The 53,184-nt window shown below is 36.9% G+C and overlaps 5 protein-coding genes across 5 annotated transcripts; 4 read left to right on the top strand and 1 right to left on the bottom strand.

The window, feature by feature from the left end:
• The first annotated feature begins 12,911 nt into the window (after positions 1–12,911).
• LOC137709787 (uncharacterized) lies at positions 12,912–14,181 on the top strand. The gene has a single exon (XM_068448774.1). The coding sequence runs from the start codon at positions 12,999–13,001 to the stop codon at positions 14,169–14,171; it is 1,173 nt and encodes a 390-aa protein (XP_068304875.1). The 5' UTR covers positions 12,912–12,998; the 3' UTR covers positions 14,172–14,181.
• Positions 14,182–14,749: 568 nt separating this feature from the next.
• On the top strand, positions 14,750–18,778 carry LOC137744057 (uncharacterized). Its single transcript, XM_068483918.1, has 2 exons — positions 14,750–17,158; positions 17,252–18,778. The coding sequence occupies exons 1-2, from the start codon at positions 14,750–14,752 to the stop codon at positions 18,776–18,778; spliced, it is 3,936 nt and encodes a 1,311-aa protein (XP_068340019.1).
• Positions 18,779–21,929: 3,151 nt separating this feature from the next.
• Positions 21,930–23,054, top strand: LOC137710304 (protein SMALL AUXIN UP-REGULATED RNA 12-like). Its single transcript, XM_068449238.1, has one exon. It carries the CDS (start codon positions 22,006–22,008, stop codon positions 22,456–22,458), a length of 453 nt encoding a protein of 150 aa, XP_068305339.1. The 5' UTR covers positions 21,930–22,005; the 3' UTR covers positions 22,459–23,054.
• Positions 23,055–39,051: 15,997 nt separating this feature from the next.
• Positions 39,052–44,655, top strand: LOC137713280 (filament-like plant protein 4). Its single transcript, XM_068452572.1, has 6 exons — positions 39,052–39,202; positions 39,924–40,046; positions 40,431–40,671; positions 40,795–43,180; positions 43,333–43,375; positions 43,874–44,655. Exons 2-6 carry the CDS (start codon positions 39,939–39,941, stop codon positions 44,312–44,314), a joined length of 3,219 nt encoding a protein of 1,072 aa, XP_068308673.1. The 5' UTR covers positions 39,052–39,202; positions 39,924–39,938; the 3' UTR covers positions 44,315–44,655.
• Positions 44,656–51,589: 6,934 nt separating this feature from the next.
• LOC137714467 (protein SMALL AUXIN UP-REGULATED RNA 51-like) lies at positions 51,590–52,275 on the bottom strand. The gene has a single exon (XM_068453679.1). It carries the CDS (start codon positions 52,202–52,204, stop codon positions 51,887–51,889), a length of 318 nt encoding a protein of 105 aa, XP_068309780.1. The 5' UTR covers positions 52,205–52,275; the 3' UTR covers positions 51,590–51,886.
• Between the last annotated feature and the right edge of the window lie 909 nt (positions 52,276–53,184).

Raw genomic sequence — 53,184 nt, 5'->3', positions numbered from 1 at the left:
AAATAAAATTTGGATGGAGGCACTCTACTTTGTTTTTGTACAAAAAGAGTGTCTAGTAACACATTACTTTGGTAGGTCCAATTTGATACGGTTAAATCCACTTTAGACTTTTTTTGATATAGGTCGGTCTGCATCATTTATGACTTATCTTTGAGTATGTGGGACTCTAAAATGGAAAATTGGGCAACGATTTTTGGGATGGTTTTAGAGCACTTTGGAGGCTCCACTAACAAAAGGTCAATGGTGTTGCCACGCTTCCCCACATTATATTCCTCATGCCACACACATGATTACATATTAACCACGTTTCCCTGCCTATCCTTACACTTGCATGGTAGCATACGACAAATACGATCCAATAGCCCAATAAAAAATAATATATTTGAAATTAATTGAATGACTGAAAGTGTTTTTATAATTTTAAATATATATTTTTTCTAAAAAAATAATACATTTAAGATTGATCGAACGACTGATCCTAACATATATGTTAGAAGTACTTTTTACCCTCACGAAACGCGAGCCGATCGACATTATTCATGGAGGCATGGCCCCACCTCAGTTACTAAACAATAGAAGCACCTGGTTTGGTGGGTTGGTGGATTACGGCTTAGGCGACATCGTTTCCGTAAGATTGCTTTGCGGAAGTATGATTCATTCGGTGATTTTTTTAAAATTTTAATATTATGTCCATCATGAAGACTACCATGATCGGACGTTCATATTTGACGCTAAGATCGAGCTGCAAGTAAAAGGGCGGGGCCCTCTTGCACTCTGCTCAACAGCTTTGGAATTGAAACTAGCCGAATTCTGAGATTAATCCAGCACTTAATTCCTAGTTTAACTTAGATACGCTCAACGATTGTATATTCCAACGACCGCTCGATAGACGACACGTGTCGGGCATGCAGCACAGATAACCTTGAAGACGTTCTGTGATTCTGATGTGGTCCTTTTTGCTTGTGCATCATAGAGAAACATAAAGATAATCTCTCACTAATTATATAAGGATTAGTTTTTCATCGTTAATTATACTCTCCAAATCCGCTTGATACCATATCTGCTTTTTATTGGTGTCACCCACTTCATTCTCAACTGATTAATCTTGCGAATGTGGCCCTATCTACAACACTGCACAACATATATCCAATGGGGCTAGAGGAGGTGTAGGTGTCACCCACATTCTATTATGGAACCCACCACTCTAAACAATCATTTAATCGAATTATGATAGAAAATTTTAGTCTCGTTATGTTAGATAAGACTAAAATACATGAGATATCATGTTTTTATCATATTCTTAAAGCGTCTGCACAAGTTTTTATCGTCTTCATACCTACTCGAAGACGAATGTGCTTCTCGTGGATGATTATCTTTAGCACTCCGGCCCAACGAAAAAAGATGAAGAGCAAAGGATTACAAACAATAATCATGATTAATTTCAACACTTAATATATATTATATGCAGAAATCAAAGAAGTTGATATTAGTGTCATCCAACGAAAATACTAAAATTACAAGATGGGTCGGGTGAGTGTGGGAGCTTTAGAGAACAAACAAATGATTGGGATCGTTACATTAACACCATAAATAAAACCGTACTAAGCATGCTTAAGAATGAAAACCATAATTAGCCATAAAAATTAATAAAGAGAATACGACCAAACGTATATATGATGTGGTGGGACTGACGAGGTTGGGGTCCACACTTGAGGAATCGTGAAAAAGAATGAGGCGTGGTATGAGGGGAACATGCAAGAAGAGTAGCGTGTAGGGATGCAAGGGGACAGCTGCTCTGAAATATTATGATCGCACTCAGAGGGAGGGAGCTCTATTTTTTGTCTTGTCACACCCTTTCTTTTTCTGAAATAGCAACTTATATAAAAGGTGTTCGTTGTTAATATAATATTATGTTCAATAATACAATACAATGTAAAGAAAAACACATAAACGTTATTGTATGCTAAACTAAAACGCTATAGTAATAATGAACATGTTTTATGAAAATCATTCTCGATTTTTATTTGCTAATATTGCTATTTGGTCAATATTGGTGATCCAGTCATATTGTCCTCTCTTGGGTACTTTTTGGTTGGTGGGCCGATGATCTAGGCAGCTTTAATCTTTAAGGGCTTTTTTCAATGGAAGATGATAGAAAAGGGCCTTTATATTGCAAGCGGTACCGCACTTTACTGATTGCTCTGCTTTCCTTGTTTAGTGGGAATTTTACATATAATTTTGGATAAATTATATTTTACTCCTTGAGATTTGAAGTCGATTTTAATTTTTTAAAACAGTTCACTTTTATACCTTATGTACTATTTTATTTTAATTTCATACAACCGTTAAATTTTTCATCTATTAGTCCGTTAAGAGCTGACGTAGCTACCATATTTGTGCCACGTAAAAAAATAATAATTTTTTATATATTTAAAATATTATAATATTAACCCTATTTATTAAAATAATAATAATAATAATAAGTTTGAACAAACCCAGCAACCCATCTCCCACTCCACCCTCGCCGCTCCCATGCGCTCTCTCTCTAGGGTTCTCTACCCTCTCACTTCCTGTACATTTCGATCCCTTATTATTTTGTGCAGTTATGATTAAGTCACGTCAAGATTTTATATTAATTTTTTTATAAAGATAATAAGATAAAAAATAATAATAATATAAAATGTTAATGTGAGTTCATCGTGACCGCACAAATAGGAGGGGATAAGAGTATATGGGAAGTAAAGAAGCCAGGTCCCTCTCTCTCTCATGCGCTTTCTTTCTCCCCTCATCACCCTATCCAATTTTTCAATCAACCTAAGCCCATGCTCTCTCTCTTGCAACCCCTAATCTCCTCTCTCTCATGTTCGACTTCCTCCACAGCGGCGGCCTCTCAAATATCGCGTCTTTCGGTGACTTGGGAAATAAAATTTTGAAATCAATGAAAATTTTGGGGTCTTTTTCTTCGAATTGAGAGCGAAAATAGAGAGATTTTTTGCGTTTCTGATCGAATTGGTTTGTGGAGGATCTGAGCTCTTAGTGTGTGAAAACTGGAGGGATGAGGTTGGCAGAGTGGTCTGGGGGTTGCGATGGTGATGGGGAAGGGCTGCGGTGGTGATGAGGAAGGGGGTGGTTGCGACTGCTGCTTGTGTGGGTTGGCAACCATTGGATCTGTGGATCCATGAAATAAAAAACAAGGAGCAGATTTTTGGTTTATTTATTTCAAAAAAAAGCTTGTGGAAGATGATGAGATTGTTCAACGGAGAAAGTCAATGGTTGTATTCAAAAAGGCCCGCCGGGGGGGGGGGGGGGGGAGGGGGGGGCGGGGGAGGCGCTTGGTTGGAGGGGATGGAATAATAATAAATAGGGTTGATATTATAATATTTTTTAATGTATAAAAAAATATTTTTTTTCCTACATGACACAAATGTGGCAGTCAAGTCAACTCTTAACAGACCAATGGATGAAAAATTTAATGGTGGTATGAAATTGAAATAAAATAGTACGTGAGGTATAAAAGTGAAATGTTTTAAAGATGTTGTAAGAAATTAAAATCGACCTCAAACCTGAGAAGGTAAAATGTAATTTATCCTATAATTTTGGAAAATTCAAAATTGATTATTCAAAAGCATAGCATAGTTAAAACAATGGACTCTTTTAAGTTAAATTAAATTAGAATATTGTTCGAAACTAATATTATCAGTCCATTCAAGTAGTTAGATTTTCAGTAAAATATCGATTAAAGTGAAAAATATTTTTGAATATGGGCGCCCCATATAAAATTACCCTTCTCTGTGACGTAAAAGAATCTAAAGGACCACTGTATTATTTTTTAGGAAAACTAATGAAATTGGTTTGAAAACTTTGAGTTTTAATGATAAGCACAAAATAAAAGGTAAAGTGAATAGTACCAGGATTGAACTTTTAGTGTAAAAATGTGATTTTTCATTAAAGGGTAAAACCCTTTACACTAATAAAAAAGGTTTAAAAACTTTGAGTTTTAATGATAAAGACAAAATAAAGGATAAAGTGAATAGTACCAAAATTGACTTTTTAGTGTAAAAATATGATTTTTCGTTAAAATAAACAGTACCGTGGGCTTTTCGTTAAAATTTCTTCTTCTTTTTCTACATACATTATTAATAGAAATCATTTCAAGCAATTATGCAAAATAAAATCATTTTATTTTTATCAGACCTGGAATTTGGGCTGATCAGACCAAAAAGCAAATCTGGGCCGGGCGAGACTTAGCCCATGACGGATAAAAATCCCGCGCAACATTAATCGGACCAAAATATGCGTACAGCAGTTTTCTTTTTTTTTTTTTCTTGAACAAAATGCATATAGCAGTGTGTTCTAACATTTTAGTAGGCTCCGCCGCCGTAAAACCCTAGCTCCGGTTGATTTGGGCCTGGAAATGGAGGCCTTGGAGGTACCAGGTACTAACATCGTAGCGCATTACATCCCTCGATAAGTCACAATCCCCAGCAAGCAATCCAATGAAGGCTCAGCTCTTCCTTGCTTTTCAAGTAATTCTCCCTTGGCTCTTCATTAATTTTTCAAATTAGCCGCACTGTCTTGTTATTTATTTTGTAATGTTCTGTTGATTTAGAAGGTAAGGTAGTGAAAGTTGGAGAATGTTCAATTCGTCTTGTTATCTTTGGCTTTTCATCTGCTGTTCTAGCGGACAAAAAAATTCGCGATGAATTTGCGTATACGGCCTTTTGTTCACCATTGTGTTTCGGTGTCATATTTTAACATTGCCCGTAATAGTTCACATTCTCATTGTGATATGGCGGCATTCTCGTAGAAACATAGCGAGTGGGGTGTTTATCAGCAGAGCTATAAGCGTAATGTGATAAAATTTGGAACCATGATAAGGCTTTTGGTCAAAAGGTGGCCTGCAATTCCTGTTAGTTTCTTTAGTTTAATGAAGAACGGAAGATGTTTCACTTGCAGACAGGTTTTCACTCGCCTTGGACATCTAGAACTTGAAAAGTTTGTATCTAAATATGTAGAACCTGTTAAAGAAAAGAAAAGAAGAGAAAATTTGTATTCTGCATGAATTGTTAAAGGAATTTGTAGGAGTACTACAAAGCGGTGTGAAAGTGAGGCGGAAGCAGTTGTGCAAGAGCCCGGCACAGCTGATGGAAAGCATTTTCGATCGTGATTGTCACTTATATAGTCATTATTGTATGACATTACGAAGTTTTGAAGAATACGATGAATTTTTAGGGTAGTCCCTATGGTAACTCACTATAGTGTAATTTCATACCATGTTTTTATATCATATTTTTATACCACTTTAAGTGGCATCTGATGTGGACAGCCACATCATTTGAAAAATTTGCAAACCCCATGGAAATGAAGGAAAAAAACTTCTCGTATACCACAATCATAATTTAATTAACTAGTTTTTCTTAATTATTAGTTTATTAAATAATGAACTAAATTTAAAAATCTGATTAATTATGTGGTATGAAAATGTGGTACAAAAACATGGTATGAATAACATTATTCTTTTTTTCGTAGTAATTGTCAGATCTCTACGGAACGGGAGCAGTAGACCAAACAGGCCCATGTAGTTTGGAACTTTGGATGAGAGACGGTATCCCGGATTGTGTATCTGAAGAATCAGTGAATATATTGGTTTAGATTTTCTAAAATTTTTGCAGCATAACATGTGCCTTCTTACCGTCCGTATACAAAGTTCCTTCATCAATTCCGCAGCTTGTTTTGTTTTTTGCTGGGTTTATTATTTTTAAACTCTATTATGCTGGAATGGGAAGGAGCTAAGGGGCCATTGAAGATGTTCACCTTAATGCCGTTTTGGAAATGCACTTTTGGGAGTTTGCTGCAGACACATCTCTGTTTTTTCCATATGTCCTATATCAGGTTCACATAAATGCCTCTCGCTATCAATTCGTAACATATTATAATTATCACGTGAATAGAAAGATATACGTTTAATAATATATAGTATGTTGGCGGTTCATGCAAAGTCTCCCTCGCATGATTGCCTTTGTGAAGAGCGCATCATATGTTAGGATTGTTTGTGGAATTGTATTGAGGTCGTGTCCCAATTCAATGAATTGATTGTATGGTACAGCTAATTAAACAGATTGCATTATACCCAGTCATTTGGACAATTGGTATATTAAAAAGGATCGACAACTATGGTTGCGTTTGTCAACATTTTCATTGGGATGCGGGGGTTTCAAAGTACATTCCATTTGCACTATGTACTTATGATTGCCAATTGTTTGCAGCTTCACGTATGGGCAGGTACCTCATAAAATATTAATTCGAAGGACCCCCCCTTAAGGGTACCCTACAACTGTACCAAAAACAAGATAGATTATTATCACTTATATCCTTTATGTATTGGTCATATATCACCTGTCTAAGTTAAAGTTATTTTTACACTAAAAAATACAAGAATATATTTACATTAAAAAGGGTAAGAGAGTTTGCTAAAACACACAATTAGTTAAATATAACAAATTGATATCGAACTTGTCATTTACAAATAAGAAGGAATACCGTTAACTAGTTATACTTAAGATTTTTGGCCCATGACTAATGAGTAAAATGAAGTGATATAACTGTGATATATGAGCGATAACTTATTCTGTTTTTATTATAGTAGAACAAAAGGATGAATTGTTCAACTATACAGTATAAATATATTTAGGATAATGTTGTCCGCATACTTATTTTTATTTCTTACAAATCTTTATTAATTTTTGTCCATTGATCTTCTTCAATATATTTGATCAGATGGCCAAAATTGAGAGAGATATGTGAATAACACCACCCTATATATTTATTTAGGTGGAATCATCATCAAATCGTGTGGAGGGTATGGGGCTTCTATCAATAACAGCGCATACTAGTTTCATCCTCTCTTTTCTAGTATTATATTCATCGATTGAAAAATTAAAACCAAATAGTTGTTTATATTCCATTAAATATTTAATTAGAATAGGCAAGTAATGTAATTAAATGGAAGAGAGAAAGACAAGAGGGGTGGGAGAAGATGGCGTTTTCAGGTAGGTGGAAATGATTCCGAGTTGCATGTGCGCCGCTGTGTGTTTGTAAAATGAAGGAAAAATACACGAAGGGTCGTGACAAAGTCTTTTCCGACGTAATCCGGCATCCTAACAACATGATTCCCTCCTTCTTCTTCTTCTTCTTCTTCTTCTTCTTCTTCTTCTTCTTCTTCTTCCCCCATTGGCCTTTGGCTGCTTGCTGGCTATAGACCCTCCCTTCTCCTTTACAGTGTATACTTGCACCATGTGAAAACAAAAGCACTTACATGATTACATTACTGCTGGATTTGATTAGAATCTTTGTGTTTCATTTTCTGACCCGCAGCTGGCATTTTCGTACCTCTTTTTATCTTTCTTCAGTATTAGAAGCGGATAAACAATCATTATTACTTAAGTTATGTTCTATTCTAATTTGTAAATGAAATGTCTTTTTATCTGTACTAGCCTGCACATACCTAGCTAGAAGATTATGAAGACAAAATAAATCTTATATATTTAAAGTGATCATCTGATAGGTTGAGTTGATCATGTTTTATGGGTAATAACTAACCATTAACCACCAAATCTTATTGCTAAACAATCCCAATCATTTTCAATTATTTGTCCTAATTTAATAAAAAAAGATAATTAATAAACTGCTGAGGAATGATTAGAGCTTTGAGTACTAATTTTGCCAACCTCTCAACCACTATCATTCGTCCATCACTATACACGTTAGCTACACCCTAATACGGAATGAGGTTTCTAATCTCTTACTAGAAGTCTAGAAGTGCATGTTTACTTAATTCCAATTAATTTATGAGTCTATGAGTCTATGAGACCCTATTCTCTAGAAAGGGAGAATATATGCTAAGGCAGTTGGAAGAGTCGAGGTCCAAATTAAGACAGCTAGGAATTTCGTGTTTTTAATGTAAGCTTTTAGTTTAGTGGAAGATCATACTTTAGACTTTCGACCTCTTTTTGTTATTTTTTTTAAAAAGAGATTTTATTAGATACAAATGGATACATTTGCTTCCTCAGTAAGAATATTAAACAAAAATTATGGGCCAATACAATCCTAAGAGTACTTGCCACCATTCTTCAAAACGAAATACACTACAGAGTGTGCTGCACGATTACCTTCTCTCGGGGCGAACACAACCTCTTTTAGTTATATGTGGGGTAATGAACTCTTCCTTCAAGGAGGGAATGCATATATTATTCTTACAAATATGTGTCCTAGTGTCAGTACTCTTGTTATGGCAGAAACTTGAGTGTAACTTGAGATATAATATCATCAATATAGCACAATCACATAAAAGATATCTCCATGAAAGCTCAATTATGAATTTAGGGTTTTTTTTATTGTGCACCGAAATATAGTATACACCAAATTTTTTTTCGTTATACCGTTGCACGTTGAATCCTTAAGCGCACGTACCCTGCATTGCTCCGTTGCATATCATCCACTACGGCATATAAGAATTTTCGTTTTCCTGGTTTGATCCAAGTAACAAAAAACGGAAAGAATCGATGAATGAAGGCAATAGGCATGTGGGTTCGAGGCATATGGGTATCATGGCTTATCTCTTTCTCTTGATTTACTTGGGAATGAGCAATGATGATAATAATTAGGATAACTAGTGGTTTTGTTGGTTACAGTCTTGCAGATAAGCAACTATATGATGATATATCATCACATATCATATCATACATACATAGCTGGCCATCTGCCTATGATCTGATTGGCATTACCCCACATATATATAGATGATAAATCGACCCCCATGTGGCATTGGACTTTATAGATTGCTCGTAATCTCTCTCGCTTTATTGCTCTTCTGTTTCAGGTATATATCTATATATCAGATGGGAAAGAATCTAACTATATTAATTATGGACTTGTAACAATGGAAAATAGTGCAGATTATTGATCGATATTTAGAGCTTGTAATTAGATTATTGAAACTTTGTTTTTGTTCATCGTCCAGATGATGGCATGGTGTGGTTCAGAAAAGCTGAAACAACAAGAGAAGAGCTTTTGGTTTTTGACTTTAGAGCGTGCGTTTGCATATATAATTTAATTATACTAGCTAGTATTAGCTTTTTGTTACGTAAGAATGGCTAGGGGTGGGTTTGTAAGAGTGGCTAGTGGTGGGTTTGTGTGTTGGATACAAAAATATGGAGAGTTCCATATTTTGCACGCACGTACGTGCTCTAGCTGGCTAATTACGCAGCAATTATTCTCTTTCTCTCCTGAGTGCACTTCTATCTGTGCTGTCTTCTCCATTCGGTTGCGAGGAACCCTAATGACTCATCCCATCTTCTGCCCTCATCATACTCACCACATCCAAAAGTTTCCACTCGTATCCCCACATTTTTTTAAAAGATATTTTAATCTATTCCAATTTACTGAAAATTTTAAATTTGAGTGTAAGACAGCAAACACACTATCTTAACTGAATAATTTAGCCTGCATTTGTTGACGGTTGTATCCGCGCTATCTACTACCACCTTTTTTGGGTTGCAAAAATTGTTTACATTTTATTATCATTATTTTTTTTGTGTGTGTGTGTGTGAAATAACGAGGCTAAACGGCCCAAAAGCCGCTCCGAGAAATAACATAGAGTTCGTTTGGATATGCTTTTAAAATAACTGAAATCGTTTTTGGTGAAAATGTTTTTGGATCCAATCCTTAGTAAATCCTGAAAAAACACTTTAAGTGCTTCTTGGAAAAAGCACATAATTGGTGATTATTGCAGAAAGCACTTAAAGTGTTTTTGGAACCGAAAAACATTATCTCTAAAAGTGCTTTCAGCCATTTTAAAAGCACATCCAAACAAGCCAATACATACAAATGGTTCTCGAAGTCTCATAAGTACGTATCATCTAACAAAACGTAACAGGCGCAAGGAGTGGAGGCTCAAACCAACAACATCCAAGGTCAAAAGAGAGATTTAGTTTAACCAAATTATCGATTACCAAATTTCTCTCCCTATAAATATGTTGAAACTCCAAATGACTCAGACTGGAAGAGAAGAAAGCGACAACCATAAATTAAGGAGTCAAGATGAGCAATTTACAGTTGTACATTCAGCGTACGCGTACCCTTCCTTCACCCCCTCCAGATTCCACATTGTTTTCAACATATATAAATAAATATTCACGTATTCAAATTGTTTGAAACGTTTTTTTCTTTTGGTGATATATTTTTCTGATATATATATATATATATATATATATATATATATATATGTATGTATGTATGTATGTATGTATTATATACGTTCAGTTATAATGTGGACTCGAGTTTTAGATGTTGACATAGTTCCCCTGTATTCCGTTTTCATGTTTCATTTCTTAATATAAAACTATATAATTAATATGATGAATTAAGAGAAACTTGCGTCCAGAAGAATCACATGAGCTGTCTACTTAATTCCTACCTGGATATTTATTTTATATATATTATAATATGGAGCAAGCTATTCATAAATCGAATAGACGATGCCTCTTCTTTTAATTTTTGGTAGAGAAGGTGTTCTTAATTAAATTGCATATTCCATGCTATTTTAGGTGTATATAATTAAGTATTTAATCAAAAGGTGTATTTGCAAACTAGAAAATGCTGTTGTGACAATTGTTGGAAAATAATAGATTTAGGATTTGGGCTCAGCCTGTTAGAATTAGGTTTTGTTAGAGAGTAGGGTTAGTTTATTATAAATAGAGTGCTTTGTTATTCATTAGAGAATAAGTTAGTTACGATGTAGCCTTTTAGGGTTTTGTAGCCGTTCCGGCATTCTCGTTTGTTTAATAATATTTTTATTATTTTGTAGTCTTATTTATTCCGCACTCTGATATTCAACTAGAAAACGTTGTTGTGACAATGACATTGTCAACACTCAGCAGGTGTACGTACTTACGTGCTTCAAATTGATTAACAACATGGATAATGACATCCTAATTAATTATTGATCACTTTCAGACTCACTCTCTTCCATTTCGTTTGTTTTGACAATATAAATTAGTACTTCTACAACTGGTTTTTTATTCTATATGGATAAATAAATTTTTTAGATAGGAATGAAAACGTTCGCATTAAATGCCAAGATATTGAATAATCAAACTGGATCGTTGAGCTAACGTGTGTTAGTAAAATCAATCTTGCATTCTCCACTAACAAACGATGTAGCCATAAGCGTTCCTCGAGTGCACGTTCATGGTTCATGTCAATTGATAATTATGTAGTGATATATATTTCACAGCACTATTCTACTGAGGTAATTAATCTTTCTTTATTAAGATTAATTTTGATTAACATCCATTTCACAACTACATATATATATTGTTAATGTTTTAGTTAAAGACTTGACGGTGAATTCAAAATATACACGGTTTAATAATACCAGTAATATTATGGATTAACTTCAAGAACATAAACAATTAACACATCAAATTTTTTATCATCCAGCTATCCAAATCGGACAAGATTAATAAAAATAAAAAACATGGTGGTGGTGCAGTGTTCTGACACTGGACGGTAAAACATGTCCTAATTAGTGACTCTAATTAAGCGGGGTCAAACGACACTCTAATTAAGCGGGGTCAAACGACAAACCTTTTCACTAATAACTATCTCCTTTTTGCCCAAAAAAAAAAAAGAAAAAAAATAAATCACCATCTGTGATATGTTTCTGTTGCATGCACGAGTCTGATGAAGATTAGTACTCAGATCTGAACCATTTAAGAACTTGCTCGTAGTTTGTTTCCAGTGCGAGGCACACAGTGTTGCAACCGTCCCTGGCTCCCTGCTGATGTTTCTATTAATCTTAATCACCCTAATTAAACAAATCACAAAACGACAAGCTAATCCAAAACAATTAAGCAAAACAGCAGGTTAATATCCTCTACGTGGCGGCCCTGTGGTGACTGTACTACCTGTACTCTCCAAAAACAGAAGAAAAAGTTCACCAAAAATTAAAAAAAAAAACCGAAGGAAAAAAGCATTACTGCCTACGTAGACCGAAAGTGGCTACAACATAAAATCCAAAGTTTAAAAATAATAAACGTAAAGAACAAGTCGACCAATTAAAGAGAATGTTAATTAAGTTAATTAACAATTAGTGATTAGAACGTACGTCACTAAACTAGCTTTGGCATTTGGGATGTGCCAGCTTACACTGTCACCCATCGTCCGACTCGATTGCCATGAAAAAAGCTTAATCAGTGGGAATTAATTAATTAGGATTTACGTAATTAACCAAAGCAGTATGAACCATAATGAAAGTGGTTTTCTCTCCCTGGGGTGAGAGTGTTTGCTCCTTCGTGAGTTCCGCCGTTGTGCGCGAGGTTCCAGGTTAGTGGTCGAATTGATTCTCGTGTTTTGTGCTTCTCGGGTTATGCTCGTGGGGGTTGGCATGCTGGGAGGAGGGTGGTCTGTAACGCCGAGAAGAGGGTGGTGCTGAGCTGATTGGATCTAGGGTTCGGTCAGGATTGGGGCTTTTCAAATTTAGGTACTTTATTCCTTGTGGGCTGCAGGGGTGTTGCCTTGCCCTTGTTGGGAGTCTTTTCTGTCTCTTTGGGGCTGTGGGTCTGGTGCGCCGTGTGGGATCAGAGAAGGTGTTATTGTCTGTGGGGGTGGGTAAGTGTCTGTCAGACGAATTGAAGGGTGAGTGCTGAAAGGAAAGGGTACGGCAGGGGGTGGGGTTCTCAAGTAAGGTTGACTTCGCGTCGAAGGGTGATGGGGTGAAATCTTGGAAGTGGCTGGGGGAAAAATTTCAGTCAACGTGAGTTTGCGGGGGCAGGGTTGAGGTGTTGGCAAGGGGTGGGGCTTGTCTATTTGACTGATTTCCTGGTCAAGGGTTGCGGGGTCTGCTGGTGGGGCTTGGGGGGGGTTTTTTAATTTCGTTTCGTTTAGGCTGGGGGTGGGGGTCTGCAGAGGCTGTGAGGTGATTTGGTGGGTGGGGAGTTATGGGGAACCTGCCAAGGGGGTTTTGTGGAAATAAATACAGGGTAGTTCGGAACATTGAAGCGAGGCATAAAGGGGGTCTTTCCCAACAAGTTTGGTGTACCAGCATTAAATTTGGCCGGTTGGATGCATTGATGTGGGTTTTAGTGATGGGGTGGATACTTGACCAAAGTGAAGAAAAGAATCAGCTGGTAAATTGGGTGGTTGTTTTGTACGGTCTGAGGGCGAGTTCTGAAAGTAAAGGGTTTTCTACGTATCAGACTGGGCGAGTGTGGCAGCAGTGTTACAAGGTGATGGCGAATAGTGGGGTGGATGAGCTGGTGGTACAACTGAACCAGACACTGGAGTTATCGACTATGGAGCAGGGAGTCAAATTGGTTGGAAAAGTCCTTACGCAAAAACCAGTGAATAAGTGGGGAGTCAGGAATATCCTCAGAGCGGCTTGGAAGGAGTTGGGTGAGGTGGAAATCAAATGGGCAAGGGAGAATGTCTTTATTATTTCAGTCAGAGATGAAAGTGTAGCCTCAAGAATCCTTGAGCAGGTTCCATGGGCAGTGATGAAGAAGGTGTTCTCTGTTGTGAAATGGCCTCCGGAGCTAGCTCTGGAGGAACTGGTGTTGGATGTTGTACCTTTTTGGGTTCAAATTAGGGGAATACCACTGGGTTTAGCTTCTCAAGAGAACATTCAGCGTGTAACCAAGGAGGCTGGGAAATGTTTAGCTATGGAGGATCCCGGTTACGCCAGAGGATTTGCGCGAATAAGATTATTAGTGGATACGGAGAAGCCGTTATTTAAGGGATGCTGGATTAGGAGAGATTCAAATAAGGAAACCTGGGTGGAATTTCGGTATGAACGGCTCCAAGATTTCTGCTACAAATGTGGGCGGATAGGACATATCAATACTGAATGCTCAGCGAAGATGTCTGAAGAAGGGGTGGTGGCGTATGGAGAGTGGATGAAGGCGCCGCCGGTAAGGGATGTGGTGATATCTACGAGAGCGGAGCATGTGGGCAGGGGGGAACGCCGGCAGGCGGGTGCGGTGCGAGGACATGGTATCACGTCCGTTCTGAATCACGGCAGTCTACGGGCATCGATTATGCAAGGAAAGGAGAGTACTCAAACCTTGGAGACTGGGGGAGCATCTAGAAGTCACGGCACAGGTCAAAAGAAATGACGGAGAAGAATGCGGGTGGAGGGAGAGGAGACGTCGTCGTGCTCTGTTATGGAAAGCTTAAAAACAGCAGGGGAAGGACAGTTGGGCGAGGTCCAAGGGGTCGACGACAATCTGGCCGATTTGGGTGTAGACCCACTTTGGGGTAGTAAAAGAAGTGGGGAATCGCAACATTTGGGGTTAATTCAAGCTCCAATGAAGAAACTCAAGGGCCCGGATACGGAGGAGAAGTGTCATGATAGGGTGGCCGAATTATGGAGAAGTTTAAACTTCAAGGAAGGGTGCCTGACTGTGGAACGGGCGATATTTAAAGCGGGTGCAAATAAGGAAGACATAAGGGAGAGGCATGGACAACAGGCAGTAGTGGAAGGGGGGTCGGATAGTGCTACAGGAAAGATGGTGAAGAGGATGACAGGTTCGATGGCTCGGGGCGGTGGCGGCTGGCCTTCAACAGCCGCAGGCCAGCCATGACTTATATATTCTGGAACTGTCGTGGGCTAGGGTCGGACACGACAGTAAGGGCTCTCCATGGGCTCATTCGGAAAAAAAGGCCCTCTATGATTTTTTTATCCGAGACTAAGATGAAAGATCATAGAATTTTTGGGGTGAGGAGGCGTCTCGGGTATGCTAATGGCTTTGATGTTGAACCAATTGGAAATGCTGGTGGGTTGAGCTTGTGGTGGGAGGATAATCTGGAGGTTAGTATTATTCTTTCGTCCAAAAATATTATTGATGCTGTGATGAGAGTTAAAGGGCAAACGCAATGGTGTCGGTTTACGGGTGTTTACGGGACTTCGTATAGAGCTGAGAAAAGGATGTTCTGGGAATGGATGGTTAATCACTTTACCCCTACGGATATTCCTTGGATTTGCGGCGGGGACTTCAACGAATTCATGTGGGATCATGAGAAGTCTGGAGGAGTGGAGGTTTTGTACAACAGGCCTAGGTTTCTTGGAGAGTTTATGTCTTCCTCTCTGCTGATGGACTTGGGCTTCCAAGGGCCGGCTTTTACGTGGAGAGGGTTGAGAAGAGGGGATTGGGTGGAGGAGCGGTTGGACAGGGTCCTGACGAATGAGCAGTGGCAGCAACTTTGGCCGAACTCCCTTGTTATGCACGGTACAGCTACTGCTTCGGATCACTGCCCAATTATTCTCAACTCTAATCTGGAAGGGCCGAGAGGTAGGAAGATGTTCAGGTTCGAGGCGTTTTGGGTGGCGGAGGAAGAGTGCAAGAAGTTAGTGGAGAAGTGCTGGGATTGGCGGCATAATGGCAGTTGTGTGAATAATTGGGTGAGAACTTTAAACGACTGCCGTAATCGATTAAGTAGGTGGGATCGCACTAATTTTAAGGGGCGGGGCTACAGGATCCAGGATCTTCTCTCCAAGCTTGATTCTCTCCAGCGAGACTGGGGTCCTAACTTTGACGAGATAAGGGAGATATCTAGGCAAATTGATGAGTTAAGATTTCAAGAGGAGAGTTATTGGTGCCAGAGGTCGAGGGTAAAATGGTTGAGGGAGGGGGATGCTAACACTAAGTTTTTTCACTCTTCAACCCTTCAGAGACGAAGGAGAAATAAGATTGTGAAGCTTAGGGATGAGAATGGGAATTGGGTGGATCGTCCGCCTCAGGTGCGCCAATTGGTGGATAATCATTTTATTTCAGTCTTTAGCTCGGCCGGGAGTCGTACCTGGGGTTCGCTGCTAGATTGCATTATTCCCTCGGTCTCTGATGAAATGAATGAGGCGCTAATTGCGCCGGTCATGGATGACGAAATAAAAGATGCTGCTGTGCAAATGGGAGGTCTCAAGGCTCCTGGCCCTGATGGGTTCCAGGGCATTTTCTATCAGAGCTATTGGGAGATTGTCAGGGCAGATGTGTCGGCTTTGGTCAGGGAGCTGTTTCTGGACTCTGCTGGTACAGGGTTGATAAATCAGACTCACATTGTGCTGATTCCCAAAGTCCCCAATCCGGAAGTTGTGTCGCAATTCAGGCCCATTAGCTTATGCAACTACTCGTACAAAATTCTGTCAAAGATTCTTGCTAACAGGTTGAAGGTATTTTTACCAAATATCATCTCTCCCACCCAAAATGCGTTTGTGGCGGGTAGACAAATCCAGGATTGCATTGGCATAGCCCATGAGATTTTTCATTATCTGAAGGGAAGGAAAGCTAGGACTCGATACGAGATGGGTATTAAACTTGATATGCAGAAGGCGTATGATCGGGTTGAGTGGGACTTTCTGGATGCAGTTATGGAAAAGATGGGGTTCAGCAGCAGATGGAGATCGATAATTAATGGATGTATTTCATCTGTAAAGTTCGATGTCCTTCTAAATGGACAGGCTGGGAAGACGTTTGCGCCCACGCGGGGTCTCCGTCAGGGGGATCCCCTTTCTCCTTATTTATTCATTTTGGTGGGGGAGGTTCTCTCCAAGCTGATTCAGAGTGAGGTGGACAATGGTAGGATGGCGGGGGTCAAGATGGGCGGCTCTGGACCCATGATTTCTCACCTCTTCTTTGCTGATGATACCCTTTTGTTTTTGCGGGCTGATATGAATAACTGTCGGAATCTGAGGAATTTGCTGGACAACTTTTGTGAGGCTTCTGGGCAGAAGGTTAATTTGGTGAAATCCAGTGTGTTCTTTGGGGCAAATGTTCCGAAGGTGATTGCTGATCAGATGGGAAGCGCTCTGGGAATGGCGGTGGTTAACAATCCGGGGACTTATTTGGGGGTTCCTGCTATTTGGGGCCGATCGAAACAGCGAGGTCTTGCTTATGTGAAAGGGAGAATTATGGAAAAGCTCCAAGGTTGGAAGCAAAGTACTCTATCTCGTGCCGGTAAGGAGGTGTTAATTAAGGCTGTTATACAAGCGATTCCGGCGTACCCTATGTGCATTTTCAAATTCCCAGCTGGTGTTTGTCGGGAAATGGATGCGTTGGTAGCTGGGTTTTGGTGGGGATGCAAAGAGGGAGCCAGCAAGATTCATTGGGTTGCAAAGTAGGTTTTGGGTTTGCCCAAAGACTTGGGAGGTTTAGGCTTCAGAAATTTTCAGGAATTTAATGATGCTCTGCTGGCTAAACAGTGTTGGCGGTTATTGACTGAACCGGACTCGTTGTGGGCTCAAGTGATTAAGGCTCGTTATTTCCCTCACTGCTCGATCTGGGATGCGAAGAAGGGGGGTCGTGCCTCTTGGGCGTGGGGCAGCCTCTTAATTGGCAGGGACTTAATCAGGGAGGGCTCTCATTGGCAGATTTTGAGTGGCCAGGAGGTGAGGGTGTGGCAGGATAGATGGCTTCCTTCATTACCCCTTGGTCACCCGGTGCCGGTTGGACAGGTTGCGGTTACGCCGAGTTTACGGGTCAGTGCACTTATCTGTCCGGATTCGGGGCGGTGGAATATTAGTTTTCTGCAGCCGTTCATTTCGGGGGAGGCTATGCAGGCTATTGAGGAGACACCTCTTGGGGATTTAAGTAGGAATGATCGGCTTATCTGGGATCTGAGCAAGAATGGGTGTTATTCGGTCAAGTCGGGCTACAGATGGTTGCAAAGCAGATCGATGGCAGTGAGGGATAAGCGGCGGCCTTCTGTTCGTGGGGTTCCCAAGGCGCTGTGGAAGGGGATTTGGAAGCTGGAGGTCCCCCCCAAGTTGCGACATTTCTTATGGCTTACTGTGCATAATTGTCTTCCTACTCGGGATGCCCTATTCCGAAGAAGGGCCTCTCAGGTATCTACTTGTCCTATTTGCTGCTGTCATGATGAAACTATTGAGCACATTTTTCTTTCTTGCTCTTGGGTTGTTCCAATTTGGTTTGGTGGGGCTTTGGGTTATAAAGTGGATCGTCTATCTCTCCCCGATTGGTTGGATTGGATTTTGGCGGTCTTCTCTCCGAATTTTTGCATCTCTGGTGATTCCAATTGGAGGCGTTCTTATATTGTCTTTACTTGTTGGTGTATTTGGAAGGCTCGCTGTGATTTTGTGTTCAACGGGGTGTCCATTAACCCTTCTAAAGTCTTGGCTGCTATCTCTGCGGCTGTGAGCTCTTTTTTTGGTGCGAGGGTTGTGGAGGGGGCTAGAAGGGGGGGCGTCGGCAGAGGGATTTCCCCGGATGCGCGGTGGTGCGCTCCGGCCTCTCCTTTTGTTAAGATAAATGTGGATGCTAGCTGGTCCAAGGCCTCTAAGAAGGGTTTTGTCGGGATGGTTGTGAGGGACATGGAGAGCAAGTTTGTGGCTGCAGCGCGGTATGCTATCAATGCTCCTTCGGCGGCTGCTGCGGAGGCTTCTGCGCTGTTGCATGGGTGCCAATTCGGAGCTGACTTGGGTGTAAGGTATGTCATTCTGGAATCGGACTCACTTGAAGCTATTAAGTGTCTCTCTAGCTCGCTGTCCATGGGTAGTTGGGAGGCTTTCCCCGTGCTGGCACGGGTTCAGCAGTTGGGGGGAAAATTTCTTGATTGCAGATGGTCTTGGGTGCCTAGAATAGCTAATGGTGTGGCTCACGCGATTGCGTCGTTTGGTTTCACGGAGATGTGTGATGTTGTGTGGGTCGATAGGCCCCCATCTTCGTTGGTCTTTGTGTTGAATAATGACGGACTTCCTTGTCCTCATTAAAGTGGGTGTGGGGGTGCTGGGGGTGACGCCTCTTCTAGGTGGAGGGGTCCTTGTGTTTCTTCCCTTGGCTCTTCTCTTGTTGTTGTTGTGTTTGCCTCTGTGTAGGCCTTTATTGAATTGGGTTCTGGTGTTCAAAAAAAAAAAAAAAAAAAAAAAAAAAAAAGCTTAATCAGTGGGATTAATTATATAAACGATAAAAGACATTCCCTAAACAAACATTATTGCCAAAAACGAAGCTTATTAGCAACAAACGTTGTAAGTTATGATCAGTTAAACAAACTTAATAAAAAGTTCCCACGTCCGCATTCCACCGTCAATGCCTGGCTACTACTTTCTTTTTTTCTCTCTTTTGGATAAGACGTCAAAAGCAGTTACAAGCTTTACTTTTTGTTTGTTTACTTATGTACTATTTAAACATATTTTAGCACCAACACCTCCAAACGACCCATCAAACGGTGTACTTACACTAATCAGATGTGTAGTAGACTGTTGAGGTTGTGTTGCCATACTTAATGTGGCAAATATACAATTCAATGAAAAAGTGTAAACTCAATGAACCATGATCATGGTATTTTTAAGCATTTATATTCAACAAAGTTTATAAAATCACGAATAATAATTAGGTATCAAACTTGTGATCTCATGAGTTAAACTTGAGATTTTTAATAAAGAAATATCATTGTAAATTTACGACGCTCATAATAATTAAGTATAAAATAGATCAATATACAGCATAATAATCAAATCCGGTGCTCTAATTAGAATTAAGAGCACCATTGGTGTTAGTTTATATTTCGTATCACCAACAAATTTTGGATGGGACTCGTGTCATGGTTGCTTGCGATTGCCAAACGTGTACATATTTTTACTTATTTATTTTTAAAATACTACAGCCCGTACGAGAAGGAAGGGACTCGAACTCTATGTCCGTGTCCGCCGTCCGTGGGTCCGTCACGCCCGTGGCACAGTTCAGTACAACTAAGCTACTTTCCTAAACTGGTCGCCCTTTCAAAGATCAGAAACCCTATTGGCCAATTTGGAGAATAGAGAGTCCCACGAAAGTGGGTCGCACTATTATCGTAAGAATTTTAAAATTTCATGAATTATAAATTATTTTAAATATTTTTATTTAAATTAAATATAAAAAATATTTGACCAAACTCAACAATACGATGTTCGATACAGAGAGAATCATGTTGGCATTGTGCCTGTCCTAGTAGTTGATTACGGGGCCTATTGTCATGCGTTCCGAGACGAGTGGCGGTGACAGATCAACCCCTAACACTGACATGGGATAACGATTTTCATGGAGAACCGCGCTCTCGGATATGGGACTTCGCCGTGTAATCACTTCGTGGGACCCGAACCCCTTGATAGTCGAGATTTTATTTGGCAATCATCCAATTCAATTTCCCAGTAGCTAATTACACGCTGGTTTTCCACTTTTTCATTTTACCTTATATTTTTATTTATTGATTATTCTTTAATTATTATTTTTTCTTGGTTAATACTCTAAAAAAATTGACTACGAGTGTAAGCCTTCTTTAATTCTACAAATGTTCTATGGCTAAAAATATTGTTCGAGTGCAAATAATTTTCCTTTCCGTAAATTCTACATATGTGAAACGTTCATTAATTAGCTGAACTCGTTAAGTCAGTACTTGCTATTTGCATTTAAGTTCGAATCTTAATCTTGCGAACTTAAATAACTCAAAAATAGATAATGCCGTGTCAAATAAATCTTGCATATATTCCTCAAATCTTTATAAAATTCTGTCCTACTAGAAACAAAGAGGGGGGATAAATAAAAACTTGAAGAAAACAAAGTCGGATTATTATAAATGTGGAGCAAATATTAATTATGACAAAGAGGAGATCATAGCACTATGTTGCTAGGATTTGATTGAAGATGTGTTTTGTTTGGAAAAAAAAACATAGAACACCGAACCATGATCCTAAAATCCTAACAAGTGAGCGAGTGAGGGCGCCAAAAGCAAACACTAACCATGCAAATTAACGCGACGTTCAGGGGGGGATGCACCCTACCTCCCATAACGTGCTCGTGGACCCTTTGGTGTCTCTTATATTAGATCATATTATTTGACCTAGTTTTCTTAGTGCATGGTTTTATTACTAATTAATCAAATTTTAAGTCTTCCAAATCGAGATGATGGAAAATAATTGATCTTGATGGTCAGTTAAGCGCCAGATGTCGCGATTTCGGTGTTACGATTAGAAAAATAAACCTGGAAATTTGATTAAAAATATGGGCAAATTAAAGAGTGATTAGGAGGGGGACATTTTGGGAGGGCATCCTTGCACATGGGGCAAGTTCAGATTTGGTGGATACAAAATCGTTGTTCTTTTGGAATTAACTTGTACAAATAATTTTAATATTTTGGAGCACCTAAAAAAAGCATCTTACGTTGGTGGTAATAGCTTTAGGTTCAACTACTGATATTGAAAATACATTTTCTTGGTTTTATCATTAGAAGTGTTAAGCAGAAAAAAATTGCATCCATGATTTAACATGAAACTAAATATAAGTAAAACATTACTTTCTTTCCCGACTGATAAATCTCAACATCAAACTTGTGTTGCAAATTTGAATAACACGAATAGAATCAAGTGCAAATCAACACCTAAAAAACATACGTTTGATTAGCCACGAATATGGAACATGCTCGAGCCAACATTATACATCATATGCAAAGATTTATATTGAAACAAAATAAAAACCCTCGTATCGAAAGATTACATGACATCAATCTTCATATCAAGTGTTAATTTTTAAAAATACTACATGTTTTAATCGAAATATCATATGACATCAACATTCATATCATATTTTAATTATTAAAAATTCAGTACGTTTTTATCGAAAGATCATATGACATTGAGGCAATCTTGGTAACAAAATTAGAATTTAATCTAATTAGGCGTCAACTTTTCAACATTATTATGGTACAATTTCTTTATCATCCATCGCAACAACATCAAAAACTAAAAAACGACTTAAGGAAAAGGTGCGAACCGAAATCAACAGACAGTAGTAACGTAATTATCTACAAAACCAAGGGTACGTTCAAAACCCCTTCCCTATAAAATTGCCCCTGAGCTCAGAAGCACAATCCCCCAAATTCTACACTCACCGGTCACCGCCTTCTATTTTCCAGCGAACCAAACAGAACTAAAAAATCTCAAATTTTCCATCACTTTCCCGGAACATGTCAGCCGGACTCGGAAAATGCAGCAAGATCCGCCACATTGTGCGGCTCCGCCAGTTGCTGCGGCGGTGGCGCAGCAAGGCCTGCACGTCCGCCAAGCTCATACCCTCCGATGTTCCCGCAGGACACGTGGCAGTCTGCGTGGGCACCAGCTGCACCAGATTCGTGGTGCCCGCCTCGTACCTGAACCACCCCGTCTTCAAGAAGCTCTTAGTGCAAGCCGAGGAGGAGTACGGCTTCTCGAACAGCGGTCCGCTCGCGATCCCCTGTGACGAGTCGCAGTTCGAGGAGGTGCTTCGGTTCATTTCCCGGTCCGAGTCGGTTAGCTCGACCCGGTTAGTCAACATCGACGACTTCCAGAGATGCTGCCACGTCGGCGTCCGGAGTAACCTCGATTTGTGGGCCGATTCTCGACCGTTGCTTCGTGGACTTTCCGAGAAGACAATTTGGTAAACTTACCGGAAACCGGCTGTTAGTCGGTTTTTTTTTTTTTATGGTTTCTGAAAAATAAAGACATACACGAAGACGCTCCAGTTCTCTCACTCGCCCGGGTGTGGCTCAGTCCGAGTCGTCTCGCTCCAAAGCCATCGATTGAACAGAGTAAAACGCTAAGCGACCGAGTTCAAGTGTAAAGTCGGCTCGGATGAGTTAACCCAGTTCGGGTTGGGTGCTCTTTTACATTTCCCTTTTGTTTGTTTTTTACCGTGGAAATTATGTGATTATGGGGGGCACTGGATAGCAAGCTACTGAGCCGAGTGGCCGAGTTACGAATACATGAAGCTCCGAAGAATGAAATGGAGATGGCAAATGAGTGGGTGAGTCAATCCACCGAGTCGTCCCGGTTTCGACTAGGAGTGGAGGCGGAGTTTGTGATTAAATTTTTGGAGCTGAAGCGAGCTGCTGAGGAGAAGGATGATGGACAAAGTAAAATTACTGATAGTTTCCCAAAAAAAAAAAAAAAAAAAAAAAGTAAAATTACTGATTTGGGTCTTTATTTTTCTTGTAAATTCTGTGATTTATTGATTAATTAACGCGATCTTAGTACCTTCTTTGACAACTATTATCTTCAAGATTTTTTTAAGTACTGATTAGTACATTTTGTTGTTTTAATTTTTAAATATAAAAATTCAATCATGGAAGCCAGAGTGTCCGTATGTTTAATCTGATTCAATTTTGTTTTTTAACCAACAAAATTATTGGGGTTTGTAATTCTGCGATTTTTACAAATGCAAGCCCCTAGTGTATAAAAATACATCACATTTTCAGAAAATGCAAATGTGTAAAATCATCTAACAGTGTGACCGTCAAATTTAAAAATTTTAATATTTCAAACACTGAATTACATGATTAACGGTAACAATATGATTCGACATATTATTCTACTTTTTCATAAATAAGTTGATGAACTTGCTGTGCAATCTAATGATGTTGGGAAGGATGATATTCTGCTTCTAAATTTTACAAAATACAAAAATTGCGAATTCAAATGTATTGACCATAAGATATTGGTTATTGAATATACTCTCAGATACAAAAACAATTTCACTTTAACTAATCTAAACAGTAAGAAAGTGATTCAAATTCAAACGCATCGAAAGAAGTATAATCTTTCTGACAGCCGTAACCGCATCCTCGTATATAATAACCGAATATAATTTAAACAAGAGTTATATATTTGCAGAGTGATCTGCCAAGAGTTTTTTTACTTATATTTTTTTTTGACAGCCGTAACCGCATCCTCAGTCTATAATAACCGAATATGATTTAAACAACAGTTATATATTTGCAGAGTGATCTGCCAAGAGTTTTTTTACTTATATTTTTATTATTTAAAAATGATACAACTGTCGGCAAACCACTGTTATCAAACCTTGTCGGATCCAGAGAAATTATAGGAAATTTCACAGTCAAGCAAGAGTTGAAAACATCGATAATTATATAGCTAGTCACTCCGATCAACCAATTAATTAATCAAAGAGAATATGAATGATAAACCTTTGGCCCATTGAATTATATATTTTCATTCTTTTTGCTGTCCGTTGTCGAAGCTTTTAGACTCGGAATTAGGTTCATGTTATCATCCATGATCAATCAAAGATACAAAGAAAAATTAATGAAAAAAATTTGAAAATTTTGAGTTTTAACGATAAGGACAAATAATAGGTAAAATAAATAGCACCATTGATTTTTTAATATAAAAATGTAATTTTTTGTTAAAGTAAACAGTACCAGAAATTTTTCGTTAAAATTCTAAGATACAAACACTTAAGAAAAAGGCAAGTACGGATATTGCAGAGCGCTACCATTTGCCAACCGGTGCCGACTCTTGACCTCCTGTCCTTCTGCCACCTGTATGAACACTTTTGCCTCCACTTCCAAATTCTAGATGGCCAAGAACCCAACATTCTTTCATTTGGAATTTTATTTTATTTTAATTTTTTAGGAAAACAAAAATTAAAAAGGAAACAGAAAAAGAAACTAGCCATATAAAAATATATGTATATCGTGAGTGCTTTGATGAATTTAATATCCTTGACTTGTGGGGGATGTATATCATGTATTCAAACCCCTACTTAATCTTTTTCTTTATTGTCCCAAAATAGGTCAACTAGTTTCCAATTCTGAAGAGTTTTCTACAGATTGGGTCAATGATGGTCGACGTCTCTGAGATTTTTTTATTATTCAACAAAGGGTAGAGAAATTATCTAATACATTTGAGACATATCTAATATAGGTGAGACCTAATTGTATTGATAACTCGACTTCTATTAAAGAAGTGTTATAAATATGGTATGAAAATGTGGTAAAAGTAGGATTACCGTTCATATTTATTCAAACAATATTCTATTTTCATTTGAATAAAAATAACAACCATTTAAACTTGAGTGCACAAGCGATGGCGTTTTACCACAGTGGTAGTAAATAATGATGCATATGCATCTTAGTGCGGACTTGATTCCATAAATTCCCTCTCCCAACAACTAATAGTTAACGCTATCGTTTGTCAAAAAACTGCGCATTGATAATTGAAAGACCTATATTTAATGAAGAATCGAAGACGCATATGAGTAATACATAAACTCTCCCGTTGTGCACGTTGAATGAACAGACGAATAGTACTAGGCCGTGCCATGCAACGCGTACAATATATGTTTCGAAAATGACATGCATTATACCATATGAACGACACGAATATAGTACCACAAAGAAAAAAAAGACCAAGGCACTTGAATTGTACACATGCATGTGGAGACTTGACCCTTCCATGGCAAAATGGACGTCTATATCAAAAAACCAGAACATGTAAATTATGCAACGCATGATGCTTTCTTTGCTTTTAAAGCCAAGATCATCTATCTCAAACTTTTTGAGTACCAAATTCAAAACCCTATCTATGGAAAGGGATGGTTCATGAGGAGTCACGCTTGAATTGATCAAAGCACTAGAGAGCCAGTGGCAGTTGCCAACATCACTTTCTCTTGAGAGCTCTAAAGACACAAATGTAAACAAAAAAATCATGTGACAAAAGAAAAATAGTGGACGTCAATTCATACTTAGTATTGGCAGGTTGGTAGATACATATGAATTAGGTCAGGTGATCAAGGCAACATATATATCGGCCTCTTTGAATCCGAGTTCGAATCTCCTTTCATGCGAGTTGGAGTGGTTCATATATGGGGATGGCTAAACAGAGTTGTTTTTTCTTTTTATTCATTCTGTTTTGGTGAATGAATGGAAATAAGGGCTCTCCAACTTATGGGGACCCTTAATCTTACGGGGAATATAAAGGGCCTAATCTAATCAGATTTAGGGTGGCATCGATCGCTTTCATTTCTGTTCGAGAAAATATTTGGACGGTTTGATAAGGGTAGGGTATCTCTTGACCCCTTTGGAGCCACTCCACTAAAACGAAAATAGGTTATTTTCTGATTTTGTACCAAATGATCATTTTCTAGAAGGTATTTTCTTTTTTCGGTGCCTGAATATATGAACACCATGGTGATGTGCCACTTTGAATGAGGCAGAAACTTTTTTTTTTTTTTTTTTTTCAAATGATTATGTTTTCGTAAACGTTGAAAAAACACAAGAAAAATAATATATAAATTGTTCGTTGGAGAGCCCTTGCTATATGTTTCTATGTTATTAAAAGTGTAACGTTCACGATTGAGTATATAGCTCTAGGAATGAATGGATTAGAATAAATTGAAAAAAAATGTAGAGAATTGTACGGGTTTGATACTAATTGATAAATAACATGCAGGAAGCACGGTTCTATGTTCAAATACTCTTTTCTAGAATATCATCCGAATAAGCAAAAACTAATAAAACACCCTAGGCCCATAATCTGGATCCTTTTATGTAAAAACTTAATATGAGCCCAATATCTTGGGCTTCAATAGCTCGACCCATAATCAACTGGGAAACTGTTCGGGCCGTACACATCTTATTAAATGGGCCTGACCCTCAAAGAAAAACCCTTCTTTTATCTCTCTAAATTTCTGATACTCTCACTCCTACTCGCAGCAACCCCAAACGCAACCGGGATGGGCTTGTTTGTTCAATATCGTAATTGTGGGCTTCAAACCGATCGTCCTTTCAACTCATATTTTACCTTGTTTCTTTGCCATCCAGAAACAGAAACACAAAGCCTTCTTTCCTCCATATTTTTTTCAGAAATTAGGGTTTAGTTGTGGGGCTCATATCATAGCGAACCATCCGTCTATGTTTTCAAGTTGTACCTCATAAACCATCATTGCAAAATATTCAAATTAGAAATACTTGAGGCATGTAATTGAGTTTAAAGAAATTGACCAACACAATGTTTTAAAAAAACATTGAAATTTCATCGTGATAATTAAGTAGGCCAATGGTTTCAGATTGAATTAAATTTTTGCCAATATGATTTATAAATTGAGACTTGTAAAATAAACGTTTCAAATCGTTGAAATTCGATGCGAAACGTGTAGTCCTCAACAAAAAGATGTTTTACCCTTTCCTGTTTTTACCGATTAGGAAGCTTGAAGACTGGAGACAAAACCAAGGAGGCATATCACAGGGAAAACATATATTAGTGGGGTTGATCATTAAATACAATGCCGGTTGGTGGAGGCCCAAACAATCTCTCTAAAAGTTGCTCCTTGTGTACTACTGGTACTAGCTAGGGCAATGTTTACACACACTCTTGATAATTCATACATCTAGCCGTCCGGCATGTCTTTACTACAAAACACTGATTAGATCCGCCTAAATGTTCCGCTTTAATTAGTAGGAGGAAGAAGCAGATGTGCGTGTAGCCAAAATTAATATAGGATATTCTAAAGATTTTTCGACACTTACAAATCTCTTTTAGGGCCTTGCTATTAGTTTATATATATTTTTTTAACTTTAAAATCAATAAAAAATAATTTCAAGACCTAATAAACGGTAGGATCACATTCAAAAGTCTTGCAACATTTTCGTTAACTTATATGCAAAATATTTTCTAAAACTAAAAGTTTCAATTTTTTTTTTTACAACAATTGTGAGTTATAACGCCCACGTTTTCCAATGATTTTTTTAGGATTTTTACAAGATTCAATATAACCTAAAATTTAAATCATTCTAGTCGCACCACAAGTTTAATAAAACTAAGACATTCCCAAGATTTTTGACACCTGCAAATCTCTTTAGGGGGCACGACTATTAGTTTATATTTTTTTTCTTCTATTTTTCAACTTTAAAAATCAATAAAAAATAGTTTCGAGACATAATAAACCTTAGAATCACATCCAAAGGTCTTGCAACATTTTCCTTAACTCCCATGAAAAATATTTTCCTAAAGTCTTGCTTGTTGGTGCAAAACGAAGCAAACTCTGCGCATGAAGAACGAGACGAACCCAAGCGTACTAAAACGACGTAGGCTCCGCTCACAAAAAACTAGACGGGCTTTTGGAGCACAAAATGGCGCGGGCTCGGTGCACGAAAAATGCGACACATAAAACGAGGCTCTGCGCACACAAGACCCGGTGCATGAAAAACAAGACATGCTAGTGCACGCAAACTGAGACGAGACGACGCACGCAAAAACGATGCGGGCCCCGGTGCACAGGACAACTATTGTTGCCCGTACAAACCAATTGTGCAGGGATAAGACATCTATAGGGGATAGGGTTTAGTTTTAATCCCACGTGTCAGCCATGACTTGTTGTACGAACCATAAATGCGAAGGGTAGAGTGTTGATAAGAATAGGTTTAGTTTTAATCTCACAAGTCGACCGTTGTTGCTCGTACAAAGCATTGGTGCCATGAATGGGCATTAAATTAATTCCATTAAAAAAAAAAAATAGAGGATTACCTATCGTCTAATTAAACGCTAAATAATTATAATAAAAGTGGAGTGTCTTTATTAGCCTACTTAAGTAGTTTGACTTTTTAAACAATCTTCACGTTCGATTTCTTAGAATTAATCAATCTTCATCATTCATTTTGAAAACTATTTAGTAGTTCTAGACTATTGAAAAAAAAAAATTAGCAATAGCGATTCCTTTCTTTCTTTGTTTCTCATGTCATGTGAGAGAGTTTATAGTGGGACGCATGCGAACCAGAAACGTGCAATACAATGCACTGATGCAGCATCCAAGATTTCATTAGCAAGTCAGACGACCGTCCTCTCCTGGCCATCAGCTAGCCATGCAACATGCAATGGCTTCCAAAAAAAAAAACAAAATAACAAAATAACAACCAGAAGGTGACAATTAACGAGGCATGCTTCTTCTAGGAAATTGTGAGTGCGACGACCCTTTGCTCTGGATCTCCACATCTTATATCAGGGACCACTTTTTCTGTTTCATGCCTCGCATTTGATCAGCTCTTTGAAAAAAAAAAAACTTATATGCAATCAAAACGTTAATGTAACAATCGTACTTAATTTACTTACCGTGTAACTAGACGTACATTTTTTTGCATGACTTGTTAGTTCGAGATAAAACGATATAAAAATAATAAGTTTCGGGTTAACCTGTTAACGAATCCAGTCGTTATCGTGTCAACTGTTAACAATCTGATAAGATAGTGTTTGCCAAATTAGACATTAGGCATGACAATTTCTTGCATGACCTATTAATCTGACACGTCACCTATTAAGAAGCAGTTAAGATGACGGGCTTGACACAACACATTCTGTTAAGATAACGAGTATGACACGATAAACATGACCTGTTTGCGAGGTCGAACTGTAACTAAGCACTTCCTGAAAACTTACGTGCAACCTATCACGTGTATTTTAATTTACTTACACTGAAAGCGTGATTGAATTAAAATACTTTGGCTTTTTCGTTGAAACTAGCAACGGTTGATTTCTGAAATAGGTGCTTGATTCTATTGCAGTTGTAATGTAATAAAACAAGATTTACGGATTTACTTTTGAGAGTTATGACACGCATGCATGGCAACAATAGTGGAATGCGCAGAAGAATAGTATATATCAGCTTAACTTGTATGATTCCTAACAGGAAATTTAACGAACTGTAAATTCCTCATGGCTGACGTCGTAATTGTCCAAAACCAGTACTCCATCAACAACCAGATTCTGATTATTTCCCACTAAAAGCATGAGATTAATTAATGTAATCATTTATATGTAATTTTTCAACATGTTCACAGATCTCTAGTAATATCTAGTTTTTTTTCAATGTTTTGGTTTGTCGTTGCGTACTTTTTTTTTTTTTTTTTAATGAAGTAACGAAAGTAAAAATAGATTACTGTCCTAATTAGTGATGATTTTCCATCATGAGTAAGATCTATTATTGAAAACAATGAATTTTACTTTAAAACTTTTCCGTCAAAGACGCTTATTAATTATAATTTCAATAATGATTTCCGAAGTAAAAACACGAAACTATATGCGTGTTGCCTTTAAATCATAATATGAATAATTGAATTTCGCAACAGACAATTCATATTATTTCCCAGGAATGTGTGTAAACATGAGGAAATTATGATTTGCATTGCTTAATGCATAGACCAAGGGCTTATTTTATTTATTTATTTATTTTTAAGATAACACTTCTACTAGTAAGTACTTTTTGGTGAATAAATATTTTATTAAAAGCACTTCTGTGGTCCGTAAATACTTTTAAAATTTTCTGATAAATCTGCAACGTTTTCTGTCACAGACTTTTATGCAATCGCAAAACACCCAAATTTACATGACAGAAGAAAGAAGGATGAAGTCGAAAGAAACAGTGACCTGTGAGTTTCCTGGCACACTGATAAAATGACAAATGGGCCCTCAGTAACAGGCCATCAGTATTGTCATATGGGCCCATTCTTAACCTTACGTAACCCAGAGCAAGGGCCCAGCTTGCATGAAGTTACTCGTTAATTGTCAACTCGTAAGCACTAATCACCACAACGCCCGACATAATGTTTGATTGAAATTGGAAAGCAACATCTCATCTTCTCATACACTTTTGACCTATCAAATAAAAAAAAAGCTAATTAATTAATATGTGATATGACACTGAAAAATGAGACAGTGTAACTCTGACATAAAAAAAACGTTATGGTTTTTAATTCTAATACAAGCAATCCTAAGATTGATTTAACATATAGGGTTGAATTTAGTTGCGAGGGGGCTAGGTTTCATTTAATGTAGTTACATCATCTATGCGAAATGCTTACATTCTTTAGTTTCATTGATTATTAATGCGTGACCACTGATGGGTCAATTTGTAAAAAAAAAAAAATGGAATCATTGAAAGGAGACTACACTTTGGCATTTCTCTTCTATTCATGCTAGCTAAGATGCAAATTACGACAGAATAACCACAAGCAATATAAATATGAGACCGCATTAGAAAAAAGAGGAAACGATAAAACTACATTTTTTTTTACTTTTCACACACTCTTGTTAATTTAGTTATTTAATTATGTTCGATGAATCAGACTTTAGGTATGAAGCGAAATAGAATATGTGAAAGTCAGGCTTTAGGTATGGATGGTTGCAAACAAAGGAGAAAAATGATGATGATGAGAATGATGCACTACAAGGAAAAGCAGAAAAAGAAAAGCATATATAGTGAAGTAAGAACAAAGGGAAATCGAATCCAAGGAAAGAAAAAACTCAATTACTTTGGCAGGCAATAGAAATTGAAAGTGTGGGGGATAGGGAGGTGGACTAAAGCTGTTTTGACTTTTGTGCCCCATCAGAAAATTTTCAATATGTAGAAATCACGGCTCGGTATATCAAGTGATTGAAATTTTTATTTTTTAAATATCTAACCATTTATCTTATGATACTTAGGATACTGGATTTTCAACTCACTGAAAAATCTCTCCCTGCAAAGGGTGAGAGAGAGTGAGTGGGTCATGTTATTAAATTAAATCACTAATCATATGCTACATTTTTCTTCTCACTTCTTCTTCCTTCCTTATAGTTATATTCTCCCCAATCCCATTCCTACCCCATTCAAAAAATTCTTTCGTACGAACAAAGCAAAGGCATGAAATTCCCATTCCCATTCCCACAAAAGATGAAACTATTATATTATATCCTCACCTCAAACACCAGAAAGAGGACCTCCCACCTATGAATATAATTTTATGAACTTTTGAAGGCTGTGAGTTTTATTTATATATTTAACTTATTTTGGTTGAACGATAACAATAATAAGTTAGATAGTTAATTGTCAGACAAAAAATGAAGATAAAACCTTCACCATGCATATATGATATATATGATTACTTTCTGACATAGAGGTTAAAATTGCAAATAATATGTGGAAAACATTATTTGCAATTTTTATTTATTTTTAATAACATGGAAGAGTCGCTTAGTACTACGGTCTAATGATATTTCTCTTCACTTGTAAGTGAGAGGTTTAATGTTCGATTTTCGTCAAAGACGGATTTAAACCACATTATTTCTAGTTTATTGTGAAGCTAAGTCCATCCCGTTTCTTTTAACATAGAGAATATTGCTTGGAGCTGTTCTTAGGGACGACACAGGGAACTTCTTGGCTGCAAGGTGTGGCAGTTTTCAAGACTGTTTTTCCCCTCTGCAGGCGGAGGCTGTAGCCGTATGGGAGAGCTTGGTTTGGGCAGGAAATAGGGGCTTCCAAAACTTTCAATGTGAGGGCGACTAACTTTAGATTGTTCAAGCTTCCAGGAATCCCTCCATTGACTTATCTGAAATTGGACAAGTTATGGAGGACATCAAGGAGCTGTTGTCAACAATCACCAGAGGTATTTTAACCCACACCCACCGCCAAGCAAACATCACAGCACACAGACTCGCTCGGTGGGGTTTCTCGATGAGCAATGCCTATAAATGGGATGATCAACCCCCAACCTTAATTTCAGATTTACTTATTGAAGAGAGTGTGATGCCTTAAATGGCCTTGTAGCACACTATGTAACGACTCTTATCAATGAATCTACTATTGTTTCTTAAAAAATAAATAAATAAAAATATATTGCTTGTCTGAAAAAAAAAAAAAAAACATGGAGGAGTGCTTCTGAATGAATTATGATTCGGACTGTTGACCAAAAAAAAAAAAAAAGAATTATGATTGGGATTACTACGGAGTTTCAATGCATACGTACGTCCACGGTGCATGTGCGTTGTTGGCATGTTGCTGCTTAAAGAAACACAATTAAGATGTTCTCCGTATTACCGTGTCTGCCTCGGTTTACACGACTTTTTACGCTATTTATTAATTTATTTTTTGCTTTAAATACGTAAAATACGCGATGCTTCCAATATTCATGCGTGCGTAGTGTGTATATGGCATGTAAAGAATACATTTCTGATTCTTTTACTTGGAACTAGCAAGAGCCATTTGCTGGGCAAAATTATTTCCCTTTAAATTAGAATATTAATTCCTCACTTTGGGAAACGCTTTGACTACTTCAACGAAACAAAACAATATAAATTAGAGTATTAAATCAGTGTTTAAAATATTGATAGAAGTGAAAATATGGATATGTAAATATTGATATCGGTTATTTTCGATCGTAATTATAAAAATTTATAATGAGGATGAGTATATCAACTCATTCAGATTTAGTCGAAATTAAATAAAATTTTCCCAAAAAAAGTTAAAAATTCGAAATCTGTAATGAATTTGGACAAAATTTTTATAGTCAATTGGTAAATATCGTCGATAATAATTGATTTTCCTAGATCTTACCGATATAGGGTGAAGTTTGCATTTCACTCTACTTTTCATATCAATCCTTGAATTTTCAGATCTTTTGAAAAAAAAAATGTTCATGATTTCGTGAATATTTTAAACATTGTCATAAATGATTAACGATGCACTTTAGGATCAGATTAAATGACGAAAGAAACTATTATTCGAGTTTAAAAACTAAAGCGCGACTCATATAAGTACACGAAACCATTAAGCGTACAAAATTAACATCTTCTTGTGTATAAATCTGTGTCTGGTATGCAAGGTCAGCATCGCACCAAAATCTGGAAAATCCACGGATATTATTTTATTGGGGGGAACCTTGGCTTGTAGCTGGCAGTGCAAGTTTTTCAGCATACAATAGCTGTAGTACCTGGCACACAAGAAGCATCTTCTTTTTTTCCCACTTTATCATCTTGCATTCACGAGCAATATGTCTTTAAATATGATTGTACACGCTTACCCAAATATATATATGCTTTTACATTTGATTTGTTTAGATGACAGCTAAACCCACCAATCACTTGCTTAAACATACCAATTAGTCCTACTTATGGATGAAGATTTTGAGTACATTCAGTAATTAGCCAGTACAACTGCCCATTAGGGAATTGTCTTGGTCTATTTACTATTTATGTACAGTAAACGTGTTGAAAAAGTAGTTCTTTTTTGTTTTATCAATAAAATAAATTTTTTTTTTTTTGGTTCTTGATATTGTTATTTTAGGCTTTGAGTTATATAAATCCGGAATGTAGTTAGTTGAAGAGAAATGCCCTATTTACTGGGGTGATCCAATGCAATTCATGCTCCTTGTTATTAGGTTTACACTAAGCAACTAAATACAATGGGTTCACCGATACATAGTGTCCCGATTCAACAATGCATGTCATGTGATGAAAAATTTACATATAATAATTTTTTTTTTTTTTTAACAAGATATCACGATAATGATGAATTCATTTCATATAAGTCATTCTTCTACTTCAACTCTGCAATATCTTTATAAACAAAAAAGTTATATAAAATAAACAAGAATCCGACGGATGAGAAGCTGAGTATATCATACACCGATGTATGGTAGAAAATTTATTGCATGTAGCATGCAGGATTCAATTATTAAAATTGTTTGGGGACACGAACAAGGGCATGCAGAAAAGAGTGGTCAAATTGTTGACAAGTGCACCGGCAGACGGGACTTGGCTTCTTCTCCTGCAACCAAAACTGTGCTTGTCTGATTCAAACTAGGGTTTTCTTTGTCAACCTAGCTTATAACCATCCCCCCAATCAAACTAAACTGCTGATTAATTAGTTTCATTAATCTGGACACGGTTGTTAACTTGTTGGTTTCAGTTCATTAGAATTCATCTAATGCATCCATTTTATCTCATATATAATAATTCCACTCAATGTAATTCATAAATTATATGATTAAATATCAAATAAAAAGATTAAGTTCACAGTAAACTATACCTAATTAATTTTAGAGACTCAAAGTCAAGCCCTTTCAGTCTGCAATTTATTTACTTTGGTAGTTCGGATTGGGACGTATAATATATTATATATATATAAAAAAAACAACTTGGTAGTAAATGATGAACACATAGTTTGTGTGTAAAATATAAACATAAAATTGACTGGTTCAAATGTATCCATGACCACTTTAGAATTTTATAAAGTTTATGTCTTAATCCATATTAAAATAAATAAAAAAGAATTATATAAAATTTTAGTACGTTATGGTATTGTATTTTTCTCTGTCGAAAAAAAAAATAATTCACAAAACGTATACGTTGACCATTGAGCCAAAAAGGCAAATCCCCGATGAACGCCAACATTCCATCACAATTGTCCACGAGATAGAAGGAAAATACCAAATCTATAACTTAACAACAAAACGAAAGTCGAAAGTAATAAAACTACTGCAAATAAAAACCGCACAAACAGCTGAAAAATTTATTGTAATCAAAGTTAAGCTGAATCTCTGTCTTAGTCTAAATATCAAAAATATTACCCTAAAACAATGCTAACATCAATCTCGTCGCATTTAATGGATAATCTTTAACTTAATCTTGGGTTTTGTCGTTTTAATAATTTGTGATGTTGGGATGATGTTTTGTTTAGTAGTAGGTTTTGGAGCGGGGTTTAGTTTCGGTATTATAGACCGTCGTCATTAGAACCTAACTAATAATTAAGGCTGCCGACGCTGTCCGTTTCGGCGATTAAGTCCTAATAACCCAGGTCGCTTTCTTTCAACATGTGTCATCTGGAGCTATCTGAGATAGAGATTTTTCAGTGTGATCGTCACACAAGATGGTATACCATATATTTTTATATAAATTGTGGGTTATGTGGGTTAAAAAGTTAATAATTGAAAAATTAAAATTTTCCACTACTTCTATAAAAACATGTGGTGTACCATCCGTATTCCTGTCACAACTAAAAAGGTAAGAAGTCGGTGGTCCCCACCAGATAAAAGGCCTGAAGATTGTCTATGACAACGGGAGGCTGAAACGTGTTCTGCGTAGGGACCACGTGTCTTTTTCCACCTCGTTTTCCTTGGATGCTGCTCTCCTCTCTCCTCCTGTGCTCCACTATTCGACTGTAGACAGACGCTCTCTGCCTCTTTTATGGGCCCTATCTTCTACGCGCTTCTAATGTGCGTGTGGATCCGCTCGCTCAATTTTGGGGTCTAACCGAAATATATTTGCTCGCCACTTTATTAATTATTGTTGGATGAGTTTGATTTAATATATGTAGCATACAAATTTCAAAAATTTCAAGTAGTATTTATACGATGATGAGCATTATCATCAACTTATGTAGGATAACTACACCACAATAATGATGTCACATGGTAATGTACGATAGCATGTGTAAACTGTGTATGATATCCTAACAAAAAAATGTAATCAGATAGATTTTAGTTACGATATATTCATATTTATTAATCATTTGATAGTGAAAAATGGAGTAGGACTAAGCTCAATATCAAGAAATCAATTATTTCAGAACTATTTTTTTCGTCATCAAAGTCGTTTTCAGTTTTGATTCATAAAAATAATACATAATTTATAGAAAATCAATATTATTTATGTTCTCATTCTTATATAGTTATTAAACAACTCCAATGCGAATCCAATACAAGAAAGGAAGACACGATATTTGTTCAAAAATGGTCTTAGATTCTTAGTATTCATAGGCTATTTGAGCCTAATTGTGCATTTCAGACTTTCAGTTGTAATTAAAAAAAAAGAAAAACAGAGTACAAGGAATCAGTTGTAGTTCTAAATTCTAATTGACGTTCTAGAAATAAATTGCAATAGATAATGCCATTGTAGGATTAGGAATCACAAAGCATTATTTAGTATTCCATGAGACTAAATTAAACTATAAACAAACAAAAAAATTATTAAACGAATTATAAACTATGTGCATTGAACCGAAAACAAATTTGTATATACAAAGAAACCATGGTGCCTATGTTGAGGGATAAAACAAAATAAACATTTAAAAAACAATGGGGTTGTATAACATGTTTAAGATTTACAAGAATTAATAATTTATATTGAGTAGTTACACTAGTGATTTTTTTCATAAAATTACCACATTTGTTGTAATGTGCAAGTGGAAAATGCAAATTAGAGAATAATATCATTGTGGTTAGTTGTTACATGGTTAACCACTAATTAGTTTCTTTAAAATCTTAACATAACAACTTTCGATAAAATTCCTTAGCTATCAATAGGGTGAATTTTGATCGAGTTAATTATGTTTCAAACCTGTAATTAAGTTTAATGAAAAACTTATAGAAGAATATGGGTTCATTTTCTTGGTATATTTCATGAATACTTGCTGTTTAGTTTGAATTGAACTGTCAGATGATCCCAGACCAACTAAAATTAGGTTGACTTTTTAAACAATCTCATCAAACAGTTGTTGAACTATTCATTTCTATCAGAAAAAAAAAAAAAAAAAAAAAAAAAGTGAAACTGTTGATGCTTCATAGTCACCGTTCTGTAGCAGTGACCCCGCAGGCTTTTATTATATAGATAGAATTCGGATCCTAGTCGGATCCGTCAATCCTATTCATTCATAGTACATCGTACAGTTCTAAATTATTTTAAATATTTTTATTTAAAATTAAACATAAATAGTACTTGACTGACCGCACGATGTACAGTAAACGAACATGATTCACGGATCCTTACCAAAAAGATCCGAAGAGAATCCTGTAGGATATAGATAAATATATAAATCAATTGGTTTTCTTGTTATTTTGCAAGTATACAGTACAGATGGGGATTAGGTAACAAATACGTCTGAGAATAACACTGCTTTAGAATCTCTGTTTAACACCGCTTAAGCCTTGCCTAGGTCATTCTTTTGTAGAAGATGATAGCAACATCTTGCACTTTGGATATCCTGCAATTTAATGTCAAAATTTGTCATTTATTATTATGGTATAGTGATATTTCTCTTTACTTGTAAGTGAGAAGTATTTGGTTCGATTATTGCTAAAAATAAATTTGAACCATATTATTCCTACCCTATTGCGAAGCTAAGCCTACCCCTCTTTTTAGTGAAATAATATCATTTCTTTAAAAAAAAATAAAAAAAATAAAAGTCAAAATTCACCTGCCCAAAACTTAAACAGCACAAAACTTTTGATTGTTGTGTCTTTCTTGTTATATATTGCTTTGGTTGGAAGTGTTGTATTATATATGACGACCTTTTTACGAGGTCTATTTGTTGAATCATTGATTGGGGTATAAATCTATCACCAAGCATATGTCTAAGTCATCAAAAAGAGGAAATTACCAACTTTTACATGTTTTTACCTTTGAATGCGTATAATGGTAAAATATGTGGCATGTGCACCAATACATTTATATTGTCCATAAGCTAAAATAATTCGATGTGTTTGGACGAGAGATTTTTAAATACTAAGATTTTGAGGTTAAATAAACTATGGTACACTACAAAAATGTTAAGAAATGTGATGAATGATGAAATGAAGTATATAAGCATTACAAAGTCACTAAACAAAGGAATTGATTTTCACATGATACTATTTTTCTCTTTGCATACCTGTTTGGTTAAAAATTATTAGGCCTTTTAAAGGAAGGGATCTTCATTTTTTTTCTTCATAAAAGAGGGATTAGTTGTGGACTCACTTCACATCAAACTTTAACGATTAAAATCGTCTATTTTGTAAGTCTCTTTTCACATATCATATTTGTAAAAGTTCAATTTAATCCTAAATCATTTACTTATTTAATTGTCACGATGAAATTTCAACATTTCTTAGAACCGCTAGGCCACTTGCTATGATTAGAAATAAAAATAAGTGCAAGAGAAACCAAAAATAATGTATAAAAATCACATTCCTTCCGACAACTACAAATTTTTTGAAGCAGCAATTCAAGTGTAGAAACGCTTCTATTTTTAGTGCATTTTAAAGGTTTATAATCAACGTCTTTGTAGCTTAAATACTTATGAGTAGAAGTGTTTTCTACATAAGCAATTCTGAGTCTTTTGCCATTCTCCTCTTCTATTGAGGGTAAATTCGCCAATTCAACAATCATCTTGGGTCCGATTAATAAATATCGCACATTCTAATTAGATTAAAGAAACAAAATATAAAGGAAAAAAGAAGCATTCCCCAATGCTTATTAATTAATTTTATTTTGTTGTCTTCTCGATTTTTTATTTTCTTTTATTTATTTTTTGAAAAAATTAATAGAAAATTGAAGGTGATGGTTTTTTGGAGGCTTTTTTCCAACGTCTTGCCTTTTAAGTGACACCTATGTCCGAATATTTCACTCTCTTCTCGCACCCACCACACCTCCACCATTTCTTCTTCTTCCTTCCTCTCTCCCTCTCTCTCTCTCTCTCTCCCTCTCCCTCTCTCTCCCCGCTCTTTCACAACCTCTACCTCCGTCGCACTCTCTCTCTAAACCGAAACTCGCCGATTCCGTCTCGGAGTCTAATACTCTCCGTATCGGAGAGCTGCATTTGTTCCGGTAAGCCGATTCTCCATGCATTCTGTCTCCATCGACTTCTTTCAATCTCTGTTCGTCACCGCCATCTACCCGAAGCTTCTCATATAGGAAAGATGAAAATGTTTTAAAAACTAAACAAAAAATAAGAATAATAAATACGGTTTGTGCTGATAATTCGTCTTTATTCTGCTTTCTGGAAACAAACTCTGGTTTTTTATGCCATTTTTTTACTTTATCAAATTAGAAATTTTTGTATCTCTTTCTGTCGGTGAGGTTTTCTGTGCTTGTTTCTACCTATTTTCTGGTTCATCTTTTTGTTTTTATGTTAAATGATTTTCGTTCGTGTTTCCGATTTTTCCATTTATTTCCGTTTCGTAATCTTGAGCTTTTTCAGTGTCAGTGTATTACTGTAGCTCAAGGTATTAATTTGGATTATTTTGTGTTAATTTCGGATTAATCTGTTCAAATCCGTAGGATCTCCAGCTAAATATAGCTCCGTAATCAAGATCTCATCGTTCTCCGTTCTGCATTATTCGGCATGTCGTCTTTTTGTGATTTGCATCTGCATGACTGTTCATCGTAATGATCTCCAAAAATGGAACATCTGATTTTTCTTATCATTATTTGACTTAGATTTTAAGCTGAAATGATTCAAGTTCTGAAGTTTCTTAATTAATTCATTTGGTTTTACTTTTTCTGTCAACTAACAAATAACTACGATTTTGAATCATAATTTCTGCAGCCATTACAGTTTAATATGGACCGACGGAGTTGGCCGTGGAAGAAAAAGGCGTCGGACAAGGCGGCAGCGGAGAAAGCCGCCGCTGCAGCGGACTCGTTTGCTAGCCAGGCACTGGCTGAGCTTGTAAGTTCATTGACATAGTAAATTAATCAGTAACATTTTGCATATTCACTTCATTGACTCAGCATGTAGGCACTTCTCGGTCGATTTTCGTGATGCAGTTTTTAATGAATTCGTCACAGCAATTTATGTTCTAATTGGATGGATTCTTTAGATTTCTTGTGTACTTGTTAATTGTGGCAATGTTTATTCGATAAAAGTTGTGTTAAACGAGTAACAGTAGTCACTTGTGTATGTAAACACGGCCAAAGACGCGAATATTCGGTTGAGTTTGTTATTACTTTTGTTCTGATGAGTACTGTTGCCTGCTTATCTTCTTAGTTTTTTCGGAATTTTGGTGCAACAAATTTAGTAATATTGTTCTTTGTTTGTTTCTTATGCAATCAGGACAAGTACAAAAAACCAAATTACGTGCAAATTTCAGTCGAGCAATATTCGCATCTGACTGGTTTGGAGGATCAAGTGAAGAATTACGAGGGTCAAGTGAAGACATATGAGGATCAAGTCCAGACATTGGAGGATGAAATTAAGGATTTGAATGATAAGCTCTCTGCGGCCGATACAGAGATGACTACTAAAGAGAGCTTGGTTAAACAGCATGCTAAAGTTGCCGAAGAAGCTGTCTCAGGTATGATAATATTGACATTGGTGTAACCTGATTACAGAAAAAATAAAGTTCTTGATTAAGTGCTGATCAAGGATTTCTTGAGTTGACTGCATTTAGTGTATTTAAAATACTTGTTTGCTGCAGGATGGGAAAAGGCTGAAGCAGAGGCTCTGGCATTAAAAAATCATCTAGAATCTGTGACTCTTTTGAAGCTCACAGCTGAAGATCGGGCCTCACATTTGGATGGTGCTCTTAAAGAGTGCATGCGGCAGATACGAAATATGAAGGAAGAACATGAGGAGAAGATACAAGACGTTGTTTTCACCAAAAACAAGCAATGTGACAAAATTAAGCATGAGCTTGAAGCAAAGATAGCTAATTTGGATCAAGAACTCCTAAGGTCTGCTGCTGAAAATGCTGCTATTTCCAGGTCTTTACAAGAGCGTTCAAATATGCTATTCAAGATAAGCGAAGAGAAGTCACAAGCTGAGGCGGAAATTGAGCATTTTAAGGGCAACATTGAGTCTTGTGAAAGGGAAATAAATTCTCTGAAGTATGAACTGCATATAGCCACCAAGGAGCTAGAAATTCGGAATGAAGAAAAGAACATGAGTATGAGGTCTGCTGAAGCAGCCAACAAGCAGCACGTGGAAGGCGTTAAAAAAGTCGCTAAGCTTGAAGCAGAGTGTCAAAGATTACGCGGTCTTGTGCGGAAAAAGTTACCTGGTCCTGCTGCACTTGCGCAAATGAAGCTAGAGGTTGAGAGTTTAGGCCGAGATTATGGAGAAACTCGACTAAAGAAGTCTCCTGTTAAGCCTTCCAGTCCACACATGTCCCCACACATGTCCCCAGTGACTGAGTTTTCTCTTGATAATGCTCAGAAGTTTCAAAAGGAGAATGAATTTCTGACAGAACGTTTATTAGCTATGGAAGAAGAAACAAAGATGCTGAAAGAAGCTTTGGCAAAGCGTAACAGTGAATTGCTGGATTCAAGGAGTATGTGTGCTCAGACAGCCAGCAAACTTCAAACATTAGAAGCACAACTTCAAATCCACAATCTGCAGAAAAGCTCGCCAAAATCTGTTGTCCAGATCACCTCTGGAGTTTCATCAAGCCAGAATGCAAGCAATCCACCAAGCTTGACCTCCCTGTCCGAAGATGGTAATGATGATACCAGAAGCTGTGCTGAGTCTTCGGGCACAACATTGGAAAAGAACAATGCAAAGTCAAACAAATCTGAAAGTCAAAAGGATTTGAATCTTATGGATGACTTTCTGGAGATGGAGAAGTTGGCTTGTTTGCCAAATGACTCAAATGGAGCCGTCTCTGTTGCAGATGGTCCAAATAGGAAGACATCCGAAAGAGAGAGTGATGGTGCTTTAGGAGATGTCACTGCTGACAAAGATATCCCGTCTGAACAGCAGCATGAATTGCCAGGATCCCATCCCGAATCTGATGAAAGCCAGCTGCCACTGGTGAAGCTCCGATCAAGAATCTCAATGCTCTTGGAGTTCTCATCTAAGGAAACTGATTTTGGGAAAGTTATTGAGGATATCAAACACGTAGTCCAGGAAGCACAGGAGAATCTATACCCGCACACTGTAAACTGTGTTTCCGAGGAAGTTGACAGCTCTGATGCCCTATGTGACCGGCAGGCAAATCCTGATGATTCTGGTTTAACCACAGAAAAGGAAATCACTTTGTCCCAGCCAGCCACAGAGACCATCAAAATAATTAGCGAAGATCTGGCATCTGCCATTTCTTTGATCCATGACTTTGTGCTGTTATTGGGCAAAGAAGTGATGGAAGTGCATGACACAGTTCCAGATGGCAATGGATTCAACCAAAAGATTGAAGGATTCTCTGGCACATTTAGTAAAGTTATTCACGGAAACTTAAGTTTGGGTGAATTTGTTCTTGGCCTTTCACATGTTTTATCAAACGCCACTGAACTCAAATTCAACGTTCTAGGCTTCAAGGGTGTTGAATCAGAAACTAACAGTCCTGATTGTATTGACAAGGTAGCATTACCAGAGAATAAGGTAGTTGAGAAGGATTCATCGCAAAGATTTCAAAATGATTGTGTCCACATTTCTAATCATTCTAACCCTGAAGTTCCTGATGATGGAAATCTTGTCTCCGGCTATGAACCAAATGCGGCGCCATGCAAAATCTCACTGGAGGAGTTTGAACAAATGAAATCAGAGAAAGATAACCTGGCAACGGATTTGGCAAGATGTTCTGAAACTCTAGAGATGACAAAGTCTCAATTACAGGAAACTGAGCAGCTTCTTGCTGAAGCTAAATCACAATTTGCTTCTGCTAAAAATTCAAATAGCTTAGCCGAAACGCAGCTGAAATGTATGGCAGAATCATACAGGTCACTAGAGTCACGAGCTCAGGAGTTAGAAACTGAATTGAATCTTCTGCGTGTCAGAACCGATACTCTGGAAAGTGAGCTACAAGAAGAGAAAAGCAACCATCAAGATGCTTTGGCCAGATGCATGGAACTTCAAGATCAGTTGAAAAGGTTAGTGTCAACCTCTGTTCCACTCGGTACTCGGTAGCATCTGTTAGTTGATAGCGAGTGAAAAAACATAATTGCTTTTGAGCATTCAGATCCTTTGGTATCAGGTTTTGAAATTGACTTTAACTTCTACATCTCTTTATCTTTTTCTCCAGCATTGAGCGTTTGGAAGCTGAGACTGAATTCAAGACAAAGCAGGTGATGCTACATTCATTTTCTGGCTTTTAACAATTTGTTAATGTCACAAAACAGTCTGATTCTTTCAATCGTATCAAAAGAAGCATTCATGAGGTTGCCTAACTTATAGAAAATGAAAGGGACAAGAGGGCAACCTCATACTAAATCCTAACTCAACACTGTCTAACTTCTTCGTTTGAACTCGGAATTGAACGTCATTTGCGCCTACGCGCTCGTGGAATTGAGCTCTATGTAACCAACTCGAGGTTGACTCAACTTTTATCAAAATGGTAAAATTATAAATAATCAAAATGTTATTCCAAGCTGAGCTTATATTTTTATTCAAAGCTCAGTTAACAAAATTTTAGAACTAATTGGGTCGAGCTGCTTGCTTTCTTTTGTCTTTTGGCACATTTACGTGCTTAAACGTTTTTTGTGTTGTCAACATTGATCTATCCCGGACCACTAAAACAAATGGATGCCGATAGCTTGAACATTTATATTCTGTGATGATTACAGGACAGGGAGTTGGCAGATGCAGCGGAGAAGCTTGTCGAGTGTCAAGAAACCATATATCTTCTTGGCAAACAATTGAAAGCATTGCACCCTCAAACAGAGGTCATGGGCTCTCCGTACAGTGAGAGGAGTCAACGATTCACTGAGGATGAACCCACTTCCAGTTCCAAGAACTTGCAAGACTCAGAAAAAGGTGAGACGGAAGGCACTTCTTCTGCCAATGTAAACAGGGCAGGCAGCGAGTCTCCCATCAACCTGTATAACTCTGCATGCCCATCGGACGCAGAGGCAGGCATACACTTAAAATCACCAGTCAGTTCCAAAAGTCCGAAACACAGGTCTTCCAAGTCAACTTCCTCATCTACGTCTTCTACCCCAACACCAGAGAAACATCAGCGTGGCTTCAGCAGATTCTTCTCCTCGAAAGGAAAGAACGGTTATTAGGCTTGCAGCTCAAGAGCCTGAATCACATTTTCTGGTTGGAAATACCGTTGAAAGTAATAATTGGAAGAAGCACCGAAGACAGAGACCTCCTTCATTCGCGCTATAAACGCCATTTCCTGGGAATTCCTGGATGTGAAGATATAATCTGACGAGGGGAGATACTTGTGAAGGTAGATGTAATTTTGTAACTAATGGTTGTATATGATATCATCCCATATCTGTTTATTTGTTTTTTCTTCTCTCGCACTCTGCGTATGTATTTTCGGGTTAATTGGAACAATGACATAGTTTATGAACTGTTTCGAAGAATTTGAATACAAATGTATGTCACAGTTTTTATATGATTTATCATTCGTTTCGGCAGAAGAACACCGGATTTCATAAGCTCTGCCGGTCGGATTTGACAATTTGCTCCCAGTTTGTTACTACGGGCTTTGTATCCAGTCGGGCCTGTCCAAGTCCAACTGTATTTAAATTTGTAAATATATACTATGGGTTCTTTACTTAACCCACTGGACCAAATATCCAATGCAGTTTTGCACAAATAATTAATAAGCGAAGAGAGTTTCAAATTTGGATGCATAGGGAAAGACACTGCGCTTACCAGCTTGGTTAAGATCGTTTATACATGTTAAGAGCATTTAGGCCCATGAGATCCCATGTTTGATTTTGTGTTCCCCTATGACTTTTGGAATCTTTGGATACCAAAAAAGTAACCGAAAACTATACATATTTGAGGCATGCCTTAAATAAGTTTACTTGAGAGGGATACTCTTTTACGACCTAGTATGCATTATATTTCAATATTCATAGCTTTCTAGTTATTAGGTTTCTCTCAAAGGATGTACTTACAAAAATTATTTATATACGAAACTACTTAGCCACTTAATTACAGCAAAATCTCTATATAGTCATAATGTTGGGATTAAACCGATTTAATAACATTAGATAGGTTATTACTTAATAGAGGTGTGCTTAAAAAATACTACTTTTTGACTTTATCCTTAATGAAAGGTGTATGGATACAAATAGCGGAGCATGCAAAATTTCAAGATGTAACTTTAGAATCAGATTTTTTTTTTTTTTTTTATGACTATAAGGAGGTTATTCCTTTATAGAATATTACTATATAGAGATTTTACTGTAAATAATTGTTATTTTACAGTTTTTATTGAAATATCATGTTTGTTTATTTTTGCGGGTTGCGTTTTGGGTAAACAATGAGAACTTAATCTAATACTCTATACCGCGTTTGATTCATCTAATGGTCTTTTTTAAAGTGTTTCTCACGTGTCTTCATATTAAGATTTTAGGTGGGAATCACCGTATAATCAAACACTATCTTAATGATTAAGAATTTGAGTGAATTTTAGCAAAATAATCTCTTTATGATGTACTAAAAAAAATATAGTTGAAATTTCAAAACGGGCCACACAACGTAGCTGAGGGATCCTAAGTAGAATCCTAATGCATTTTTTGGTCAATAATCTTAATGGATTTTACACGATCCCTTCATTTCGCATATCTTATGGAGGAATTAATCACTTCTTTTTTTTTTTTTTTCTGAATTTTGCAGGCAACAGAGAGTTGCGGAGGTTCCTACAGGGCAGTGGATATACCCGTACGGGCCGTGCGAAAGTGCCAAGCCTGAGTGCAACACTTACGGCGGCGAACATATTAGTCGTAGATCAGCTTATTTTCTGCTTTTGTAGAACCGTTAACAAAATGAATTACGCCTACAAACGCAGTGGAAATTGAAACACTATTTTCCAGCAGCAGTTAATATCAGCTTATCTTCTGGTTTTCGAATATTCGAGATTTGAAATTTCGCTTAAATTAAGGCTAAAGTTTGGGCTTCGATCAGGTTTCGGATTCGTTAGGGCAGACGTAGTCAAACCTTTGGTTAGGTTTCGGATTCGTTAGGACAGACGTAGTCAAACCTTTGGTTTCTTGCACGACATTCTGTGTACAAGTCATGCACAAAACATTTTTATCTGTTAATTAATATCATAATTTACAGATTTTTACATTTAATTTATATATACAAAGTCAATTAACGCTGTAAAAAAGATTAATTACTGTCTTAGTTTTAACATGGCTGTTAGTTGTCCATAAAAGATGAAGATCGGTCCATGCATGCATGCTGCGTAGATATGTCTGCAGGTTTTCAAAATTGTTTTGAATTTTGTTTCATAAAAAAGGATCTTGTAAATAAACCTGTTGTAACTGGGTTGAACTTAAATCTGGTTAGTTTTTCCTTCGCCTTCGTGCTGGACTCCTTAAAAGTTCAAATGAGTGGGATTGAAACAGTTGGTTGCTGGATAGCTGGAAAAGTTGAAGATGAATATACGTTCTATAGGAATTGAAAGAAATGTGGTAGCCCACGGTTTGCTAGAAACATAGAAATCTAATATATCCATCTACCAAGTTGAAAATCCAACATGCCTACCCTACAACGTTGCCCACCTCCCAACATGCATGGCTCTCCTGGTCCATCACCCAACTCATCTCTCACTCTCCAACCCTCCAAAGAGGGAAAGAATCAAACTAATTTACAAACGCATTATAGTCAATGGCCTTTAAATCCATCCAAAGTGCATTTGGTAGAGTCTTAAGCCTTTGACCCTATCAAAATTTCAGAAGGACGGGATATCGGTTTATTACTAATAACACCGAACAAAAAGCCTTAGTATATTTAGGAGTGAAATCATTTTTATTAGTTCTAATGTTTTTTGTGAGATAACTGATGTGAGACTTTTTGCGAGACAAGATTCTAGGTAGAGATGCCCTTAAACTACATCATTTCATAGAACACTTTTTTCTTAAGTATAAAACCTCATGTATTTTGATTTTACTAGACACCACACTGGTCACTCCAACTTCGATCCATCCAAAGTACAATTTCGTTGAGTCTGGACTCATTGAGATGAAATAATATCATGCATCGATCATGCATGTACGTACTTGTTCTTCTCTCTACTTTTTCGTGTTGACATTTTTATTGTCAAATCAAGATTTCAAAGAGGTTGAGTTTGCATCCACTTTCTCCTTTTCCTTTTATGAGGTGAAAAACACTATTAGAAAGTGAACTTAAGTCTTTTCCTTTAAGTAGATTCAATCGAAATTTATTGCCCTTTTCCTGACACCAAAATTTTTAATTTTATTTTAGCCAGACGTTTCTTTCAAGCCATCTTAGAAAAATCAAAACTTCATGATTTAGAGGAATCAAGACTGAAAAAAATCGAGTGAATAATCTCCAAATTAAAGGAAGTTCGATACATAGAGATTATAGACATATTATCTGAGAATTAATCTTTCGTCTTTGTATACATATAATTTCTCTAATCTTACTATAGCACATGTGATTTTTTGTCCCTTTTTCAAACGAGTGGTCCCTAAAGTTCTTAGTTTTGAGGTCTCAATCCAAATTCTCTTGGCTTTATTACAAAATTAATTAATTAATTAATTAAACCCGTCATTTTATCAAAATCGGTGAGAACATGCATGTGTTGGATAAGTCAAGATTATCGTACAATAAACCTCTCACGTGTCATCTTGTGTTTTCACTTTTCGCATAGTATTAACTATTACGTGATTGAATTCTGACGTCATAGTTGTATGTAAAATCTTTTCATCTAAATAAAGCATAAAAAACTTCATACATCCTCATACTTCATCCTTTGGTATAAAGATATAACAAAAATAAGTTCTCAAACAAAAAAAAAAAAAAAAAAGATATAACAGAAATAAATAAATATATTCCTTAATAAGTAGGGAGTTGATACATGAACACGCATAGAATCACAGATCCACCAATTCTATTATATATGTCGAGACATAATCGATGAAATTCAGTTTAAGCTTTTCATGCGAGCGGTAACTTTTAAACTAATTAATAAAATTATATATATTACATAGTTTGTAATTAATCGGATACAGGAGAAAGCTTTATTAGCATGATTCAGTGAATAGAGGTATTTGTTATTTTATATTGTATTTCATGGTTTTTCCAAGTAAACGGTCTACTTCTCAAAAGACTCCTCCACTCCTGCCACTAGCCCAACTAGCCATGTTATCTTCTATGATCTTCATAGGGTTACCATATATTAGATAGATCTACGAGTTAGGATCAAGAGATACTTATTTTATTTATACTCATTTTGTAATGCCAATTTTATATTTTTTTAAGAATCCGAACAGTTTATATTTTAAGTCATCATTCTTACGTTATCGTGGTAAAATATTAGACAAATTCAAAATCACGAAGACATTAATTTTTAGTGAAGAACATGGATAAGTTTTTAAATCAACACTAAAATGACTGTCTTTTAATCCAACGACCAGTTGATATCGGATTTCAATGATTTTTTTGTAAACATGACTTTTGAGAGAGGACTAAAAAATAACAGTTTAGATTATTAAAATACATTAGGATATGTACCCTACAAAATGACGGTTAAAAAGTGTGTTCCCCGTCGTATTCCATATAGATAGGGATATTTCAAACTTCTGTCAATTAAACTGTAAATTCATGAGCTCCAAAGTCAAAGATTTAAGCAGATCTTGGGGCCTGCCTTAGGGTTTTCTAATCTATATCAACTTAAATTACTTAAACCAAATAATTAAATCTTTACGAGCCTTTTTGGGGGTTTGTTTGTTGCACTTTTGATAACTAAAAGACCCATGAAGTGTGGTCCGATCCAAACCAAATGAAAGGTATAAAGAAAGGAAAAATGAAGAAGAAAAGGAGAGAATTTTTTAAGGAATGGGCATTTATTGTTATATATACTATGAATTTCGTTGTACAATTTTGTCCTTGTATGTCAATACCTTTCTTGAAGAAAAGCTCATAGCAGTTTGATCTCCTAGTTAGTCTGACCACTTTCTCATGATCAAATCCCATATGTTTGAGTATTCCTCAAAAACCCTAACCAGCCATGTCGTCACATCACTCGAATAATGAAGTTTTCCCTCATTTCCTTGATCGCTATCAAATGTTTTCCCTAATCTTTTTTCATTTTCAATCGTATTAGTATATCCCATAATTTCTTTGATCCAAGAACCTATGAAATTAAGAGTATTCCTGTAACGACTATTATTATCATTGTTAAAAAAAATTAGTTAAAAAACAATCAAGGCATTTTACAAGAAGAAAGCCAACTTTTTTTAGGTTTCAAGTTGAAACTTTCAACTAGAAAAAAGTGAGTTTTGTTCAAGAGAAATGCTAAGGATGATCTATCAAACGTGGGACTCTTATAAGCTCTCTGTCACCTTATATTTTTTGCACAATATTCTATAATATTGACACATAAATTGACGTTAAACCATGATATGTCAAAAAGTCCGTGAAGAGTCACTCTTTAAGAGAGTTCCCTTAACATCTCTCTTTGTTCAAAGGGCACAAAAAGTCCAAACATCGACTATGCTTTCTCACATGTATGGTACTATTTGAGTACACTACAATATCTTGAATTTACCGTTCTAAACTAAAGAAATCCGCATTAAAGCTGCAATCCTGAGACACCGTTACTGTAATATTTTGTGTCATGTAAATTCTTATCTGCCAACACATGAAATGAAAAGAAGAAGCTTATCTAAAGATGTTGATGGTGATGGCGAGTGGTGGAAATGATGAAAAATATCATATCCTTGTTTAAATTTCCTGGTCCAAGCTCCAACAACAGTTTGCTATAAAATCAAAGCTTATTTGAGAATGCCAATTGGGTCTGAAATCTTAACCGTCCAATTTGTGGGTCTGCAATTTATATTTTATAGGGTTCATGATTACAACTAATCGACCGAATTCTTAATATTCTAAGTTAAAAGAAGCTCACCCCCACAACAAAGAATTTCAGGTAAATGAAAAAGTTTATGAACGAGTTGTTATTGGCCAGTAAGAAGAAATGAGTGATTATATTCAACGAGTCAAATATTTCTTGGGAACAATTGAGTAGTTGAGTTACTACAAGCACGCAAAAATTGTTTACGCACAATTGATGAGTTGTGATTTGTTTGTAAAAAATAAAAAAAATAAAATGTGTTCTTACATTCGAGGAGACAAATATTTTTTTTGTTTTGTTTTTATTTTTGTAAATTTTGTTTAGAAAATGAGTATGCTCAAAATTTGTATTCAGATGACTTGAAAGTTGCTTGCAAAATATTTGTAAACAGATGTTCTATGTACATGTGTTGTCCCATAAGAAATTTTCAATGGAGTAGGAAAGTAGGCAAAGGGATGATCACATCCGTTTGGATGAGTTACAGAGGCAAAAACATGCACTAATGGTGTAATCGATTGGATGAGTCATGTAGGCAAAAACTTGCCACGTTTGCACAATTTTGCCTCTTTTATTTGACTAGACAATTAAAGATGCTTTATCTACCTGTGTTGTTTGATAAGAAATTTTATATGAAGTAGGCAAATGGACGATCGCATCCGTTTGGATGAGTTACAGAGGCAAAAACATGTACCAATGGTGTAGTCAATTGGATGCGTTTGCACAATTTTGCCTATTTTATTTGACTAGACAATTAAAGATGCTCTATGTACCTGTGTTGCTTGATAAGAAATTTTATATGAAGTAGGCAAATGGAGGGTCGCATCCTTTTGGATGAGTTACAGAGGCAAAAACATCCACCAATGGTGTAGTCGATTGGATGAGTCATGTAGGCAAAAACTTGCCATGTTTGCACAACTTTGTCTATTTTATTTGACTAGACCATTGAAGATGTTTTATGTACCTGTGTTGTCCGATAAGAAACTTTCAATGGAGTAGGCAAATGGACGATCACATCCGTTTGGATGAGTTACAGAGGCAAAAACATGCCCCAATGGTGCAGTCGATTGGATGAGTCATGTAGGCAAAAACTTGCCACGTTTGCACAATTTTGCCTATTTTATTTGACTAGACCATTGAAGATGCTCTATATACCTGTGTTGTTCGATAAGAAATTTTCTATGGAGTAGGCAAATGGACGATCACATCCGTTTGGATGAGTTACAAACGCAAAAACATGCCCCAATGGTATTATCGATTGGATGAGTCGTGTAGGCAAAAACTTGCCACGTTTGCACAATTTAGCCTTTTTTTTTTAGCTAGACCATTGAAGATGCTCTAAGAAACAGTGTTGCTAACTTGATATCAACAGTTTAACTGATAAAACTGTTTTAAGTTAAGCAAAGGCAGACAGAGCAGCACAAAGTATGCAAAGTACATGCACGCGCACCAGACAAAAACCCAGAAACCAAGAGCAGGGGAAACAAGAAAAAAGGTAACAACCTCAAATTTAATATTAATATTAAAATATTTGATTTTGGTGTACAACCACCGCACCGCCACCGTGAGTAAAGTCTCACACTTTGTCAGATTTACAATACCCGGATGACAGTATCTGCATGGGTTTAATTTCTCGGATTTAATCTTGGGTCAGAGTCAAATTTGTTAAAAAACAACCCAAAAAAAAGGAAAAAAAAAAAAAAGTAAAGGAGAAAACTTGAAAAAACAGAGAAGCAGTTCAGCAGCTTCGTCTTGCTTATTTTTCAGCCATTTTCTCCAAAAAATCCAGACTTCTTCACCGCAGCATGGAAGTTAATGTCTGAAAAGCGACTTCTTCGCAAGGAATCGTGAGACCCATGTCATGATCGAAGCCGAATTCTTCCTCTGCTTGATGTAGCAGGCTCTGGAACTCGGGCCGGGTCAGGAAGGAGATCGGTACGATGTATCTGCTTCTGTTTTCTCCGACATAGACGACGAAATGACCTTTTGGGACATCGAGAGGGAGGCCCTGTTCGTCGTAGTGTTGCTGCTTTTTTCCCAAGCTGGAGCACCTCTTGAGAATCTGCTTCAGAACGGCTGTTTGCGGAAGCAGGTTTGATTTTCTGATGGCCATTTTGCAGTTGTTCGCTATGTGTTTGATGAAATGCTTCAGAGGGAGAATTTTTTTTTTGGTTTCCCCGGGGGGGGGGGGGGAGGGGAAGGTGTTGTGGGGAGTCCTGAGTGAAAGGGGGAGGAGGGTTAATGAATTGTGTGAAAGCGGTGAGGGCAAGTGCAGGGGTATTTATGGTGAGACGCTGAGAGATTAGGGGCCAGAGAGAGAAGAGTCATGTGGGGTTGTAGGGACAATTGGAGAAAAGAGAGAGAGAGAGGGTTGCTTTGGGGGGCCTGTAGTGATTGGTGAGCTCAAAGGACATGGAGGGAGCCAACCCCATTGGGTTTACATGCCACTGTTGCCCTCCAAAAGACAACTTGGTCCCTCTCTCCCCCTTGCAATTTCATCTCATTCTCTCCAATGAGAAACACCACCAATTTTCTACTGCTCATTTATACTTACTTTTTACTTTTTAGTGGTATTTGATTCAGATTTTACCCATGCAAACATAGTCCGGCAATGAAACAGATGTAACAGATTGTTTAAGTATTACATCTGATATTAATAATGTGTCGATATCATTATCATCAACAAAATGTATCAATGTGTTATCAATGCATTTTTAATAATATCGACACAGTTTTTGTCTCCATTGGTGTACATCCACTTTGAGAAACATCCCACCAATTTCCTAGTGCTAGTTTCTTTTGTACTTATTTACTTTATTTGTAGTGTTTGATTCAGATTTTGTACAAAGCATAAAAAGGAAATAGTGAAATTTCTGGAAATAATATTGACTATAAAATAAAATGTAATGCAATGTCCAGTGTACATTACTACTATTAGCGTAGGCTAGCTCCAGGGGTAAGCTACCAAAAAAACTGTTTGCAATTTTCATGGCCTCTCTTTTTAAACGACCATGGTCTGTTTGGAATGCTATTTATTTCAAGGACCTCGACAATCGACATAGTTTGATCGCAGTTAGCCAGTTACAAAGGACG

Source organism: Pyrus communis, chromosome 1, assembly GCF_963583255.1.
Source record: "Pyrus communis chromosome 1, drPyrComm1.1, whole genome shotgun sequence".
NCBI lineage: Eukaryota > Viridiplantae > Streptophyta > Magnoliopsida > Rosales > Rosaceae > Pyrus > Pyrus communis.
Note: the sequence above shows the minus strand (reverse complement) of the source record. Positions and strands in the feature narration are given on the sequence as shown.

What these genes read in the sequence shown, in the direction of transcription:
- LOC137709787 (XM_068448774.1), top strand. Translation starts at nt 12,999, where the DNA reads ATGGGGAACCTGCCAAGGGGGTTTTGTGGAAATAAATACAGGGTAGTT.
- LOC137710304 (XM_068449238.1), top strand. Translation starts at nt 22,006, where the DNA reads ATGTCAGCCGGACTCGGAAAATGCAGCAAGATCCGCCACATTGTGCGG.
- LOC137714467 (XM_068453679.1), bottom strand. Translation starts at nt 52,204, where the DNA reads ATGGCCATCAGAAAATCAAACCTGCTTCCGCAAACAGCCGTTCTGAAG.
- LOC137713280 (XM_068452572.1), top strand. Translation starts at nt 39,939, where the DNA reads ATGGACCGACGGAGTTGGCCGTGGAAGAAAAAGGCGTCGGACAAGGCG. An exon ending in GCCAGGCACTGGCTGAGCTT is followed by an intron (nt 40,047 to 40,430) that starts GTAAGTTCATTG and finishes TTATGCAATCAG; the next exon opens with GACAAGTACAAAAAACCAAA. An exon ending in CTTCAAGATCAGTTGAAAAG is followed by an intron (nt 43,181 to 43,332) that starts GTTAGTGTCAAC and finishes CTTTTTCTCCAG; the next exon opens with CATTGAGCGTTTGGAAGCTG.
- LOC137744057 (XM_068483918.1), top strand. Translation starts at nt 14,750, where the DNA reads ATGAAAGATCATAGAATTTTTGGGGTGAGGAGGCGTCTCGGGTATGCT. An exon ending in GAGCCAGCAAGATTCATTGG is followed by an intron (nt 17,159 to 17,251) that starts GTTGCAAAGTAG and finishes CTGGCTAAACAG; the next exon opens with TGTTGGCGGTTATTGACTGA.